The 72,089-nt window shown below is 36.0% G+C and overlaps 4 protein-coding genes across 4 annotated transcripts; 2 read left to right on the top strand and 2 right to left on the bottom strand.

The window, feature by feature from the left end:
- Window positions 1-7,072: 7,072 nt before the first annotated feature.
- Window positions 7,073-7,990, bottom strand: LOC124960032 (olfactory receptor 4A47-like). The gene has a single exon (XM_047518554.1). It carries the CDS (start codon window positions 7,988-7,990, stop codon window positions 7,073-7,075), a length of 918 nt encoding a protein of 305 aa, XP_047374510.1.
- An 18,244-nt stretch (window positions 7,991-26,234) lies between these two features.
- LOC124959340 (olfactory receptor 4C12-like) lies at window positions 26,235-27,146 on the bottom strand. Its single transcript, XM_047517859.1, has one exon. It carries the CDS (start codon window positions 27,144-27,146, stop codon window positions 26,235-26,237), a length of 912 nt encoding a protein of 303 aa, XP_047373815.1.
- Window positions 27,147-48,909: 21,763 nt separating this feature from the next.
- Window positions 48,910-49,839, top strand: LOC124959759 (olfactory receptor 4C46-like). The gene has a single exon (XM_047518124.1). The coding sequence runs from the start codon at window positions 48,910-48,912 to the stop codon at window positions 49,837-49,839; it is 930 nt and encodes a 309-aa protein (XP_047374080.1).
- Window positions 49,840-64,877: 15,038 nt separating this feature from the next.
- On the top strand, window positions 64,878-65,806 carry LOC124958606 (olfactory receptor 4C46-like). Its single transcript, XM_047516839.1, is given in 2 exon segments — window positions 64,878-65,361; window positions 65,364-65,806. Coding segments are annotated over 2 exon segments (927 nt in total).
- The last annotated feature ends 6,283 nt before the right edge of the window (window positions 65,807-72,089 follow it).

Raw genomic sequence — 72,089 nt, 5'->3', positions numbered from 1 at the left:
AAGAGATCATTTCAATAAAGAGTTATAGATACTGAAAAAAAACCAAACTGAAATACTTGAAATGAAGGAAACAATAAACCAAGTTAAAAACTCCATAGAAAGCATAACCAATAGGATAGAACACCTGGAGGACAGAACCTCAGACATTGAAGACAAATTATTTAATCTTGAAAACAAAGTTGGCCAAACAGAGAAGATGGTAAGAAATCATGAACAGAATCTACAAGAATTATGGGATATCATGAAAAGGCCAAATTTAAGAATTATTGGGATTGAGGAAGGCTTAGAGAAACAAACCAAAGGAATGAACAATCTATTCAATGAAACAATACCAGAAAATTTCCCAAATCTGAAGAATGAAATGGAAAACCAAGAACAAGAGGCTTATAGGACTCCAAATATACAAAATTACAACAGACCCACACCAAGGCACATTATTATGAAAATACCTAACATCCAAAATAAAGACAGAATTTTAAAGGCCGTGAGAGAAAAGAATCAAATTACATTCAGAGGGAAACCAATAAGAATATCAGCAGATTTTTCAATCCAGACCCTAAAAGCTAGAAGGGCCTGGAACAACATTTACCAAGCCCTGAAAGAAAACGGATGCCAACCAAGAATCTTATAAGCAAAACTTACCTTCAAATTTGACGATGAAATAAGATCCTTCCATGATAAACAAAAGCTAAAGGAATTTACAAAAAAAAAGCCAGCATTAGAGAACATTCTCAGCAAAATATTCCATTCCATGAGGAAGAGATGAAAAACAACGATGCAAATCAGCAACAGGAGGCGCTAGCCTAAAGGAATAGCCAAATAAAGGAGAAACCAAATCATGTCAAAAAACAAATATGAGTCAAATGACTGGGAACACAAATCATATCACAATAATAACCCTGAATGTTAATGGCCTGAACTCATCAATCAAAAGACATAAACTGGCAGATTGGATTTAAAAAAAATCCAACAATATGCTGCCTGCAAGAGACTCATCTCATAGAAAGAGATACCCATAGACTAAAGGTGAAAGGATGGGGAAAAACATACCATGCACACAGACACAGCAAAAAAGTTGGAGTATCCATCCTCATTTCAGATAATGTGGACTTCAAGCCAAAACTAGTCAGAAGGGATAAAGAAGGACATTACATGCTGCTTAAGGGAAGCATAAATCAATAAGACATAACAATCATAAATATCTATGCCCTGAACATTGGCTCATCCACGTACGTCAAACAAATCCTTCTCAATTCCAGAAATCAAATAGACCACAACACCATAATACTAGGTGATTTTAACACACCTCTCTCACCTCTGGATAGATCGTCTGAACAAAAATTGAATAAAGAAACCATAGATCTCAATAACACAGTCAACAAATTAGACTTAACTGACATATATAGGATATACCATCCAACAAAGAACGAATACACTTTCTTCTCACCAGCAAATGGATCCTTCTCTAAAATAGACCATATTTTATGCCACAAAGCTACGGTTAGCAAATACAAGAAGATAGAGATACTACCTCGTACTCTAGCAGATCATAATGGATTGAAATATGAAATAAATGAAAGAATAAAAAACAGAAACTTCTCCAATACCTGGAGATTAACAAATACACTATTATATGATGAATGGATAACAGAAGACATCAGGAGGGAAATAAAAAAATTCTTAGAAGTAAACGAGAACAAAGACACATCATATCAAAATATCTGGGACACTATGAAAGCAGTACTTAGAGGAAGATTTATTTCATGAGGCGCATTCAAAAAAAGAAGTAGAAATCAACAAATAAACGACTTAACACTACAGCTCAAAGTCCTAGAAAAAGAAGAGCAGACCAATACCAAAAGTAGTAGAAGACAGCCGAAATAAAAAAAATTGAAACAAAAGAAACAATTGGAAAAATTAACAAAATAAATAGTTGGTTCTTTGAAAACATAAACAAAATTGATAAACCCTTAGCCACACTAACAAAGAGGAAGAGGGAGAAAACTCAAATTACTAAAATTCGGAATGAACAAGGAAACATCACAACAGACACGAGTGAAATACAAAACATAATTAGAAGCTATTTTGAAAATCTATACTCTAACAAAACAGAAAACCTCGAAGACATCAACAGATTTCTAGAGACATGTAAATTACCTAATCTGAACGAGGAGGACATACACAACTTAAATAAACCAATTTCAAGCAATGAAATAGAAGAGGTCATCAAAAGCCTACCAACAAAGAAAACTCCAGGACCAGATGGGTTCTCAGCCAAGTTCTACAAAACCTTTAAAGAAGAGCTCATTCCAATACTCCTCAAAGTATTGCATGAAATAGAAGAGGAGGGAACCCTCCCAAACTCGTTCTATGAAGCCAATATCACCCTGATACCTAAACCAGACAGAGACACATCGAGGAAAGAAAATTTCAGACCAATATCCTTAATGAACATCGACGCAAAAATTCTCAACAAAATTTTAGCAAATTGCATACAAATATATATTAAAAAGATAGTGCACCACGATCACGTGGGTTGTATTCCAGGAATGCAAGGTTGGTTCAACATTCGGAAATCAATAAATGTCATTCACCATATCAACAGACTTAAAGTTAAGAATCACATGATTATTTCAATAGATGCAGAAAAAGCATTCAATAAAATACAGCATCCCTTCATGCTCAAAACACTAGAAAAAATTGGGGTAGTGGGAACATTCCTTAACATTATAAAGGCCATCTACGCTAAGCCCATGGCTAATATCATTCTAAATGGTGAAAAACTGAAAGTGTTCCCCCTAAAAACTGGAACAAGGCAGGGATGCCCTCTTTCACCACTTCTATTCAACATCGTCCTTGAGACTCTAGCCAGAGCAATTAGATGAACCAAAGAGATTAAAGGGATACGAATTGGAAAAGAAGAACTCAAACTATCCCTGTTCACTGATGACATGATTATATATTTAGAGGAACCTGGAAATTCCACCAGAAAACTTTTAGAACTCATAAGTGAATTCAGTAAAGTAGCAGGTTACAAGATCAATGCTCATAAATCCAATGCATTTTTATACATAAGTGATGAATCTACAGAAAGAGAAATTATGAAACTACCCCATTCACAATAGCATTGAAAAAAATAAAATACTCGGGAATCAATCTCACAAAAGAGGTGAAAGACCTCTACGATGAGAACTACAGAACACTAAAAAAAGAAATTAAAGAAAACCTTAGAAGATGGAAAGATCTCCCATGTTCTTGGATAGGAAGAATTAATATTGTCAAAATGGCCATACTACCTAAAGTGCTATACAGATTCAATGCAATTCCAATTAAAATCCCAATGATGTACCTTGCAGAAATAGAGCAAGAAATTTTGAAATTCATCTGGAAGAATAAAAAACCTAGAATAGCTAAAGCAATCCTCATTAGCAAGAGCGAAGCAGCTGGTATCGCAATACCAGATCTTCAACTCTACTACAAAGCAATAGTAACAAAAACGGCATGGTATTAGTACCAAAATAGATAGGTAGATCAATGGTACAGAATAGAGGACACGGACACAAACCCAAAAAATACAATTTTCTCATACTAGACAAAGGGGCCAAAAATATGCAATGGAGAAAAGATAGCCTCTTCAACAAATGGTGCTGGGAAAACTGGAAAACCATATGCAACAGAATGAAATTAAACCCCTATCTCTCACCCTACACAAAACTCAACTCAAAATGGATCAAGGACCTCAGAATCAGACCAGAGACCCTGCATCTTATAGAAGAAAAAGTAGGTCCAAATCTTCAACTTGTTGGCTTAGGATCAGACTTCCTTAACAGGACTCCCATAGCACAAGAAATAAAAGCAAGACTCAAAACTGGGATAGATTCAAACTAAAAAGCTTTCTCTCAGCAAAGGAAACTATCAGCAATGTGAAGAGAGAGCCTACAGAGTGGGAGAAAATCTTTGCCAACCACACTTCAGATAGAGCGCTAATTTCCAGAATCTATAAAGAACTCAAAAAACTCTACACCAAGAATACAAATAATCCAATCAACAAAGGGGCTAAGGAAATGAACAGACACTTCACAGAAGAAGATGTACAAGCAATCAACAGATATATGAAAAAATGTTCAACATCCCTAGTAATAAGGGAAATGCAAATCAAAACTACCCTAAGATTTCATCTCACCCCAACTAGAATGGCGATTATCAAGAATACAAGCAACAATAGGTGTTGGCGAGGATGTGGTGAAAAAGGAACACTCATACATTGCTGGTGGGATTGCAAATTAGTGCAGCCACTCTGTAAAGAAGTGTGGAGATTCCTCAGAAAGCTTGGAATGGAAACACCATTTGACCCAGCTATCCCACTCCTTGGCCTATACCCAAAGGACTTAAAATCAGCATACTACAGAGATACAGCCACATCAATGTTCATTGCTGCTCAATTCACCATAGCCAGATTGTGGAACCAACCTAGATGCCCTTCAGTTGATGAATGGATAAAGAAACTGTGGCATATATATACAATGGAATATTACTCCGCAATGAAGAATGATAAAATTATGGCATTTGCAGGCAAATGGATGAAATTGGAGAATATCATGCTAAGTGAGATAAGCCAATCTCAAAAACTAAAGGACGAATGATCTCGCTGATAAGCGGATGAGGACATATAATGGGAGGTGGGAGGGGTTAGCATTAGGTTTAGGGTTAGGTTTAGGGTTAGGGATAAGGAGTGTGGTAAGAATGAAGGAAAGAAGGACTGTATAAAGGGAAGAGAGGGTGGGAGGGGTGGGGGAAGGGAAAAAAATAATGAATCAAACATCATTGCCCTATGTAAATGCATGATTACACAAATGGTATACCTTGACTCCATGTACAAACAGAGAAACAACATGTATCCCATTTGTATACAATAACAATAAAAAAAAGTTGAGCAGAAACCATATTTTAGTAAGTTGCATTAGAGTTGTGTGTTTTTAAAAAACTTTTTCAATTCTATAGATTTTTTTAAAAATATTTTAATCTTTTATTGGTTCTTTTCATTTATGTGTGACAGCAGATTCCATTTTGACACAATTATAAAAGCATAGAATATACCTTGTCCTAATTCAGTCCCCCAAAATTGATAAATAGGCATCGTACATGTTTTGGGTGTATAACATGATGTTTTATATATATATATATATATATATATATATATACACACACACACATTATGAAATGAACTGTACGATTACCTCACCTCATCATCTCACACAGTTAAGCTTCAATTTTTTTTGTGGTGAGAATACTATTCTCTTAAATCTCAATTGTACAATGCAGTATTGTTAACTACAGCTAGCATGCTGTACATCAGATATCAGAAATCACTTATCTTTTTATACTTGCTCTTTTTAGATATACATGACAGTAGAGTGTATTTCAACATATTGTACATACCTGGAGTATAACTTATCCTATTTTTGTGGTTGTACATGATGTGGAGTCACCATGGCTATATATTCAAATACAAGGATTGGAAAGTTATATCTGATTAATTCTACTGTCCTTCCTATTCCCCTCACCCTCCCTTCTCTTCATTCCCTTTTATCTAACACAATGAACTTCAATTCATCCCCTCCCTACCCTCCCTTGTTGTGAGTTAGTATCCACATATCAGAGAGAACATTTGGTCTTTGTTTTTGGAACTAGCTCATTTCATTCAGCACAATATTCTTCAGATCCATCCATTTACTGGTAAATGCCATCATTTCATTCTTTGTGACTGAGTAATATTCCAGTGTGTGTGTGTGTGTGTGTGTGTGTGTGTGTGTGTGAAGAGAGAGAGAGAGAGAGAGAGAGAGAGAGATTTTGTGTGTGTGTGCATTTCACATTTGCTTTATTCTTTCATATGTTGAAGGGCACCTAGGTTGGTTCCATAGCTTGGCTACTGTGAACTGAGCTGGGGTTGACTTTTGCAGGACCTTCAAGGAAGAGAACAGGTGACTAAAATTTACACAGGGTAATATTTTAGGGTGCTTAAACACTAGGCCTACTGACTGTGGTTTATACAGCTGATGCACTTGTCAAAAGATACAGAACTATAGTCTAAATAGGGTGAACTAACTATGCACTGTGAGTACTATTCTTACTTCCAAATGAACAAAACAAAACAAAATGTAATTGTCTTATATTCCAACCATCAATACTTGGAAAATATAATAGAAGACAAGGTCTCATTTACAGAACTAACATAAAAGACAGACTCCAAAGGACTAAACGTTAAAGAATCATATTAGATATCTGTGAAAGAAATATAGAGCACTATTGGCCATAAAGAACCCAAACTTAGACATAAAAATTATTTTATTGCAGAATTATTTGGTGTTGAAAAAGGTTGGGAGCAACTTGAAGAGGACTGGACACTAATTTTATGACATTTTTATAAGGAGTTATTATACATAAAAAGGAAAACTGAAATGAGGTAGATCTATGGGGACTATATTGGAAGATGGTCAAGAGGCTGAGGGGGATGCAAACTTTCATGCGTTGAAATGAAACCACTTGTGCTTATATGTCAACACATCTGTGTGAGCTAAGAGTCTCATCTAAAGAATCTCAGAAGAACATTTCAGTGGCTGCAGCTCAGAGTTGCACTGGGACACCTCTTGAGAGATGTGAAGATGATTTATTCCACCATTGTATCATTTGCACGGGAACTGTTTTTGGTTTGTTTTTGTGTTGCTGGGGATGGAACCTGGGGCCCCATGAATGCTGGGCAAGCATTCTACCACTGAACTACCTCCCTGGCCCCTGGGTTCCATTTTTAACATTTATAAGTATCTATTACACTTATCCTTTTATATTTTAAAAATTGAAACTTGTACAAAGAAAATCCTACGTGTAATGCAACTTAAATTAAAATAATATAGCATTAAATAGTAAAATAAAAAGAATCTCTTTGAGAGAATCTAAAAATAGGAGGATTACAAAATAAGAAATAAAATAAGTGTAGAAGGTGAGGAAAAATCAGTGCAATGCTATATAAATACTCCCTGTTCTATGTGCATTAGGCTTTCCAGGTGCAACTCACTTATTTGACTTTTCCTCCCCAGAGTTTCTTCATGGCATTTGTCATCTCTGAGTTTCTCAGAGTGTAGATGATGGGGTTCAGCATGGGGGTTATGACTGTGACAAACACACTCAAAGGTTTATCAATGGGGAAAGTCTTAGCTGGTCTTACATACATGAAAATACAGGGAACAAAGAAGAAGACAACCACAGTGATGTGGGAGCCACAGGTGGAGAGAGCTTTCCGCCTCCCTTCCTGACTCAGGTTCTTCAGCGAGTACAAGATGACCACATAAGACACGAGTAAGAGCAGAAACACAGTTGTGCAGATGAGTCCCCCATTGGCCATCACCAAGAGGCCAATGGCATAGGTGTCAATACAGACGAGTTGCAATAAGGGGTACATGTCACATAGGAAATGATTAAAGACATTGGGGCCACAGAATGGGAGCCCGTAAATGGTGCTTAGTTGAATTACAGAGTGCAGAAAGCCTCCAACCCAGGACACTACCAGCAGCACAACACACACCGATGGCCTCATAATAATTAAATAATGCAAAGGCTTACAGATGGCCACATAGCGGTCATAAGCCATTGCCAACAGAAGAAAGGCCTCTGATCCACCAAAAAAGTGTTCTGTAAAGAGCTGAGTCATGCAAAGCTTGAAGGATATGGTATTTTCCCCAAGGAACAAATCAGAAATCAACTTGGGAGAGAAAACTGATGAATAAATGGCATCCATAAATGATAAGCTAGCAAGAAAGAAGTACATTGGTGAGCCCAGGGTCTTACTGAAGGTTATGGTCATAACAATGAGCAGATTTCCCACCATGGTTAGGATGTAGATGAGCAAGAACATAACAAAAAGTACTTTCTGCAACTTTTGATTCCGTGTGAGGCCCAAAAGGACAAAGTAAGTTACATTATTCCTCTGTTCCATGTATTATTTTATTGGTGATGACTTTGGATATTAAAAACAGTTTACCTACAAAACAATGAAAAAGTAGAACTATCTCAATCTTGATCTTTATTCATTCACTCACTTACTGTGTGTGTGTGCAAAATAAGACATAAATGTTTCATGTGACACACTGTGTGACCTCTACTCTCATAGTCTCAGATATCCTGCCAAGTCATTTAACCCTCCTGTGAGTGTCTTTATTTGGATTACCCTTCTTCTCTTAACCTAGAAATGAATAATTGTTGAAATTGTCTATTTTCAACATGATCTGTCTCATAATTTTCCAAATAGTATCTGAGACTAATGAGTGAATATCTTCAATTAGATACCCCTTTAGTGTGTACAAGTAATTTTTAATTTTTTTTATGATAAATCTATTCCTTCTTAGTTTTTCTCTAGTGAAATGGTACTTTCTTCCCTGTTCTTTCTCAGATCAAGTTCTCATAGTTTTCTTCTCTCTTTTAGTCCTTTCATGTCACTTAATTATATATTTAATAAGTTCTCTTGAAGCTTTATTAATATTTTAAAAATCTGGTCATTGTCATTTTATCCACTGTCTACTGCAGTAGACCCCTGTGAGGTCTATCTAGTTTCATTTTAGCCTTCAACAAATTACTTTCCTGAGGTATCCCAAATTATCTGTTTAAATATTATTAAGATCATATCACTCCTTTGCTCAAAACCCCTACTGGAGATTCCTTCCACATGCTCAACAAAGTCTATTCTCCCTACCTCGACTTACAAACCACAGATGACTGTAATCCAGGTCACTGCCCGAATTCATCTCTTGCAAGTCTCCATGGTTATCTGCTCAAGTCTTTTTCTTCTCTTCAAATATCCAAAAGGATTTTCCATCTCCTTAGTTCCATTGATTCTTTGGTAGATGCTAACTTCAGAGAGCAGAGGCAGATATCACGATCTCTAAAATAATGTTAAATATTGTGCAAATTTTGTAGTATGTTCAATGTTTTATGTACTCATTCAAACAACAAGCATTTTAGGGGCACTCACCTGTGTCATGCAGATCGAATGAGGGTGACTTCAGGCCATCAGAGAGTGTCCACTAGCTCATCGAGGCTCAGGGTCTACTCCAGGGGTCATGTCATCAGAGGATAGAAATCTTGGTGCTGACTGAGAAATCAGCTTCTCACCATGAGTCTTCTACTTTTCCAGATGGAAACATAACTATTGAGGTTCTAACATGGTCACTGACTTAAGTTTTCAATTTTTAAAATATATTCATGACAACTCTCATGTACAACTTGACAAGCCACTTTCTTCCTACAGATTTTTTAACATTTAATTCTTACAAACACAAGTAAAAAAATCTCATAATCGCAAAGTCTGTTTTCTGCTACCAATTGTAAAGTCTTATCTTTGAAAGATTATTTACAGTTTGAAGAACTTTCTTGCCTTACTCATAAATAGAGGGAAATCCCCATCCCATCTAGAAAAAAAAATCCTGCATATTCCTTGAGAATATATTTGAAGTCATACAGCTATGTCTGTTCATTTTCTCCAGATTTATACATATTGCAGAAACCATTACTTACATTGTAAACCTATTTCAAAAGAATTCCATGGTGCAATCAAAAATTAAAACTTTCCTTATTAGAATAATTTATCAAAAATGCAAACAAATTTTATGTAGCCCTAAGAAGACAACAACTAGTCTTTTTTAACATGGAAAGTTTTCTAAGTTCTAGTAACTTTTACAGGATTGCTAGAAATAACTACCATTTAGCCATTTATCCCATCTTCTCTTTTGTGTTGGTATGACCAGATACTTATTTGAGAATTGAAGAGGACATTCTTGTGCCATTTTCAGATCATGCTTTAAGCATAATGAAAACATCTTCTGAAATAATTGTATCAGCTACTGAGAGGACAGCATCTTCAACTTAACAGGGGCAAAGGTTACTGAAAATTTTATACCATGAAAGCACATTAATCATGGATTAATGCAACTGGAGTGTGTCTAAGACTGGTTTGTACTTAATTGCTTTCACTGGGATTTTCCACAAATTTTCAAAAGAACACCTATATATAAAGATATCATTAGATTGATCACATAACTAAGGTCGAGGTGATTCATCCAGGAAAATTATTTTCAGAAACATTATGGGACAATTGGCAGTCAAGTTTAAAATATCAACCCTGTTAATTTGTTCCACTGAGGATGGATTTATCAATTATTTCCTGCTTTTCCAGGGAAAAATTATTTTTCATCTCACTCAATTTTTGGCTACCTGTTAGTGTCAGATTAGATACATTTAAAAAAATTTTTAGTTTTATCAATTACTTAAGTATCTGTTTTTTTCACTATTTTAAAAATATTTAATATCTAATAAATATTTTAAAAATATTTAATATCTAATATCTAATTAGATTAATAAAATCTAATTTGCTAAAAGCTCTGTGCTATTAAGTGGAGACACAATAGTTAATAAAACAGAAAACATTGGAACATAGTCTTATCTGCATTGGCGTTATATCTTGTAATTAAGTCACAAAATAAAATGGGAATATCTATAAAAGTAATTGTAATCTGTGATCACTATTAATAAGAAAGCCAACAGGTTATTGTGAGGAAAAATAGAAGTGAGATACTCTGTGAACCATGTAAAATTATAAAAGGCCCCATTTAAAGGTGATATTTAAACTGAAATTCAAAGGATGAGACATTAGTAGCTTCTATGGGAAGTACTTTTACATGTGGGAAGGTCCAACATTGTAAAGGGCTAGGCAAGTTCAAAACGCTGAAAGGTCACTACCTGAAAGGGAGTAAGGTAGGAAAAAGACAGAACAAAGTGAAGTTGAAGACACAGACAAGAACCAAAATAAAGGCATTATTTATCTTATTAAAGAATTTACATTTCTGAGATTAAGGACTTTCAGTTGCTGGAGTTATAAAAATTCTCAAAAATTATTAGCAAGTCAAATAAAAGTGTATAAAAAGAGTAACACACCATGACCAATTGAAATTCATCCCAGGTATGCAAGGCTGGTACAATATCCAGCTGCCAATTAATGTAATTCATCAGTCTGAAGGATACATAAGATAAAATACATACTTATATCTACGGATATAGAAAAAATCATTTAAGGGGAGATCCAAGATGGCATTCATTGTCTTTCCATGACTTGGGATTCAACCAAAGAAAATACTGTTTCTCTGTGAGGCAGCACTGCCCTCCAACTCCAGCTGTTTACCCCCCATTTGCCTGCCGCAATCACCTGCTGTCTGCCAGCATATCACTAAACTTTTGAGCCCATATCACAAGCTGACTGCTGTCTATCATCCGCTCTTTCCTCCTTAGTCTGTCCCCTGCCTGCCCATTACCTGCCTTTCACCTAACCATTGTCTTCCACCAGATGTCCACCAGGAATATAAATCATATCTCAATAATAACCCTGAATGTCAATGGCCTAAATTCAATAGTCAAAAGACATAGACTGGCAGATTGGATTAAAAAGAAAGACCCAACAATATGCTGCCTTCAAGAGACTCATCTCATAGAAAAAGACATCCACAGACTAAAGGTGAAAGGATGGGGAAAAACATACCATGAATATGGACCCAGTAAAAATGTAGGAGTCTCCATCCTCATATCAGATAAAGTGGACTTCAAATCTAATTTAGTCAGAAGGGATAAAGAAGGACATTTCATACTGCTTAAGGGAAGCATAAAACAGCAAGATATAACAATTTTAAATATTTATGCCCCAAACAATCGAGCATCTATGTATATCAAACAAACCCTTCTCAATTTTAAGAATCAAATAGACCAAAACACATTAAAAGTGGGGGATTTTAACACACAACTCTCACCACTGGATAGATCCTCCATACAAGAACTGAACAAAGAAACTACAGAACTAAATAATACAACCAATGATACATACTTAATGGACATTTACAGAGTATTTCATCCATCATTGAGCGAATATACTTTCTTCTCAGCAGCTCATGGATCCTTCTCCAAAATAGACCATATGCTATGCCACAAAAAAGCCATTAGTAAATACAAAAAATAGAGATCCTAACCTGTATCCTATCAGACCATAATGGAATGCAATTAGAAATGAACAATAAAATAACAAACAAAAACTACTCTTATACCTGGAGACTAAATAATATACTATTCAATGATGCAATGATAACAGAAGACATCAGGGAAGAAATAAAAAAAATTCTTAGAGGTAAATGAGAACAATGACACAACATATCAAAATCTCTGGGACACTCTGAATGCAGTACTAAGAGGAAAGTCCATTGCATTGAGCTCATACGTTAAAAAAATAAAAAGTCAACAACTAAATGACCTAACATTACATCCCAAAACCCTAGAAAAAGAAGACCAGATCAACACCAGAAATAGTAGAAGACAGGAAATAATGAAAATCAGAGCTGAAATCAATGAAATTGAAACAAGACAAACAATTCAAGAAATTGACAAAACAAAAAGTTGGTTCTTGGGTTGGGGATATAGCTCAGTTGGTAGAGTGCTTGCCTTGCATGCACAAGACCCTGGGTTCAAATCCCCAGCACCACAAAAAAAAAGTTGGTTCTTTGATAAACTAAACAAAATTGATAAACCCCTAGCCACACTAACAAAGAGGAGAGAGAAAACTCAAAGTACTAGAATTTGTGATGAAAAAGGAAAGATCACGATAGATACCAATGAAATACATAACATAATTAGAAGCTACTTTGAAAATCTATACTCCAACAAAATAGAAAATATCAAAGACATCCACCAAAATAGACAGATAGACCAATGGTGCAGAATAGAAGACACAGAGAAAAAAAATCACATAAATATAGTCACCTCATACTAGACAAAGGAGCTAAAAACATACAATGGAGAAAAGATAGCCTGTTCAACAAATGGTGCTGGCAAAACTGGAAATCCATATGCAGTAAAATGAAGTTAAACCTCTATCTCTCACCCTGCACAAAACTCAACTCAAAATGGATCAAAACATAGGAATTAGACCAGTGACCCTGCACCCAAAAGAAGACAAATTAGGCCCAAATTTTTATCATGTTGGCTTAGGACCAGACTTCCTCAACAAGACTCCCAAAGCACAAGAAATCAAAGCAAGAATCAACAAATGGGATGAACTCAAACTAAAAAGCTTTTTCTCAGCAAAGGATACAGTCAACATCGTGAAGAGAGAGAGTACAGAGTGGGAGAAAATCTTTTGCACATGCACTTAAGATACAGCACTTATCTCCAAAATTTATAAAGAACTTACAAAACTTTGTACCAAAAATACAAAGAACCCAATCAATAAATGGACCAAGGAACTGGACAGACACTTTACAGAATAAGACACACAGGCAATTAAAAAATATATGAAAAAGTGTTCAATATCTCTAGTAATTAGAAAAATGCAAATTAAAACAACTCTAAGATTTCATCTTACTCCAATTAGAATGGTTATTATCAAGAACACAAACAATAAGAGATGTTGACATGGGTGTGGGGAAAAAGGCACACTTTTACATTGCTGGTGGAGTTGCAAATTGGTGCAGCCACTCTGGAAAGCAGTATGGAGAATCCTCAGAAAACTTGGAATGGACCCACCTTTTGACCAAGTTATCCCACTCCTCGGTTTATACCCAAAGGACCGAAAATCAGCAAACTACAGTAACACAGCCACATCAATGTTTATAGCAGCTCAGTTCACAATAACTAGATTGTGGAAGCAACCTAGATGCCCTTCAACAGGTGAATGGATAAAGAAACTCTGGTATATATACACAATGGAATATTATTCAGCCATAAAGAAGAATAATATTATGGCATTTGCAAATAAATGGAAGGAATTGGAGAATATCATGTTAAGTGAAATAAGCCAAGCCAACAAAACCAAAGGCTGAATGTTTTCCCTGATAAGTGGAGAATGATATGTAATGGGGGCGGGGAGGTGGGGAGTGAGAGAAGAATGAGGGAACTTTATATTACGTAGAAGGAAATGAGAGGGAGGGGCATATGGAAAAGTGTGGAATGAGACAGACACCATTACCCTATGTACATGTATGATTACACAAATGGTATGAATCTACATTGTGTACAATCATAGAAACGAAATGATGTACCCCATTTGTGTACAATGAATCATAATACAGTCTGTAAAAAATTAAAAGCTATATAAAAAAATAAAAATATATATATACTCCTGAAAAAAAAGTCAATACCACAGGGAAGATGGTAAGAAACCATGAACAGAACTTCTGAGAAATATGGGATAACATGGAAAGAGCAAATTTAAGATTTATTGAAATAGATGAAGGCATGGAGATACAAACCAAAGGAATGCACAATCTTTTCAAAGTCATAATGTCAGAAAATTTCCCAAATGTAAAGAATGAAATGGAAAATCAACTACAAGAGGCTTACAGGACTCCAAATGTACACAATTAGAGCAGACACACACCAAGGCACATTATAATGAGAATGACTAACATACAGAATATGGATAGAATTGTAAAGATTGTGAGAGAAAAAAATCAAATTACATACAGTGGAAAACCAATTTGAATTTCTGCTGATTTCTCAGTCCAGACCCTCCAGGCCAGGTGGTCCTGGAATAACATAGATCAAGCACTGAAAGAAAATGGATGCCAACTGAGAATTTTATATCCAGCAATATTAAGCTTCAACTTTGAAGATGAAATAAAAACCTTCCATGATAAATAAAACTTAAAAGAATTCACAACTAGAAAGCCTGCACTTAAGAAAAGCTGAGCAAAATATTCCATGAGGAGGAAATGAAAAAAAAAAACAAAACAAAACAATGAAAACCAGCAAAGGGAAGGACTACACTAAAGGAAAAATCAATCAAAGGAGAAACTAAGTCAAGTTAAAAACCAAAAATAAACCAAAAGGACCAGGAATAAAAACCATATCTTAATAATAGCATTGAATGTAAATGGCCTAAACTTGTCAATCAATAGACATAGACTGGCAGATTAAATTAAAAGAAAAGACCCAACAATATGCTGTCTTTAACAGACTCACCTCCTAGGAAAAGACATCCACAGACTAAAAGTTTGGGAAATAACACATCACTCACATGGACTGTGTAAACAAGCAGGGGTTTCCATCCTCACATCACACAAGGTGGACTTCCAACCAAAGTTAGAAGAGATAAGAAAGGGCATTCCATACTACTTGAGGGAATTATACATCAACAAGACATAACATTGGGACATCTAGGAACACCAAAGAAACTCTTGTGGATTTCAAAAATCAGATAGACTACAAAACAATAATACTGGTTGACTTTAACATATCCCTCTCACCACTGGATAGATCTTCCAAAAAAAACTAAACAAAGAAACTATAGAACTAAATAACACAATCAATGATTTCAACTTAACAGACATGTATAGAATATTTCATCTTTCATTGAGTGAATACACTTTCTTCTCAGCAGTACATGGATCTTTCTCTAAAATAGACCACATGTTATGCCACAAAGCAACTCTTAGCAAATACAAAAAATAGAAGTACTACCCTGCATTCTATCAGATCATAATGGAATGAAACTAGAAATCAAAGATAAAATAAAACATAGAATCTACTCCAACACCTGGAGACTAAATAGCATGCTACTGAATGACAAGTGAATAACAGAAAAAATCAGGGAGAAAATTTAAAAATACTTAGAGGTAAATGAGAACACTGATACAACATATCAAATCTCTGGGACACAATGAAGGCAGTGCTAACTGGGAAGTTCATTGCATTGAACTCATACATTAAAAGGATAAAAAGTCAACCAATAAATGACCTAACATTACATCTCAAAGCCCTAAAAAAAAGAAGAACAAAACAATACCAAAAGCAGTGGAAGACAGGAAACAATTAAAAATAAGAGCTGAAATCAGTGAAATTGAAACAAAAGAAACAATTCAAAAAATTGACAAGATGAAAAGCTGGTTCTTTGCAAAAATTAATAAAATTGACAAACCCTTAGCTACACTAACAAAAAGAAAGAGAGAGAAAACCCAAATTACTAAACTTCATTTTGAAAAAGGAGATATCACCATGGACACTACTGAAATACAGAAGATGATTAGAAATGTTTTTGAAAATTTATATTCAAATAAAATAGAAAATCTCAAAAACATTGACAAATATCTAGAGACATATGATCTACCCAAACTGGATCATGAGGACACACACAATTTCAACAGATCAATTTAAAGCAATCAACCAATAAAAGCCTAAAGCCTACCAACCAAGAAAAGTACAGGACAGATAGATTCTCACTGAGTCCTACAAGACCTTAAAAGAAGAATTAACACCCGTACTCCTGAAATCATTCCATGAATTAGAAAAGAAGGGAACCCTTCTAAACTCATTCTATGAGGTTAGTATCACCCTGATACAAAAACCAGATGAAGATATATCAAGGAAAGAAATCTTCAGGCCAATATTCCTTATGAACATAAATATAAAGATTCTCAATAAACTTCTGGCAAACTGCATACAAAAACATATTAAAAATTAGTGCACCACAATCAAGTGGGTTTCATCCCTGGAATGCAAGGTTGGTTCAACACATGGAAATCAAAAAACGTAATGCATCACATCAGTAGACTTAAAGACAAGAATCATATGATTATCTCAATAGAGGCAGAAAAAGCATTTTTACACAATGCAACACCCCTTCATGCTCAAAACACTAGATAAAATAGGGATAGTAGAAATATACCTCAACATCATAAAGGCTATCTATGCTAAGCCCAAGGCCAACATCATTCTAAATGGATAAAATTGAAAGTTTTCCCTTTAAAACTGGAACAAGACAGGGATGCCTTCTTCCACCATTTCTATTCAACATAGTCCTTGAAACTCTAGCCAGAGCAATTAGACAAACCAAAGAAATTAAAGGGATATAAATAGGAAAAGAAAAACTATCACTATTTGTTAATGACACAATTCTATATTTAGAAGATCTTGAAAATTTCAGCAGAAAAATTCTAGAATTAATAAACAAATTCAGCAAGTAGCAGGATATAAAATCAATACCCATAAATCAAATACTTTTCTATACATAAGTGATAAATCCACTGCAAGAGAAATGAGGAAAACTACCCCATTTACAATAGCCTAAAAAAAAATACTTGGGGAATCAATCTAATGAAAGAGGTGAAAGACCTCTACAATGAAAACTATAGAACACTAAAGAAAAAAATTGAACAAGATCTTAGAAGATGAAAAGATCGCCCATGCTCTTGGATAGGCAGAATTAACATTGTCAAAATGGTCATACTACCAAAAGAACTGTACAGATTTAATGCAATTCTTATTAAAATCCCAATGACATTCTTCATAGAAATTGTAAAAGCAACCATGAAATTTATTTGGAAAAATAAGAGACCAAGAGTAGCCAAAGCAATCCGTTGCCAGAAGAGTGAAGCAGGAGGCATCATAATACAAAAACTTAAACTATACTACAGAGCAATAGTAACAAAAATGGTATGATATCGGCACCAAAATAGACATGTAGACTAATGGGTACAGAATAAAATTCACAGAGACAAACTCACATAAATATGGTTATCTCATACTAGACAAAAGCACCAAAAACATGCATGGGAGAAAAGTTAGCCCATTCAACAAATGGTGCTGTAAAAACTGGAAATCCATTTGTAACAAAATGAAATTAAACCTCTAACTCTTACCTTGCACAAAAATTAATTCAAAGTGTCATCAAACACTTAGACACTAGAACACTTTTTGGTTTATACCCAAAGGACTTAAATCAGCATACTATAGTGACACAGCCACGTCAATGTTTATAGGAGCTCAATGCACAATAGCTAAACTATGGAACCAGTGTAGATACCCTTCACCAAATGAATGTACAAAGAAAATGTGCTACATATACACAATGGAATATTACTCAGCCTTAAAGAAGAAAGAAACTATGGCATTTGCAGGTAAATGGATGGAACTAGAGAACATCATGCAAAGTGAAATAAGCTAATCCCCCCAAACCAAAGGCCGGATGTTTTCTCTGATAAGCAGATGCTGATCCATGGGGGGTGGAGGTAAGAAAAAATGAAGATATGTTGATAGGAAGAAATAAAACTGTCTTTGCTGATGATATGGCTATGCAGAAAACCTAAGAAAAATCTACGAAAATCTGGAGCTAAAAAATGATTACAACAAAGCTGCAGGATGCATATTTAATGTCCAAAGTCACTCACTTTTTATGTATACCAAAAATGAACAAATGGAATTCGAAGTTAAAAACAATATTGTTTACTTTAGCCCTGCAGAATAATATGTTTACGTGTACACAGAACAAATAGCTACAAGATTTAGACAAGAAAAACTACAAAGTGCTGATGAATAAATCAAAGAACTACATTCATGAAGATAAGTTTCACGTTCAAGGACAGAAACACTCAACAATGTCCAGTCTTCACAGTTCGATCTTTTTATCCAATGCAACTGTAATCAAACTCTTGTAAAGTGATTTCAGGATACTGACAAACTGTAAAGTTTACATGGCAAGGCAAAGACTGAATACGTAACAATAGATCTTAAAAATTTCACCGAAAAATTCTAGAATTAATAAACAAATTTAGATCACTAGCACTACCTAACTTCAAGACTATAATAAAAAGTTATATAATGAAGATAGTTGAAATATAAAAGAATAGAGAGTAGACCACAGAATAGATAAATATGTCTGTGAGTTTGGGAGACAGTTTGTTTCTTATAAAGCTAAACATATGTCTATCATAAAATCAAACAACTGGGCTCCACGGTGATTACCCAAATGAGCCGAAAAATTATGCCCACATATGTACAGAAGTGTTTATAACAGCTCATTCGTGATTGCTAAAACTTACAAGAAACTAGGATTCCTTTCAGTAGGTGAATGAGTAAATAAAATGGTACATTCAGAACAATGAATTTTTTTCATTACCAAAAATAAATTGAGCTATTGAATCATGAAAAGAAATAAATGAAAGTTAAAAACATACATTACCAAGTGAGAGTGCCAGTCTGAAAAGCCTACATATTATGTTTCCAACTACTCGACAGTGTAGAAATGGAAAAACTGGAGAAAGTAAGAAGACCAGCAATTGTCACTGGTTGGAGGGAGAGATGAAGAGATGAGGCACAGAAGACTTTTAGTTCAGTGCAACTGTGCTACATGGTACTGTAAGAAGGGACTGTGCCATTACACATTTTTCCCAGTCCATGTAACACCAAGAGTAAACCCTAATGGGAACTACAAACTTCCAGAGGTATTGACATTTCATTGCAAAAATTGTAAAAAAAGCTTATGCTGTCATTTGAATGTGTCCTCAAACTTTCAAGTGTTAAAAATAAAGAGTTGAGAAACGAGAACTTTAGGAGGGTTAATATAGGTTATAGGTCATACAGAGGGTTAATATAATGCTGCAGTAGTGGAAGTGGGTTATCAGGGGATGGGACTGTAGCTCAGTGGTAGAGCACTTGCCTGGCATGTACAAGGCTCTGCATTCAATCCCCACAAACTACACACACACACACGTGCGCGCACACACACACACACACACACACAAATGCTTACTTGTAGTCTCTTCACCATGTATATTAAAATATTATAGTTACATCTTAATAAACTAAAAAACAGTGTTATAAATGATGAGCATCAATGATGAATGTAAGGGAAGCATTTTTTTAAATGTAGGAAATCTTCCATTAGTAAAGATAAAATCAGAATCAAGTCAGACAAACTACTTTAGACTTGCAATCAAGTCACACGTTATACTATGTGGGTCCCTGTTTGATTCATTTGTGTTTCTATTTCAAAACTAACCACAATAAACCAGGATGGCAGGTACTTGGTAAAAGTCAAATATTTGAGTAACTCTCTCTGGTGTCATTAATGTCCCTACTCTCTATCTTCCTCACTGTCCTTTATTTATGATTTTCTTTCTATGTGAAGGTCATCCGCCTGGGTCCCCTCTACTGACAGTAGGAACAAACATCTGTTAGTGGGATAAATAACACCCTTCTATTAGATCCCATGCCCAGTGATAGTGACAGTCAGGAGCATTTGCATCGTGAACATATCATTAGTTTCCAAATCGTGGGTCTATAAAATCCCAAGAACTACCTTTCTCCATCCCCTACCCTTTGGGTACAGATATGTGACTTGGGTCCTGCCAACCAGGAGCACCTGTGAAGTGTGTGAGTTGGAAGCTGGTTGTCTGAGGCTGGGTTCTGCTCTGACAACAGTGTCTGAGTGGTCCTGAGGTCAGAGAAGAAGTAGCAGTTTTGAGTTTGCCAGTGGCCACAAGGTCCTGGTCTCAGTACCTCCTCTATCACGCCTATCCTAGCAGATGTGCTTCTGCAAATTATTCCTTTCTGTTCACCACTCTGTGACTCTCACCTTTCCAAAGATTCTTTAGACTTTCTAACTGCACATTATAAATCTCTTATACTTTAACTAGCTACCAATTATTCCATGTCATCAGTAAGAACCCTGGCTGATATAATATGCTGACCCGAGAGTCCTCATATCACTTTGTTACTAAGAATGGGAAGTCACCAATTTCAGAAGTGTTCTAGTTACCAACAATCCCTTATAATGTTTAGAGCAGCTCAATTCACAATAGCTAGATTGTGGAACCAACCTAGATGCCCTTCAATTGAAGAATGAATAAAGAAACTGTGGTATATATACACAATGGAATATTACTCAGTCATAAAGAAAAATAAAATTATGGCATTTGCAGGCAAATGGATGAAGTTGGAGAATATCATGCTAAGTGAAATAAGCCAATCACAAAAAACCAAAGGCCAAATGATCTCTCTGATAAGTGGATGATGATATATAATGGGGGTTGGAGGGAGGCAAGAATGGAGGAAGGATAGATTGTATAGAGGAAGGAGGTGTGGGCGGGGTGGGGGAAGGAAAAATAACAGATTGAGACAAACATAATTTCCCTATGTACATGTATGATTACACAAATGGTATGACTCTACTTCATGTACCACCAGAGAAATAAGTTTTACTCCATTTGTGTATAATCAAGCAAAACAAATAAATTATTTGAAAAAAGTATTTACTCTTAAAAGAGTTACAGGATGATCATTACAGGAAGATCATTAATTCAGTGAATATTTATTCGGCATTTACTCTGTACCTTGTTTATTCTAGGTGCTGGAAATTTGGGAGTGAACCAAACAGTCGATGCCTCCCCTTGGACAGACCTTACATGGTAGATGGGACAAAGGGACAAAAAGCAAGTCAGGCTGTGAAAATGTGGTTGAGAAAATGTTAGAGTGATGGGATAGGAGGTAACTCAGACAGAGATCGGCTCTCCCTGGGCGGGTGGAGGCCCCTCACCTACAGACTGAACCAGAGCCCAGATCTGGCCAGCTACAGGTCTAGAATAGGAGCCTCCGGGGAATCAGGAAGAGCTGGTCTAAAGGGCTAAGGTCAAGCCTGAGGTCACTGCAGCAAGAGCACAGTGACCCAAGGAGGGAGCAATACTTGAGAGCTGACTACAATTGCTCCACATCTGATAGAACATGAACACATTAATTACAATTTCGTATAAATCTGGTTAAACAGATAGTTCCCCTTCCTCTTCTTAAATACTTTTCATTTATTTATTTTCATGCGGTGCTGAGGATCAAACCAGTGCCTCCAGGTGCTAGGCAAGCACTCTACCACTGAGCTACAACCCCAGCCCCTAATCTTCCTTATTCTGATCAGTGTTGTTTCTAAGGCAATGTTTTCATAGGAGAAAAATATAAATTAAAATAAAAGAAGCTCATGTAGAAGGAACGTAGAGATCAGCTGGGCATGGTGGTGCACGCCTGTAATCCCAGCAGCTTAGGAGGCTGAGGCAGGAGGATCCTGAGTTCAAAGCCAGCCTCAGCAACTTAGTGAGGCCCTAAGCAACTTAGCAAGACCCTATCTCTATATAAAATATAAAAAAAGTACTGAAGATGTGACTCAGTGGCTAAGTGTCCCTAAGTTCAACTCCTGGTACCAAAAAATAAAAAAAAATAAAAAATAAAATAAGAATAAAAAATAAAAAGGACAAAAGTAGAAATCAATGTTGACAACACCAGAATTCACCAAAAAGAGCAATTGCTCTTTGGATGCCAGGAAGTACACCCAAAGTCTCCAGGTGCAGGGAGCAGGATGGTTGCCTGAATACATGTTTTATCCTGATTTTAACTGGAACTGAACCAACTATAGTAAGGTTAAGGTTAGTTGGGGATTTCAGGAAGAGAGTAATGACATTCATCCAGGTTGGATAAAACTCCCCTCCCACCTACAGAAATCCTTGCTAGTGGTTTTACTCAGGCCTTCGGCTCATTGATTCACATTCCTGACATGGTTTGATACACACTGTGAATTCTTGTTCTGGAATCTTCTTTCCACACCCAACATAAAGTGGCACTTCTGCCTTCTGAGTTGCTATCTTATCCCTGTGTCACTTTTAAAGGCTATTTCACTCTGGATTTATGCCTTTTGTGTGTGCTTACACCTGTATTGCCCATACCCCTCAGGTGGAAGTCTCCCTACTCAGTTAAGTGCCATCCTTACAGTATATACAGCAGGGTTTAAGAGTCAGGTCTTGAAACAAAGTTACATGGGCTCAAATCCCACCTCAGGTATTTGCTACATTTGTGACCTAGAGGAACTATTTTAATTTTCCAAGCTATGGTTAATTATTTTTAAAATCAGGAGAAAAAATTCTTATGTATTTCAGAAGGCTCTTGTGGGATTAAATAAGAGAATGACTTGTAACATGAGTCACACAGTAGTTAGTAACACTAGGTTTTACTATAATTTTTAGTTATGGGATACAGCTTCCTATTTTTCATTTTTAAGCCTATTTTCTTTTTAAATTCATTTTAATGGGTATATAAAAATTAAAATTATACATATTAATGTGATACCATATAATGTTTCAATGCAGGTATACATTGTACAATGTTTAAATTAGGATAAACATTTATATCTTCAAATATTTATCATTTTATGGTGAAAGCTTTCAAAAACCCTTTTTCTAGCTTTTAAAAATGTACATTACATTATTATGATATAGTTCCTTTACTGTATAATCACACACTAGAACTTCTTAAAACTTTCTACCCATCAATCAACCTTTCCCTAACTCACCTCCACAACTCTTGGCCTCTGGAAAACATCATTTTACTCAACTTCTGTGAGATTAAGTGCTAGCACTGGATGTGGAGCAAAGGGAACCATTGAATACCACTGGTAGGAATGTAAAGTAATAACAGCCACAGTGGAAATCAGCAGGTTCCTTGAAAATTCAAAAACAGAACTACTTTATGATCCAGCAATTCCACTACTGAGTATCTCTACAAGGAAATTAAATTAGTATGTTGAACAGCTATCTGCTCTGCCATGTTTACAGCAGCACTATGTAGAATAGCCAAGAAATGGCAGCATCTTAAGTGTCCATCAAGCTGTGAATGGTTAAAGAAAATGTGATACATATATACAGTGGAATATTATTCTGTAATAAAAAAAGATGAACTCTTGTCATTTATGACAAAATGAATGGAATCAGACATCATTATAATACATGAAATAGCCAGGAACAGAAAATCAACTACCACATGATCTCACTTATGTTTAGAGTCTCATAAATTTGATCTCCACTAAATTTTGAGGTCTTCCTTAATCTGATTTTAACTTTGTAGATATTCTGTTTTTTTAAGGTGAATTGTGCATAGTTCATCTTATACATCTTGCAGTAATTTGAGGATGGGCGAGTTAGTCTCATAAGGTTCTTCATGGTCTCCTAATATAGTATCTACATAGAATTAAAAATAAACAAATCATGAAGTTTTTTTTACAAAAGGCAGATGGAATTGAGACACTGATGAAGGAGAGAGGGAAACAATAAGATTATGATATTTACTCACTGAGTGACAAGTACTGTCCTTTATACTTTGTATGCAATGTCTCATCCAAGGACTAATTAAAATAACTCTATGGAATATGTACTAACTTTTAATTATACATAGAGTGAACTAAGATTAAAATAAATCTTGAGAGGTTATGATATACACAAAATGTTACATAAACTAGTGAAAGAGAACTCAATTCTAGTTCTATTGACCTCCTACCCCAAATACTTCCACATCATCCAAAACTCCAAAAGGACTTCCAGATACCTAATAATGGTGCTATGAGTCAATAAGGGGAAAGTCATGTAAGAAGAAAATTACATGATACAGTATTGGTCATAAAAGAAGATGTCAAAATGAATCCTATGGGTTGGGGATATAGCTCAGTTGGTAGAGTGCTTGCCTTGCAAGCATGAGGCCCTGGGGTCAATCCCCAGCACCACCAAAAAAAAAAAAAAAAAAAAAAAAAAAGAATCCTATTATTATATATAACTAAAAAGAATCAGTTTAAAAAAAAAAAAAAAAAAAAAAAACCAGCAACCTCAGGAGACAGGGACCAGGGCAAGATCCACAGAGGTTCTGATGTAGTAGACAAAATGAACATTCTGCTATTTCTAAAAAATATATAAGGCAAAATCTGCCCAACTGGACATTGGGTCAGCATCAGACAATACTTTTTTTTTTAACCTTAAAAACTGCTTCCACAGTATTTACTATGTGTCTGACTCTGATAATAAGCACTTAACAAATATTAACTCACCTAATTAACCCCACACATCTGTGAGAGAGTAACCCCACACATCTGTGAGAGAGGAACTCTCAGTCTCATTTCCACAGATGAAGAAAATGTGAGATAAATAGATTAAGCAGTTTGCCCAGGTCACATCTGAACTCAGGGAATCTGACTTGAGATGACTTGTCTCTGTGCCACATGACCTCCTCTGAACAAATGTCTCACTGAACATATTCTGGTTTCCCAATAATTGACCCAGATTCACAATAAAATCACTCCTTGATTCCTTCAAACCAGACCTGTCAGAGGAAAACCAAACCCATAAGTGGATCAGCCCCCAGGACAGAGGTATGGGACCAATGGAGGTCAGAAAACCCGGAGGGAGCAGAATGGTAATGGCGGGGCACACACAGACACAGCCAATCCCTGAAATGCAATACCAGTCAGCTCAAAGTATTATTCATCAGAGCAGGGGCAGAAATTTTGTATGGATCATGCCTTCTAAAGTTAAATAAAAGTAGATAAGTGAGGTTCTATTTTAGTTACAGAGACCCCACTAATAAAGAATACTCATAACAGCTGACAGCTCTTGAGCATTAGTGTTAAGAGCTTTATAAGGATTATGTATTCAATTCTGAAAATATCTCTATCATTCCTCTTTAACTTAAACTTATAGAAGTGTGATTCATCAAAATTCATACCATCTATTGCAAAACTAAGTTAGGATCTCTCTTGCTCTGAATCTCTGTTCTTAACCATGACAGAAGACTCTTATCCATTCCACAAAACTATGCTTTCAAAAATAATACATGAAATCATCTCCACAAAGCAAAATTCTGAAAACCAGGCTCCCAGCATGAAAGACCAACTAGGGTTATTATGTTTTAACCCAAATAATGTATCTTTAATACATGGTGAATTTTCCTTTTGAAGGAAAAGACAAAAAGAATCAGACCAGACATGACAAAAATTAGAAAGAATAGGAAAAGAAGATGAAGAATAAATATTCACAACCTTTCTGTGTTACCAGAACACTTCATTTTTCCTGTGAAATCACAAAAGCAATTAATATGCATTGCATGATTTATAAAGAATTGAGAGTTCATAATTCTCATAGTTTCTGCAATGCAAGATACTTTCAAGGAACTGTTGTAGTAAGGTGATTCATTGACAGGATAAGTTTGCAAGCATAACTTATACCAATATGGCTTGAGATATGCATATAGATCACTTGTTTAAAATCTTCTGGATAATTTATTTAAAATGCACATATGCCTGTTCTAGAGCTATATCCTGGAAATGTGCACTTCAACAAGAATTCTAACTAACTCTGACACAAAATTTTGATTACAGACAATAAATTAATCTGAATGGAATATTTTTATAATAAAAATAATATAGTACCTGAGCCTTAATTCAAAAGGTTTATATACCAACAATATCATCCTTTGATGTATTCATCGTATAGCTTACAATCTTAAATATTTTAGTCTTTTCTCTTAAGTAGTTGAAGAATAAAATAATTTTACATTTTGTGATTGTTTCTTCACTAAAATTAACTTTTGACCCAGAGTTTCTTCATAGCATTTTTCACCTCTGCATTCCTGAGAGTGTAGATTAAAGGATTTAACATAGGAGTTATCATGGTATAAAACACAGCCACAGCTTTATCAGTGGGGAAGATAGTCACTGGGCGCAGATACACAAATATGCAGGGCACGAAGAATAAGATAACTACAGTGATGTGAGAGACACAGGTGGAGAGGGCCTTACGCCTTCCCTCCAAGCTGTAAGACTTCAGAGTATATAGGATGACCGCATAAGAGACAATCAGGAGGAGAAAGTTTAACAGGCAGATGAACCCACTGTTGGCAGCGACAAAGAGCCCGAGGGTACTGGTGTCCATGCAGACAAATTTCAACAAAGGATTCAAGTCACACATAAAGTGGTCTATGACGTTGGGGCCGCAGAAAGGTAACCAGACCGTGAAGAGGATCTGAATGGTTGCATGGACAAAGCCTCCGGCCCAGGCCACCCCCACCAGAAGGTTGCACACCTGGTGGTTCATGATGATCCTGTAGTGCAGGGGTTTACAAAAGGCTACATAGCGGTCATAGGCCATCACTGTGAGAAGAATAATTTCAGCAGCCCCAAAGAGATGCTCAGCAAAGACTTGTGCCATGCATCCACAAAAAGAGATGGTTTTGTTCACAGAAAGAGAGTCAGCTAGCATTTTAGGAGTCATAGATGATGAACAGCAGCCATCTATCAAGGACAGGTAAGTCAGGAAGAAGTACATGGGAGTCCCGAGGGCCCTGCTGGTGCTGATGGTGACCATGATGAGCAGGTTTCCTGCCAAGGTGACCAAGTATACAGTTAAAAAGACAACAAATGAAAATTTCTGAAGCTTCATGTTTGGGGTCAAACCCAAAAGGATGAACTCCGTCACATTATTCATCCTCACCATGAATTCAGTTTATGTTGCAGGTGACCATCCTGAAAAATAGAAAACCAGACTCCTTCTCAATAAAAGGATTTTCACTTAGTGAATAAATAAGTCCACAGCTGGCTTATTGTTTTCTAGTCTATCATGTAGGAAGAACAAGCACCAAACCATGTTAACCATTTCTCCAAACGATAATGTAGGTGTATTTATTTTGTTCTTTATACTTTCCTGATGTCTTTGAATCTTCTATAGTAAAGACAATTGTGTAGTTTTTTTTATTTTTTTTTTTTTTATTTTTTTTTATTTATTTATTTATTTTTTTTTTACGTTTACATAGGGTAATGATGTTTATTATATTTTTCCCCTCCCCCCCACCCCTCCCACCCCTCCCACCCCTCCCACCCCTCTTTTCCCTCTACACAGTCCTTCTTTCCTTCATTCTTACTGCTCTCCTTAGCCTAACTCTAAACCTAACCCTAAACCTAATGCTAGCCCCTCCCACCCCCCATTATATGTCCTCATCCGCTTATCAGCGAGATCATTCGTCCTTTAGTTTTTTGAGATTGGCTTATCTCACTTAGCATGATATTCTCCAATTTCGACCATTTGCCTACAAATGCCATAATTTTATCATTCTTCATTGCGGAGTAATATTCCATTGTATAAATATGCCACAGTTTCTTTATCCATTCATCAACTGAAGGACATCTAGGTTGGTTCCACAATCTGGCTATGGTGAATTGAGCAGCAATGAACATTGATGTGGCTGTATCTCTGTAGTATGCTGATTTTAAGTCCTTTGGGTATAGGCCAAGGAGTGGGATAGCTGGGTCAAATGGTGTTTCCATTCCAAGCTTTCTGAGGAATCTCCACACTGCTTTCCAGAGTGGTTGCACTAATTTGCAACCCCACCAGCAATGTATGAGTGTTCCTTTTTCACCACATCCTCGCCAACACCTATTGTTGCTTGTATTCTTGATAATCGCCATTCTAATTGGGGTGAGATGAAATCTTAGGGTAGTTTTGATTTGCATTTCCCTTATTACTAGGGATGTTGAACATTTTTTCATATATCTGGTGATTACTTGTACATCTTCTTCTGTGAAGTGTCTGTTCATTTCCTTAGCCCATTTGTTGATTGGATTATTTGTATTCTTCGTGTAGAGTTTTTTGAGTTCTTTATAGATTCTGGAAATTAGCGCTCTATCTGAGGTATGGTTGGCAAAGATATTCTCCCACTCTGTAGGCTCTCTCTTCACATTTCTGATAGTTTCCTTTGCTGAGAGAAAGCTTTTTAGTTTGAATCTATCCCAGTTGTTTATTCTTGCTTTTATTTCTTGTGCTATGGGAGTCCTGTTAAGGAAATCTGATCCTGAGCCAACAAGTTGAAGATTTGTACCTACTTTTTCTTCTATAAGATGCAGGGTCTCTGGTCTGATTCCGAGGTCCTTGATCCATTTTGAGTTGAGTTTTGTGTAGGGTGAGAGATAGGGGTTTAGTTTCATTCTATTGCATATAGTTTTCCAGTTTTCCCAGCACCATTTGTTGAAGAGGCTATCTTTTCTCCATTGCATATTGTTGGAACCTTTGTCTAGTATGAGAAAATTGTATTTATTTGGGTTTGTGTCCATGTCCTCTATTCTGTACCATTGATCTACCTGTCTATTTTGGTACCAATACCATGCCGTTTTTGTTACTATTGCTTTGTAGTAGAGTTGAAGATCTGGTTTTGCAATACCCCCTGCTTCGCTCTTGCTACTGAGGATTGCTTTAGCTATTCTAGGTTTTTTATTCTTCCAGATGAATTTCATAATTGCTTGCTCTATTTCTGCGAGGTACATCATTGGGATTTTAATTGGAATTGCATTGAATCTGTATAGAACTTTAGGTAGTATAGCCATTTTGACGATATTAATTCTGCCTATCCAGGAACATGGGAGATCTTTCCATCTTCTAAGGTTTTCTTGAATTTCTTTCTTTAGTGTTCTGTAGTTCTCATTGTAGAGGTCTTTCACCTCTTTTGTGAGATTGATTCCCAAGTATTTTATTTTTTTCGATGCTATTGTGAATGGAGTAGTTTTCCTAATTTCTCTTTCTGAAGATTCATCACTTATGTATAAAAATGCATTGGATTTATGAGCATTGATCTTGTAACCTGCTACTTTACTGAATTCACTTATGAGTTCTAAAAGTTTTCTGGTGGAATTTCCAGGTTCCTCTAAATATATAATCATGTCATCAGCGAACAGGGATAGTTTGAGTTCTTCTTTTCCTATTCGTATCCCTTTAATTTCTTTGGTTTGTCTGATTGCTCTGGCTAGAGTCTCAAGGACGATGTTGAATAGAAGCGGTGAAAGAGGGCATCCCTGCCTTGTTCCAGTTTTTAGGGGGAATGCTTTCAGTTTTTCACCATTTAGAATGATATTAGCCATGGGCTTAGCGTAGATGGCCTTTATAATGTTTAGGAATGTTCCCACTACCCCAATTTTTTCTAGTGTTTTGAGCATGAAGGGATGCTGTATTTTATCAAATGCTTTTTCTGCATCTATTGAAATAATCATGTGATTCTTAGCTTTAAGTCTGTTGATATGGTGAATGACATTTATTGATTTCCGAATGTTGAACCAACCTTGCATCCCTGGGATAAAACCCACTTGATCGTGGTGCACTATCTTTTTAATATATATTTGTATGCGATTTGCTAAAATTTTGTTGAGAATTTTTGCATCGATGTTCATTAAGGATATTGGTCTGAAATTTTCTTTCCTTGATGTGTCTCTGTCTGGTTTAGGTATCAGGGTGATATTGGCTTCATAGAACGAGTTTGGTAGGGTTCCCTCCTCTTCTATTTCATGGAATAATTTGAGGAGTATTGGAATGAGCTCTTCTTTAAAGGTTTTATAGAACTCGGCTGAGAATCCATCTGGTCCTGGACTTTTCTTTGTTGGTAGGCTTTTGATGACCTCTTCTATTTCATTGCTTGAAATTGGTTTATTTAAGTTGTGTATGTCCTCCTCGTTCAGTTTAGGTAGTTCATATGTCTCTAGAAATTTGTTGATGTCTTCAAGGTTTTCTGTTTTGTTGGAGTATAGATTTTCGAAATAGCTTCTAATTATGTTTTGTATTTCACTCGTATCTGTTGTGATGTTTCCTTGTTCATTCCGAATTTTAGTAATTTGAGTTTTCTCCCTCTTTCTCTTTGTTAGTGTGGCTAAGGGTTTATCAATTTTATTTATTTTTTCAAAGAACCAACTATTTATTTTATTAATTTTTCCGATTGTTTCTTTTGTTTCGATTTCGTTGATTTCGGCTCTGATTTTAACTATTTCCTGTCTTCTACTACTTTTGGTATTGGTCTGCTCTTCTTTTTCTAGTGCTTTGAGCTGTAGTGTTAACTCGTTTATTTGTTGATTTCTACTTCTTTTTTTGAATGCACCCCATGAAATAAATCTTCCTCTAAGTACTGCTTTCATAGTGTCCCAGAGATTTTGATATGATGTGTCTTTGTTCTCGTTTACTTCTAAGAATTTTTTTATTTCCCTCCTGATGTCTTCTGTTATCCATTCATCATATAATAGTGTATTATTTAGTCTCCAGGTATTGGAGAAGTTTCTGTTTTTTATTCTGTCATTTATTTCTAATTTCAATCCATTATGATCTGATAGAGTGCAAGGTAGTATCTCTATCTTCTTGTATTTACTAACAGTAGCTTTGTGGCATAAAATATGGTCTATTTTAGAGAATGATCCATGTGCTGCTGAGAAGAAAGTGTATTCATTCTTTGTTGGATGGTATATTCTATATATGTCCGTTAAGTCTAAATTGCTGATTGTGTTGTTGAGATCTATAGTTTCTTTATTCAATTTTTGTTTGGACGATCTATCCAGTGGTGAGAGAGGTGTGTTAAAATCGCCTAGTATTATTGTGTTGTGGTCTATTTGATTTCTGGAATTGAGAAGGATTTGTTTGACGTACGTGGATGAGCCAATGTTCGGGGCATAGATATTTATGATTGTTATGTTTTGCTGATTTATGCTTCCCTTAAGCAGCATGTAGTGTCCTTCTTTATCCCTTCTGACTAGTTTTGGTTTGAAGTCCACATTATCTGAGATGAGGATGGATACTCCAGCTTTTTTGCTGTGTCCGTGTGCATGGTATGTTTTTCCCCATCCTTTCACCTTTAGTCTATGGGTGTCTCTTTCTATGAGATGTGTCTCTTGCAGGCAGCATATTGTTGGATTTTTCTTTTTAATCCAATCTGCCAGTCTGTGTCTTTTGATTGATGAATTCAGGCCATTAACATTCAGGGTTATTATTGTGATATGATTTGTATTCCCAGTCAATTGACTCATATTTGTTTTTGACATGATTCGGTTTCTCCTTTATTTGGCTATTCCTTTAGGCTAGCGCCTCCTGTTGCTGATTTGCATCGTTGTTTTTCATCTCTTCCTCATGGAATATTTTGCTGAGAATGTTCTGTAATGCTGGCTTTCTTTTTGTAAATTCCTTTAGCTTTTGTTTATCATGGAAGGATCTTATTTCATCGTCAAATTTGAAGGTAAGTTTTGCTGGGTATAAGATTCTTGGTTGGCATCCATTTTCTTTCAGGGCTTGGTATATGTTGTTCCAGGCCCTTCTAGCTTTTAGGGTCTGGATTGAAAAATCTGCTGATATTCTTATTGGTTTCCCTCTGAATGTAATTTGATTCTTTTCTCTCGCGGCCTTTAAAATTCTGTCTTTATTTTGTATGTTAGGTATTTTCATAATAATGTGCCTTGGTGTGGGTCTGTTATAATTTTGTATGTTTGGAGTTCTATAAGCCTCTTGTACTTGGTTTTCCATTTCGTTCTTCAGATTTGGGAAATTTTCTGTTATTATTTCATTGAATAGATTGTTCATTCCTTTGGTTTGTTTCTCTAAGCCTTCCTCAATCCCAATAATTCTCAAATTTGGCCTTTTCATGATATCCCATAGTTCTTGGAGATTCTGTTCATGATTTCTTACCATCTTCTCTGTTTGTTCCACTTTGTTTTCAAGGTTAAATATTTTGTCTTCAATGTCTGAGGTTCTGTCTTCCAGGTGTTCTATCCTATTGGTTATGCTTTCTATGGAGTTTTTAACTTGGTTTATTGTTTCCTTCATTTCAAGGATTTCAGTTTGTTTTTTTTTCAGTATCTCTAACTCTTTATTGAAATGATCTCTTGCTTCCCATATTTGGTCTTTTAACTGTTGATTGGTGCGATCATTTAATGCCTGCATTTGCTCTTTCATCTCCTCCTTCAATGCCTGCATTTGCTCTTTCATCTCCTCATTAGCTTCCCTGATCGTTTTAATTACGTACATTCTGAACTCCCTTTCTGACATTTCTTCTGCTCTGCTGTCATTGGGTTTTATTGATGTAGTATCTAGGTTTGTTTGGGACATTTTCTTCCCTTGTTTTCTCATAATGGTCAGTTGTCAGTGGGACCCTGAGATATTGCAGTTTTCCACTATTGGCTTATAGTGTCCCAGTAGATTTCCAGTGTATCACCTCCCAGCCTTCAGTAGCCTGATGTCTTGGAGGAATCTGATAAAGCAGCTCATTCGAAGAATACTGCCCCTAGCCCCCTACTGGTTCCACGTTTTGGAACTGGCTCTGTGCGGAAATGCTCTCACTGTGGGCCTGCACCGTGCAGCTGGCCGTGTGGAAAGAGCCCACTGCCGGAGTGTGGAAGACTACCTTGGGAAGACTCAAGCTGCCCTGCCCGGCTCTGCTAAGCCACCTCTATCTGGGCCTGCCACCCGGGCTGAGCTTTACCCAGTGGGCAGACTCACCCGTGGCTCCACTTCAGTCCGAGTCTCTCAATGCCTCCCCTTCTTAACTCCTGGGTTCTGGAGCGACCGGGGGTGCAGTCTCCCTCTAGGCCGCCATCTTGGATCGCCCCGTGAAGAGAGCCCGCAGCCGGAGTGGGCAGTGCCGCCTGAAGAGGTCTCTGGCTGCCCTGCCCTTATCCCTGAGGCTGACTGCAGATCGAGGCTCTCCGCTGGTTCTTTGCAGGAGTACACTGCACTGCAGGGGCTCCGGGACTCGGAGCGTGCTCTGTTCAGACAGGCTCTCACTAGCGGGCCAGTTCCATTCCGAGAACCTGGAGAAGCTGGCTGTGTGGGCGGGGCCCACCGCCGGAGTGCGCAGGACTGCCTGTGGATGACTCTAGCTGCCCTGCCCGGCTCCGATAAGCCACCTCTATCTGGGCCTGCCACCCGGGCCGAGCTTTACCCAGTGGGCAGACTCACCCGTGGCTCCACTTCAGTCCGAGTCTCTCAATGCCTCCCCTTCTTAACTCCTGGGTTGTGGAGCGACCGGAGGTGCAGTCTCCCTCTAGGCCGCCATCTTGGACCGCCCCGTGAAGAGAGCCCCGTGTAGTTTTTTTTAAAAAATAAGATAGAAAAAAAATACTATGCCTCATGTTTCAAGAGCCAGTCAGTGATGTGGCTTTAACAGAGTAGGCGGATATACTTACCAGAAAAAATTGTTGTACTAAATTTCAGTCCTACGAAAACAACTGAGGTACACACATAGATCCTTTATGAGTTATCCTTTTTCCTACTTCGCCACCAGCAGCTTCTCACCTTCTTCAGTACTTCAATGGTGCTACTGTGTTTGTCCAAGCCCAGGAATTGTACATGCTCCTCTGTCTGTGTTCAAACTTTGAGTCTTTGAAGGCGAAAGTCCTCTCTCACCACAATGAAACTCACTTTTTGGTATTCCTAGTGCTGGCCAAAATGTAAACATTCATAAAATATTTACTGAGAGAAGAAGAAAAGAGGCAAAGGGGAATTAAAATGGAATAGAGAAATCAAGAGGAAGAAAATAGTAATACATTAAAGTCAAAGAAAGAGAAATCAGTTTAAAATCCAGACATTTTGGAGTCCTGAATCTAACCATTGCTAACAACATAATATGTACTTTATAGCTCTGTGCTTCATGTTTTATCTATTAATCTAGAGGTAAATGTACCTTACCTATGTTTAGGACTGTTATAAAGATTAAAATCACTTTCAATGTAGTGCTATTGTTGTTGTATGAATTACTGTTCTCATGAAAGTATCCCTAAATAAAACTAAAAATTGTCACTGAACATTTTTGAAAGGCAAAGAATCTGAAAGTATAGCTGCCCAAGTGAAGGGAACAAGAGAGATAAGGACACATGTCAAAAATAAAGAATAAAACAAATAAAAAGAGAAAGAAGGAAAAGTATCCTTAGCATAGAAATTGAATTATTGTTCATTTTGTTTTCTCACTTTGTAGGAGTAGTTGCTCATTCATTTCATTAATTTATTTGCTAAAGCCATCTGCCAAAACATAGAAGATATAATCCTTCCAAGTTTGACTCTTTTATGACTGAGTATGGAGATTTCCAGAAAATATTAAACCTAGATCACTATTCAGATAAATGCTTAGTTGATTCATCTCTGTATCTATGGTGATGCCAATATTAGAAGTTACCAAACATTTAAAGAGAGTGCAAGAAAGGGTATGTATAAAGAAGGAGCATAAAAGAGGAAGGAGTGGAGAAAACAAAGGAAAGAAAATAAGAGAGGAAGGAGAAGAAGGAGAAAAGGTGGAGCAAAGTGAGGAGAAAAGAGAAAGAGGAATAAGAAGAGAAAGATGGACATAAAGTCGTGTAGGGAAGATGCATTTTTATGTAGATGTGTCACCAAATTTCAAAGAAGTGTTCATTTGAAATCCAAAATTTGGGGGCTGGAGCTGTGGCTCAGTGGTAGACTGTTTGCCTGGCATGTGCGAGGCACTGGGTTTGATCCTCACCACATAAAAATAAATAAATAAAATAAAGGGATTGTGTCCAAGTACAACTAAAAAAAAAAAAGTTAAATAAATCTAAAGATTTTATCAAATTTACTTGCTAACTGTGGCTTTCAGGATTAGTATCAGAAAGAAATTGCTGGTGTATAAATGTCATAGATTGTTCTGGTTTCATAGATGAAAACTACTAAAAGGGGCTCATTTTTTTGCACAACTTAATATTAAAATTATGAACTGCTAACTTTTCATCAGTGGGTTCTTTGCAGACCCAAAAATACTTAAAGTAGACTGTAATAGAATTTGCTTCATTAAGAAGTATGTGCAGAATAGTTGTCGTGTTAATTTATTGTAAAAAATAAAATCAGCATTTCCAGAAAAGAAAAGCCTGAAGGAAAATATAAAAGAAAAGTATTGTTCTCCTACTTACTGAGGATCACCCCAATCCTTTACCTCTGGAACTTCTCAATTTGGCCTCAACTTGTTCTGATAATAAATCATACACGTTGACTTCATGTTTAAATGGAATCTGGATTTTGAAGGGAGTGACTTGGTTTCACCAGGTGTGGTCCATTCCCGTTTCTATGGGACTCATAGAAATCTTAAGAGTTTTCATAATTTTTGTGTGGAACTTGAGCTCACAGCCTTGAGTTTTGCCCTAAGAACTAGGTGGTCATTGCCAAAGCTGGGAAAGCAAATCCAATTATCTAACACCAGTAACTAATAAAAAGTCCCTTGGATGAGAAATCTTCTGAAACTGGTTCTTACAAGTGTTTTTTCAGGCATCATGGCCTGGTGCAGAGCCACATATTTTAGCATTTGGGACTCAGGTTTCCTTCTCCCAACACTGTTCTCTCTGGACTGCCTGGTAGAGGCAGTACCTTTGAGATAAGTTCTGCCCAGAAATGCTCACTTCCTGGCCTGCTGAAGTCCTTAGATTCTCCCAGTTCAGGTACACGAATTTTATACAAGTGGGCAACTCCCCTGACACTATTTTCCCAAAGGAAAAGCAGTTTTTAAGAGCCTTTACCAAAAGGTGGATCACTCACCCATCCTTCTACTGTCTCTCTGCTAGTGAAAGACCTTTTGATAAAAGTTTGACTTCATCTGAGGGACTGGAATGATCCATCAGGCTGCAGTCAGAATCTGAGTGATTTATCTTTTTCTTTTTTAACAAATATTCTTTTACTATCTTTCCTATTTCACAGATGAGAAGACTGAGGCACTAAGAATTTAATTTGCCAAATATTAAAAGTGTGTAGGGGGCAGAACTAATATTTAAATTTAAAAAGTCTGCCATCAAAGCCCAAATAGTGACTCTGGACTCAGGATGCAATGCAATAATTCAACTATTAAAAAAAAAAAAAAAAAAAAAAAAGAGTAGTTGGACTGGAATGTTGCTTAGTGATAGAGTGCTTGCCTGATAAGCATGAGGTCCTGGGTTCAATCCCCAGCTCTGCAAAAAATAATAAATAAATAAAAATAAAAGAGTGATAAGCTCTATAACAACAGACATGGTGCTCTATGTCCATGCAGTGGGAAAAGGCCGAACTTGGGTAAAAGTGAGAGTCTTCAAGAAGATCTTCCTGAGAAGTGATAATCAAGTTAAAGCCTAAAGATCTCCTCCAAGGCCTGGGTGAGAAAAGTCAGGTGGTGCTGGGGAAGATAGACAAGTTTGATGAACAGCGCACAAGGTATCTGTGGGAGAGCTCCAGGTGCATTTGTAGTCTACTCTGTTTTAAACTCAAACCAATCAGCTGCCTTTTTCCAAAGGTATGTCCAACTGCACTATAGACTTTCGTCGTCACTCTCAATTAACAGAAATTACTCAAAGAAAAAAAGCTAAAATACTTCAGGCAATAGGAAACCCTAGTTGTATCAAATTCGCCAACACACAACCAAAGACTGCACAGTAGAAAGCACACAGACATTGAAACATGCAGAGCAGTTTCTCAGAGAAGCTCAGCCATAAAAATGGTGTTTTTAAACCAAGAAATAAGAAAACAAAGCTAGGCACAAAAGACAAACACTGTGTGGTTTCCCTTATCTGGGATACAGGAAAGTAGTACTAGGAGAGAGTTTATAGTAGTAAATATCTATACCAAGAAAAAAGAAATATCTCACGTAACCCAACTTCACTCCTCAAGGAACCAGGAGGATAGGAGAAATGCACTAAGCTTTAAGTCAGTAGCAGATAAGCAATAATAAAGATCAGAGCAGAAATAAATAAAATAGAGATGGGGAGAACAATAGCGTGAACAAAACGCTAAGCATTAGGTTTTTGCAAGGTAGTTAGCAAACCCTTAGATAGATCAGTGAAAAAAAAAAGAAGGAACACTCACATAAATAAAATGGGATATGAAAAATAAGGCATTATAATGAAGGCCTAAGAAATAAGGGCTCTAATAGATTACTATAAACAATAATACATTAATAAATTTGTTAAACTTGAATAAATAGATAAATTCCTAGAAATGAATAACCTGACAAAACTCAGTCAAGAAGAAAGAGAAATTTTGAATGGGTCAATAATGAATAAGGGGATTGACAAGTAATTGAAAATCTCCCCCCAAAAATATCCCAGGACTTTGTCTTCATGTGTTCTAACAAACATGTAGCAAGAACGAAAACCAATCTTTCTTAAATTCTTTAAATAAACAAGAACATTTCCAAATTCATTCTCTGAGTCCGGCATTACCTGATAACAAAACCAGATAATGACACCATGAGAAAATAAAACTACAGGCCGATATTCCTGATGAACACAATGTGAAATCCTCAAGAAATAATAGCAAATGAAATTAAACAGCCTGTTAGAAGGACTGAGCACCTTGATCAAATGGGATTTATCCCTGAGATGCAGGATAGATCAACATATGAATGTCAATCAATGTGATACACATTAAACAGAAAAAAATCATCTCAACAGACACAGGAAAAGCACCTGACAAAATGCTAATCATGAGGGGAAAGAACTCTCAACCAAAAATAGGAAGGAATCTGCCTCAAACAATAAAGGTTATACATGAAAAACCTAGAGCTAACGTTATAATCAACAAGGTCAAATTAACAGCTTTATGTCTAGAACTCCTGTAATTCAAAGATGGCCATTCTTGCTACTTCTGTTAAACATAGCACAGGAAGTCTTAGAAAAACTATACCAAAAAGAAAAAAAAATATTAAAGAAAGAACTAAAATCAACTCAGTTTGCAAAGGATATGACCATATACATTAAAACCCCTATGGATTCACCACCACCACCATCAAAACAAAAACTGTGCGAACTAAAACATCAATTCAGTAGAGTTGTAGGACACGAAGTAAAGAAACAAAAGTCACATTTTTATATACAAATAAGTAGTTTTATAAAGCAGTGAAAAAGTCTAGTTTTCTGTTGCTAAAAAGTCTACTTAGAAATAACTTAAAATATGAAAGATTTATATACTAATATTATAAAATATTGATAAAAAATAAAGGAGACAAAGATAAATACAAAAATGTTACATGTTCATAGATTACAAGAATTATACTGTTGAAATGTTTATAACACCCAATTGATCTACAAAGTCAAGGCAATGCCACTAGAAAGGCCAACAACATTCTTCATAGCAATATTTTTTTAAAAAAATCACTTGGAACCACAGAAAACTATGAATAACCAGGGAAATCTTCAGTATATATAGTCATATATCTCTAGGAATCTGTCCATATCTTTAAGATTTTCTAGTTTATTAGAGTATAAATTTTCAAAATAGTTTCTGATTATCCTCTGTGGTAATATTTCCTTTTTCATCTCTAATTTAGTTAATTTAAATGTTCTCTCTTTTTCTTTTTAGTTTGGCTAAGGTTTAATCAACCTTGTTTATCTTTTCTTGACTTTGGTTCTGATTTTAATTATTTCCTGTCTTCTACTGATTTGGGTTTTGGTTTGTTCTTCATTTTCCAGGGTCTTGGGATGTAATGTTAGATTATTTATTTGGTGTCTTTCTACTCTTTTGTTGCATAAACTGAATTCTATAAATTTTCCTCTTAGAACTGTCTTCATATGATCCCAGGAATCTTCAGTATATATAGTTATATCTTCAGTAAGAAGATATAGCCATCAGATATTATACATTCTTATTTCAGAATATATGACAAGGTTACAATAATCTAAACCGTGTAATATTGGTACATAAAGAAATATACAGATAATCGCTATATACAAAAATCAACTCAATGTGAGAATAGCCACCCCTGCTTGCTGACGAGTGCAATTTTTATGGTATGTCTTTTCCATCATTTCACCTTCTATCTGTGGATACTTCTGCCTGTGAAGTAACTCTTTTGTAGACAGCATATTGTTGGATAGTGTTCTTTAATCCAATATTCCAACTCATGTCTTTTGATGAAAGCATTTAAACAGTTTAGATTCAATGTTACTATAGACAGAAAGTGGATTTCAAGCCAAAATAAATCAAAAGAGACAAAGAAATTCACTTCATACTAAAGAGAATCATAAAACAACAAGATATAAGGATTGTAAATATTTATTCCCCAAACAATGGTGCATCTACATACATAAAACAAACCCTTCTAAACATTAAGAATCAAATAAATCACAATACAATAATAATGGGGGATGTTAACACTGGAGAAATCATCCAGAAATGAATAAAGATTCTACACAAAAAATACAATTACACTGGAGAAAAGATAGCCACTTCAACAAATGGTTCTGGGAAAACTGGAAATCTATATGTAATAGAATGAAAGTTATTTCTCACCCTGACAAAAATCAACTCTAAGTGAATCAAATAACCAGGAATTATACCAGAAAACCTGCACATACTAGAGGAAAATTTAGGCCCCACACTTCAACATATTGACTCAGGAACAAATTTTCTTAATAACACTACATTTTTCAACCCCAAAATTAATAAATAGAATGGCAACAAACTAAGAAGCTTCTTCATAGTAAAGGAAACAATCAAGAGCATGAAGAAAGAGCCTACAGAATGGGAAAAAAATCTTTACCACCTATACCTCAGATAGATAATATACAAAGAACTCAAAAAGCTTAACACCAAAAACAATAACCCAATCAACAAAGGGGCAATGAAACAGAACAAATTCTTCTCTAAAGAAGAAATATGAATGGCCAACAAATATATTTTTAAAAGTTGCACATCTCTAGCAATTAGACAAATGCAAATTTAAAACCACACTGAGATTTCATCTCAACCAGTCAGAATGGCAACTATAAAGAATACAGTAAAACAGATGTTGGCGAGGATGTGGGGAAAAGAAATGCTCACACGTTGTTGGTGAGACAGCAGATTGGTGTAACCCCTCTGGAAAGCAGTATGGAGATTCCTCAAAAAACAAGGAATGGAACCAACATTTGACCCAGACTCCTTGGGGATTTAAAATCAGCATACTACAGTGACACAGACACATCAATGTTTATAGCAGCTCAATTCACAATAGCTAAACTATGGAGCCAACTTAGTTGCCCATCAACAGATGAATGTATAAAGAAATTGTGGTGTATTTACACAATGTAATATTACTCAGCAATAAAGAAAAATTACTTTATGACATTTGCCACTAAATGGATGGATTTGGAGACTATCATGCTAAGTGAAATAAGTCAATCCCTCAAAACCAAAGGTCGAATGTGGAAGTTAAACCACATTCAAGGGGGAGGGGAAGAAGAGAAGGTCAGTCAAAGAGACAAAGGGGAATGAAGGGAAGGGAGGGAGATAGAAATAGGAAAGACATTAGAAAAAATCTAACATAATTTTCCTACATGAACATGAAAATACCTAAGTGATTCCCACCATTTTGTCCACCTACAAGAATGGAATCCTATTTAGAATAAGATATAGTCTATGATGGTATAACTTTTTTTCAAAGGAGATTCTACTGTCATGTATAACTAAGAAGGACCAATAAAAGTAAATAAGTAGAACAATTAATAATATGGACCAAACAGACATCATAGAATATTTCATCCATCAATGACTGAATTCACTTTTTCCCTAGCAGCACATGGAACATTTTATAAAATAGACCATATTTTAGGCCACAAAGCAAATCCTAGCAAATACAACATAATAGAGATAATATCTTTTGTTCTATCAGATAATAATGAAATGAAATCAGAAATCAACGACAAGATAAAAATAGAAACCACTTTTACATCTGGAGATTAAATAGCACACATTTATTATAAAAGGACAGCAGAATAAATTAGGGGAGGAATAGAAACAAATCTTAGAAGTAAATGAGAATAGTAATACAACATATCAAAATTTCTGGGATCATATGAAGACAGTTCTAAGAGGAAAATTTATAGAATTCAGTTTATGCAACAAAAGAGTAGAAAGACACCAAATAAATAATCTAACATTACATCCCAAGACCCTGGAAAATGAAGAACAAACCAAAACTCAAATCAGTAGAAGACAGGAAATAATTAAAATCAGAACCAAAGTCAAGAAAAGATAAACAAGGTTGATTAAACCTTAGCCAAACTAAAAAGAAAAAGAGAGAACATTTAAATTAACTAAATTAGAGATGAAAAAGGAAATATTACCACAGAGGATAATCAGAAACTATTTTGAAAATTTATACTCTAATAAACTAGAAAATCTTAAAGATATGGACAGATTCCTAGAGACATATGACCTACCTAAATTGAACAATGAAAATATAGAAAACTTAAACAGATAAATTTCGAGTAATGAAATTGAAGTTGTGCAAAGTCTTCCAACAAAGAATAGCCCAGGACCAGGCAGATTCTTAACCAAGTACCACAAGACATTTAAAGAAGAACTAATACCAAAATTACTCAAATTAGTCCATGATATAGAAAAGGAGGGAACACTGCCAAACTCATTCTCTGAAACTAGTATCACCTGATATTCAAACTAGACAAAGACATATCAAAGAAAGAAAACTTTAGACCAATATAATTAATGAAGACAGATGCAAAATGTTTAATGAAATATAGGTAAACCACATACAAACCACATAAAAAGATAGTGCACCATGACCCCTGGGTTTCATTGCAGGGAGGCAAGTTTGGTTCAACATACAAAATTCAAAAATGTAATTTGCTACATAAATAAGCCTAAGGTCAAGAATAGCATAATTATCTCAATGGATGCAGAAAAAGCATTTGACAAAGTACAGCACCCATTCATGTTTAAAACACTAGAAAAACTAGACATAAACTTATCTTAACATTATAAAACCTTGATATGACAAACCCAAGGCCAACATCATACTATATGTAGAAAAATTGAAAGTACTTCCTCTAAAAGCAGGAAGAAGTCAAGGATGTTGACTTTCACCACTACTATTCAACATAGTCCTTGAAATTCTAGCCAGGGCAATTAGGCAAGATTAGGAAATTAAAGGGATACAAACTGGAAAGGAAGAACTCAAAATTTCTGTTTGCTGATGACATGATTCTATATTTAGAACACTGCTGGGGTCCAGTCCTAGCAGCAGTTGGGGGTCCGGGTTGGATGGGAGGCATCGGTGCAGTGGAGAAACAGCAGACAGAGACACCAAGTGTTCTGAAACTGAGTCTGAATCTTTATTGTTCACAGAGTCTTTTTGTATGTTTTTTTCTTTGGTATTGATTACATCATTTCATGGTTAATACAAGGAAATGTTAAGTAAAAAATCTTCAGGAGTATAATTAATGATCTTATTCAAGAAACATGTTTACTATATGATAGCTTAAAAAGAAAAACAGTTCCCAGCAAGGTAGAGGGCACCATGCTCCGTTTAGTTTTAATTTCCCTGAAAGAATACGACATTAAGTTTCTATAGAAGTTACCCCTTTCAAGAATGCTAATGTTAGTTATTAACAGTGGAATGTTTTCATTCTTACTAACAGAGAATAGAGGAATCAGGTTATAGTTAATATTTATTCTATTTCATGTACTCAATGATGGACTAAAACTCTAACTAGACATAGGAAGAATACAAATTGTACCTATGATTAACCTATTTATTTATTAAGTGGGAAAAATATCCTTAAACTTAATCATAAACACTAAGACAGCAATGAAGACCAAACACCACATCAAAGCTCAGAGGAATACACTCTCATATATGACTTTTAGAGAATTTTGTGGACTAAAAGAAATCACAGGCTCCTTACAAATTTGAGCAAATCATAATTGCTTATTTATGATTTCATCTAAGTATTAATATTAAACTTTATTGTATGTTATTTTGTGTCCCAGTACCATGAAATCTCCCTAGTATTCTCTATAATCTGAATCTAAGGATATATTGATTATTAGTATTAAAAGCAACTGCACATGGAGACATGCCACGCCTATGGCCCCCAAGAGGGAGGATGATCTTTCAACAGAACCGTGTCAAGTATTGAATCCTCTACTTGAACAGAACCATGTCAAGTGTCAGAGTGGTAGGAAATAGATGTGGCAGAACACCCCCCCCCAAAAAAAAAAAAAAAAAAAAAACTACCAGAAGACATCTAGAGCTCACAAATAAATTTAGCAAAGTAACAAAATACAAGATCAACACTCATAAATCAATCATATTCCTATATTCCAACAATTAATCTGCTGAAAAAGAAATTAGGAAACTCTCCCACTCACAGTAATCATTAAAAATAAAAATACTTGGGAATCAATCAAAAAAAAAAAAAAAAGAGGTGAAGGACCTCTACAATGGAAACTATAGAACACTAAAGAAAGAAATTGATGAAGACCTTAGAAGATTGTCAGATCTCCCATGTTCTTGAATTGGCAGAATGAATATTGTCAAAATGGCTATACTACCAAAGTGCTTTACAGACTCAATGGAATCCCCATCAAAATACCAGTGACATTCTTCACAGAACTAGAAGAAGCAACCCAAATTCATTTGGAAAAATAAGAGACCCATAGTCAAATCAATCCTCAGCGAGAAGAGCAAAGCAGGAGGATCACAGTACTGAATCTCAACCTATCCTACAGAAGTATGGTAACAAAATCGGCATAGTACGAGCAACAAGACAGACATGAAGACCGATGGAATAGAATAGAAGTCACAAAGACAAACACATATAAGTACAATTATCTGATACTGGACAAAGTCGCCAACAACATTGTTGTAGAAAATAGCCTTTTATACAAATGGTGCTGGAAATTCATATGTAGAAGAATGAAATTTGACCCCTATTTCTCACACTGCACAAAGTTCAACTTGAAGTAGATCAAAGACCTAGGAACTCTGCAACTGCTAGAAGATAAAGTAGGTCCTAACACCCCAGGATGTTGGCCAAGGAACCGACTTCCTTAACAAGAGTCCTAAAGTACAAGAAATAAAACCAAAAATCAATGTGGTGGCTTCAAATGAAAATTCTTCACAGAAAAGAAACAATTAAGAAGAGAGAGCCTACAGAATGGGAGATGTTTGCTACCTGCTGCTTAGATAGGACATTAATATCCAGAATATACAGAGAACTCAAAAACCTTAACAATAACAAATAATAATAACCCAATCAACAAATGGGCCCAATAACTAAGCAGACACTTATCAAAGAAGAAATAAAAATGGTCAACAAATATATGTAAAAATGTTCAAGATCTCTACAAATCAGGGAAATGCAAATCAAAACCACATTGAAATTTCATCTCACTCCATTCAGATGGCAGTTATCAGGAATATAAATAATAATAAATGTTGGTGAGGATATGGGGAAAAGGTACATTTATACATTTATGGTGGGACTCTAAATTGGTATAACCACTCAGGCTAGCAGTATGGAGTTTCCTTAAAACACTAGGAGTGGAACCACCATTTGAACCAGCTATCCAACTCTGGTATATATCTAAAAGATTTAAAATCAGCATGCTACAGTTATACACTCACATCAATGTTTAGGGCAGCACAATTCACATTAGCTAAGCTATGAATCTAACTTAGGTGCCCTTCAACAGATGATTAGATAAAGAAATTGTGGTATACATACACAATGGAGTATTACTCAGCCATAAAGAAGAACAACTTTATGACATTTGCCTGTAAGTGGATGGATCTGGAGACTATCATGTTAAGTGAAATAAACTAGTCCCAAAAAGTCAAAGGTCAAATATTTTCTCTGATTTGGAGGCTGCTGCTCTTTTAACTGTATATGGTATCTTATCATTCAATGGCAGTTCATCCAATAGCCTCATTTGTAGAACCACTATGGAAAACACAATATGAAAATTACTCAAAAAGTATAGTTTATTTCTTTTTACTTCTTTGCACATAACTAATTTATGACCCAGTAATCAAACTTGGCTTATATAGGCAAAGGAAATAAAGTCATTATCTCAAAGAGATGCTTGGCTATGTTCATTACAACATTATCCACACAAAATCAGACTAATGGTCCATCAATGGAAAAAATGAATGAAGAACAGATGATGTGTGTGTGTGTGTGTGGAGGGGGGAGGAGAGAGAGAGAACCGATTATCATTCCATATTTAAAAAGAAGGAAATCTTTACATTTGAGACATGTATGGACCTGAAGGACATGCCAAGTGAAAGAAGTCAGCCAGAAAGGTAAATGGCTGTAAACTTTCACTGATATGTGGAATCTAAAAATGTCAAATGCAGAGAAGTAGAGTAGAATGTTGTTGCCAAGGGCTAGGGCGTGGAGGATATGAGGAGATGGTGGCTGCAAAATATGCAGTTTCACTCATGTAAGATGGATAAGTTCAACATATACTGAATCTATGAGGGTGAATCTGAAGTTCTCACTACCAAAAATAATAATAATAATAATAATAATTACAATGTAAACTATGTAAAGTGATAGTGAGCTTGCTTGTGGTAATTATTTTATGGTGCATATGTAAAAAGATCAGGTCATACCATGTATATATGCAAAGGTCTTATTGGTTACATCTAACTCAACAAATCAGGGATGGTGGGAAGAAAACAGCTTTTGGAGTAAAATACTCTAAAATAGATGGCATCACTTTTCTGCCTTCACTATTCTGACTTTCAAGCAATCAATGGCAGATTTCCGAAAAAACTAACTGAGAAGAAAACACTGAGAAGAAAACAGAAGCTCCTTCCGTGACATGGGTCAACAGGGAAATCAGAACTAAAGTTCTCAAGCTGGAATTATGCCACATGGCATTCAGGCATCTTAACAACCCAGCATCACTCAGAGGAAAGGAACTCACCTGTGTACATACCAAGGACAGGGAATACAATTCCCCATTCAAAAATGTCCCCCCACCCAACATGTCCATGTCTCTCCAGAATATACACTTCTAAGACAAAGCCTTTTCATCAAGACCTAATTAATTCCTGGGAGATAAAGTCATGCATACAAGACAAGGTCTCTGAATCTTTGTGGAAACCTTTATAAATGCAGTGCAAGGTGAAAAATAGATTTTGTTGTTAATATCTCCAGATCCTGATTAACCATGAGTGGAGTGACTCATCTAAGTTTATTTCCTCTACTCTTTATGCCTTTTGCTCTGTGGGACAGTTCTGCACAGAATACCAATTTTCCATAATATTTCAAGTAAATACATTAAAAATTCAAATGCCAGGTTTTCCATGAAAATGTTTTGACGCTTTAGACTAGAAGAAAGATTTAGATGGACAGCGATACTCTCTTAATAGCTGTTATATCAAATTATCTGAACAGTTTCTAAGTGTGACTTATCTTTCCAGTTGAAATTTATTCCAAGAGAAGGTTAGATTGTATCTGATCACTCCCAAACACCATTATAATCATTCAGAAGCCTAAGGTAATGTTTTCAGTGATACTGACCCTTATTCTTACTTTCCATACGTATTTTCTGCAATAATTTTCAAATATAGTAATAGGGTATTTTCTCTTCATCCTAATTCTATGAAATGTAATTGGTAATATCACTCACATGATTTAATGGTTAAAAAATTTGAACCTTATATAATTAAGCAATTTGTAGGATCCAGCTCTCTGAAACCAGGTATCATACATTTGCCTGAAGATATCTCCTTAATAATCCAGATGAATTATGAAAAAAATTTAATACATTTTATATATGTAAAACACTTAAATATGGATACTATATAGTATAAATTATTAGCTGTTTAGTCCAAGCATAAAAATAGGGAGTCCTTCCTGGGGTCAACTGCTCTGAATAATATTAGGCTCTGTGGCTTCTTCGAGAGAAATATTGGAGATGATTTCTTCTGAGTTCATTGGGTGGTTAAATATTCCTCTTTATTATTGTTCTACTGTCAATTCTGCCTGTACCTTAGGTATATGGATGCTCATAACAGTGAATTCAAGTCTTGTATGTGTCCACAGCACTGGAGTGGATGTTTGCCTGTGTTCCTGCTATCCATTCTCATGACAACCTGACAGGTGTACATCATTACTCTCAGTTTACAGTCTAGGAAATAAAAATGTAAGGTGCCAAGAAATGCAACTGGATAAAAATAAGTTACGTGTAGCAGATCCAGGTTTCTAACCTAGACTTTGGGTTCTAAAACCAATATATTTATGACGATTACACAGTCTTTTTAAATATTTTCAAGAAAAATATGAATTTGGGAATGGTATTACAGAAGGAATGAATAGAGCCACGAGAGAGGACAAGACAAAAGACTCTTTCCTGAATGAAGTGCTGCATTTTTTTAAAATATGTAAGAGTCCAAGATGTTATTGTGTGTAACAACATGTGTGTGTCTGCCAATGAAAATGTTCCATACAAATGTAATTAGGATTATTTTATTTTGCCTTCAGAATTACCTTATGAATAATAATAATTACATTGATCATATCAGAAGGAGATGACTAGCTCAACATTATTTATTATAATGTTATAAGGGATGAGTTAAGAATCTGAAAAAAATTAAATACATAAGAATAACCTCAGACCTAACCTTGGCTTTGCTCTTTATGAGCTGCTTGACTTTGGGCAGAATCTTTAACTTGTGTGTTTCTATTTTCTAACATGTGAAGTAAGTATAAAAGTGATTGTAGAGAGGATGGAACCAACAAATGACTACAAAAACAGAACACACCAAGTTTTCAGCAGGTTTACGTAATAAGATCATTGTTGTTATGTCCAATCATATTTAACATGTGAGATTATTGCCTCATTTGCAATAATCAAATAGAACAATACCAATATCATGGGGTGTCATAGTTATTGAATGGAATAATGTGTGAAGAAAACTTGATGCCACACCCTGCACATAGCAATCAATTTAAAAGGTTCTACTATTAGCTGTTATACAGTTGTTAGATTTTAACGACAAACATGAATTTGTCCACTCTAGCCCTTAAATACTTCATATCTCTGTCAACTTTTCCTGCATTACCTGCTCTAAATGGGGATATAGCTCAGTTGGTAGAGTGCCTGCCTCCCAAGCACAAGGCCCTGGGTTCAATCCTCAGCACCGCCAAAAAAAAAAAAAAAAAAAAGTCTGCTAATGGACCCTTGTCTCTGGCTTCTGCTCCCTTACTGAGCCTCAGACCACCTCACCCAAGGCACACAAACATCTTTACTAGGGTAATGTCCAAGATTTTCCTTTCTTTATATTCTTCTTTCCATTTGTAACATCAATTACTTTCGAGGTCCCCCATTTCATAAAGATACAGAGAAAATTCTTGAGGTTTCATTCACGAAGATCCATCATCTACTTTCCTTTTAAGGCTTAGCTGACACTAGTACATGATCTGCTAATTCAAGCTGGATTCTCAGTCATCTCAAATGATTAAGTGTACACAGACGTCTCAAACCCTGGTGTTCACAAAATTTCCTCAGATCTATGCTCTTCTTCACCCAGGAGAAAATTTTGGTAATCCTCAAGAATTCAGCATATATTTTTCTATATCAAATAAAAACTTCATAAGAGTTCACAGCTCTGCATAATTCAGACATTTATTATTTATTACAATGGAGAAATTTAATAAATGCATGGTCACATTAATAATTTTTTCAGGTAATTAGCCATCATATGAAAAAAATGGAGAAAAGGAACAACGTGACAGAGTTTGTTCTGCTGGGACTTACAGAGAATCCAAAGATGCAGAAAATTGTGTTTGCTGTGTTTTTGCTCATCTACGTCATCTCTGTGGTAGGAAATGTGCTCATTGTGATCACCATCGCTGCCAGTCCTTTGTTGGGGTCCCCCATGTACTTTTTCCTGGCCTACCTCTCCTTTATTGATGCCTGTTATTCCTCTGTCAGCACCCCTAAATTGATAGTAGATTCACTCCATGAAAAGAAGATCATTCTGTTCAATGGATGCATGACTCAAATCTTTGGGGAACATTTCTTTGGAGGTGCTGAGATAATTCTGCTTACAGTGATGGCCTATGACCGCTATGTGGCCATCTGCAAGCCCTTGCACTACACAACCATCATGAACCGGCGTGTGTGTGGCCGTCTAATGGGAGTGTCCTGGATGGGAGGCTTTCTCCATGCAACCATCCAGATCCTCTTCATCGTCCGACTACCCTTCTGTGGCCCTAATGTCGTTGATCACTTTATGTGTGATCTGAACCCTTTGCTCAATCTTGTCTGTACTGACACCCACACTCTGGGGCTCTTTGTTGCTGCCAACAGTGGGTTCATCTGCCTGTTAAACTTCCTCCTCCTGCTCGTATCCTATGTGGCTATCCTGCGCTCCCTGAAGACCTACAGCCTAGAGAGTAGGCGCAAAGCTCTGTCCACCTGTGTCTCCCACATTACAGTGGTTGTCCTCTTCTTTGTGCCCTGCATATTTGTGTACATGAGACCTGCAGCCATCTTAGCCATTGATAAAGCAGTTGCTGTATTCTACACCATGATAACTCCCATGTTAAATCCCTTAATCTACACCTTGAGAAATGCCCAGATGAAAAATGCCATTAGAAAACTGTGTATTAGGAAAGTTTTTTCAGCTGACAAATAAAATGCGTCTGGAACCCGACACTGATTCGACTGAGTGAAAAAATTAAAAGGAACTTTTATATAATTTCAAAGAAGCATACTCATTGGATAAAGAAAAAAAAATCCATGCAATTGATTTATAGATTCTTGAAGGGAGTAGAAATGGATGTAAGAAAAACAGGAAAACCTAACCTATAGCCATTCTTTTCATATTGGGGAAATTCTACAGTACGGGTACTTAGTTTTACTAACTTCACCCTTATATATGGGTTCATAAGTGATCACTCAATAAAAAGTATAAAAGAAATAATATATATTAGTGCAGAGCTGTCATCTCTACAATGATCTGAAACAATGGGTACCATATTCTTCTTATATTACTGGTGAGGAAACTGGCAGGAAGGGTAAGGTATTGAAATTCCCAATATTGTTATTAATATAGATATGATTGAGTCAGCAGCCAAACATCGGTGATTTCTTAGACCTTTTATTTTTTCCTATGCTCCCCACCAGGCAATGAACATAAAAAGATCAGAAAATTATTACAGCTGAAATTTATTGAACAATGAACTGTGCTGGACACCAACCACACATACACACACATATTAGGCAAGAAAAATTTAATATTTTTTATTAGTAACTGCTTGTATTTATATAGCCAAATTAATGGTTATTTGTTTCCTGAAACTATGGTATTTAACTGTATCACAGATATAAAAGCAATGGGCCATTCACCTGTGATGGGTAGTGAGGACGACTACAGCATGATTCCAAGCTTCCCTGGAGGTTTCAGATCCATGTTGTGTTGCTTCTGTCACCTGAAGTCTGCTGCTGACCCATCATAAAGATGATTGCTCAAATGAAAGAGCATCGGAGTGTCAGGAGTTTCTACTTGTGAAACATGCAATCATATTTCATGAACTACTACAGCAGTTTCCATGAGATAGAACAAGACCTGGTGTACAATAAATATTTCATAAATGGACAGAAGTATAAAGGCTGAAGAATAAATTAAATACGTGGAGAGCAGGAAAAAATAAGTAAAGAAGACGAAGGAATTCCTTCCTACCTTGACTGGATTTAGACTCTAATGAGAATTTTAATTATCCTTGTAGGGAAACCACATTTGTTTTCACTCTTGCTGAAACTGAGGAATGAGAAAGTTCTGGAAACAGATTTTCAGCATAAGAGCGAAGATTTTACCATGACATTTCTCTGCTCTCAAAAAGATTTCATTTTCTTATGAATATGAGCTGTCTATATTTTGTTGTCTAAACAGTTTAATTGGAGGCAACATTTCCTTACTAAAAGCTTTTAAAAATATTCTACCAGGGAAGGGTACAGTGGAGGGAGGGATTGTAGGAGGATGGTTGATGGGCACTGGTATGGAGTGTGATAAGAGGAATAACTACTACTGTCCCACAGCACAGTAGGATAACTACAGTTTACAACAACAAATTGAATATTTCAGAATAGGTAGTAGAGATTTTGGATGTTTCTAACACAAGGAACTGATATATGTCTGAGGTGGTAGACATATCAATTACCCTGATCTGATTATCACACTTTGGATGTATATATTGAAATGTCACACCACAACCCAGACACGTGTGCAATTGCTATGTGTCAATTAAAAATTTAAAAATATTCAGTTTTAAAGTGTTTTTGTAGTGCATTATAATTACACATAATATTGGGGATCATTTTGATATAATCATTCATGCATGGAATATAATTTACTCCACTTGAGTCCCTAGTACTTCCTCTTTCTTTTTCCTCCTGTTGCCCTTCCTCTACTCTCCTGGTCTTCCTTCTATTTATTAATGATTTTTTGATGCTTTATAGACATACATAAATGTAAAATTCACTGTGGTACATTCATATGTGTCATGGCTCTATCCACACTCAAAGCAATTTCAGATTAAATACATTCTATTCATTCCTTCTGTCATTCATTAATCAACAAATATTGGATCAGGCACATGGACATTTGACAGAGGTTTAATAATGAATAGAAAGAAACCCAGATCTTGCTTTCACAGAATGTTTTGCTAAAACATTTCCAGAATCAGACAGATATCACACCCCAGTGATATAAATGGCAAGATAGTGCAAAGCACATGGTGTCATGAAAGCATAGTGAAGGGACAAAAAACAATTCTTTCCAAAAGTCAGGAAAGGATTCCTAAATGAAAAAAACACCAACAAGGGGGCCCAAAGGATAAGAGTCGGGAGAGTGCACAGGCCTGAGGCTGAGGGGAGGGTATTCCTAGGAGAATACATATGACCAAGGCCAGGCAGTGCAGAGTGTGCAGGAGGCCAATCAGGTCCATATGACTGTGATATGAATGCATATATTCACTCAGCAACTATTTATTGATTACCCATTATGTAGCAGGCACTTTCCTTCATGCAGAGCTTGTCAAAGGTAAATAACAAACCAAGAAACTGGAGAGAGGAATGGGGAAAGTCCAGACTAAGGTTCTCTCAAGTGAGTTATGACTTAATGCTAATATCAGGACACATTGAAAGTAGTTTCAAGCTAAACACTCATACAGTTCCATTTTACTTTCAGAATGATAACTTCAGCTGCAGTATTGGAAATGGATTGAAGGGGACAAGACTAGAGGCAACAGAGCAGTTTGAAATTATCGTAAAGTTTTAGGTGTAAAAAATCAAAGTCTGGCGTTGCTCATGAGGACAAGACTGGTAGGTACTGTTTCATCCAGCTCCAATCGCCTCCCGCAGGCCAGTGCACCCAGGCGTCAGGAGTGACAACTGCTAACAGGTCATAGGCCCACCCTTCTTTGCACAAACTGCCCCAGAGGAAATGGGAGGATTATGCCCACTGCTTTCAGGGCCCACCCAGTGGCCACGGTGGGTTTAATAAAGGCAGGTTCCCTTATCTCCAGGTGGAGCCAGTTCTGCAGCAGAATGTATCCTCCAGAGCTCACAAGGCTCCAAACGGAAACCAGACTCCTGTGGAAACCACACCCTTTCTATCTTCTACCATAGTCCTTTCTACGCTGAAGTCATTTTCATGGATGTGCCCATCTCTAGCTCCACATCTATGCAACTCAGCCATCAGAATGAGAACTTAAGAACTATGAGCCATAAGCAAAAAATCTCCATGTGGATGATAAGCCATCATCTACATGCGTGAAACAAGTTTCTGGTTTATATCTCTGGATAAATGAAGACGGATCAGGGAGAAGATGAGTCTTCCTTTCCAGGGGAAGAGGCCTCATCCAATCAGTTGAAGGCCTGGATACAAGAAAAATACTGAATAAGAAGTTCTCCATCTGAGCGATCATCTTTGAGCTGCAGCATCAGTTTTTTTTTTCCTGCTTTGGGTTTGAACCGTAGCGTCATCTCTTCTTGCCAGCACTTGCACTGGAACTACACCGCTGCGTCTGTTTCAGGCCTTATTCTGGGGCTGGAAATCTACCACTAGCTCTCCTAGGTCTCCAGCCAATTGTGGGACTTGGAACTTGTCAACCTCCATAACCACATGAGCCAATTTCTTATAATAAACACGTAAGTGTGTGTGTATGTATTTATTACACATATAATATATACACAGAGCTATAATACTTTATAATAAATACTTTCCCTATATTTATTATAATAAATCATATTATGTTTTATTATAATAAATTAAAATAAATCATATTATGTTTTATTATAATAAATTAATGTTTATTTGAAGCCCTGTGTTTGTTAGTATAATGTATACAGCTGCTCCCCTGCCCATTCCGTTGTAGTCATTTTCCCTGCCTCTCAACCATTTGTCAATCTGTGAACATCCTAGCTAACTATTGGTTCATCAGTCAGCTTGCAAGTATCCTTCTCCGATATTGGTGCATTAACCCAGTGGAATTCAACCGCCATCTTTCCTTTCTTGCTTCTCTCTCCTACACACTTGCTTTTCCTCCTCCTGGCTTTCCACTCTCTAGCCCATGCCCTTTCTCTTTCCTTTCTCTTTTCCTCTCATTTTCTCTCTTACCCTGCAGGGAGACACTCTGTTTGCTTAATAAATTCCCTTAGGTGATTTCCCGTGTCCGTCGTGGTTTCCGTGGAATTCCTTACAGTTAGTGTCCTCTGGAAAAATGGAACCAACAGGAGATAGCTAGGTAAGTAGATAGATAGATAGATAGATAGATAGATAATCTTCTATTGATTCCTGAGCATCTCCTGTGAGTTCCATTTCTCTGGAAAATACTGAGTCCTAAGGATGTCACAGATATTTCTGTAGCCATTTTGAATGCTATAAAAGAAAGTCCAACCATCGAGACTTTAGCAGTTTATTTGAAGTTCCCTGGTGAGACGTCTCCTTAATCTAATTCCAGTAAGCCTTCTTTCAAAGTATCTGATCTCAATGCAGTCACGTATTCTGATCCCTGGAACTGAACCTTCCATCTCCCATCACCTCCCTAGAACCCCTTATCTAGAACCTGGGAGAGGCATTGCCTTTGTGGTTAGATCTGCCCAGATATCCTCACAATCTCTGTTTTTTCAACTCTTTTAAAACTTATGCTACAGAACTATGAGTCTTATTCAAGAGGGTGACTCAAGTTTGCAAACTTTCTTTAGGAAAGATTATTTCATTTTAGGAGCCTCTGCCAAAATATCCAAGTGCATAACCCTTTCTCCTACTGTCCCTTTGACCTGTGAATGATATTTTTGACAAGGCTTAGAATTCATCTATAGAAAAGGGATAATTATCAGGCTGCAGTTAGAACCTGGATTTTTTTCCCCCTTTTTTTCTTTTCAACAAATGTTCATTAACATCTAAAATATACCTGGTGTTATTAAAGAAGAAAAATGACAGAAACTTTTGAGTGCTATTACCAGGCCCTCCCTTAAACGTATCATGAGAGATAATTTTGTGAGAGGTACTGCTATTGATCTTATTTTGTAGCTGAAGAAATTGAAGCTCATTGAATTTAAGTAGCTTAATCAAGACCCAAAGTGAATAGGTTGGGCTGGGATTGTGGCTCAGTGGTAGAGCACTTGCTTAGCATGTGTGAGGCTCTGGATTCCATTCTCAGCTCTGCATATAAATAGATGAATAAAATAAAGGTTCATCAACAACTAAAAAAAAAAAAAATTAAAAAGTGGGTAGGTGACTGAACTAAGCTTTAAATCCAACAAATCTGCCTCCATTGTTCAGATGGTATCTCTAATTTCATTATGCAAGAAACCGATCATTAACAAATGACAAGTGATCACTATAAAAAGGACACAGTGTCACATGCCTGCATAAGGAAGGCATGATCTAAGCTGAGGTGGGATTTGGGTGGTCAGGAAAGATGTCTGGTCCACAGCCCGGTTATTTTTGTAGTGGGTACTGACCCAGGCCTGGATATAAAGTAAACTGAGGACACCAACGGCAGTAGGGGGGCGGGGCGAGAGTTCCCCTCCCCCTATTCCCTCCAGCGGGGCTTCAGGGAAACTATTAGCACCATTTACTCCATCCTTTTAGAATGTAAAGGACTTTCCCTGGGACCTAATCAGTCCCTTTGAAGTGTAAACGCTCCTCTGAAAGTTTAGGATTGAAGGCTAGAGATACAGAAGACCTTGTAAGCCGACTTCCTTTACCACAGTCTGCTCTGGTAAACAGTTCCCACTCTAAGACCTTTGTGCACCATCATGCGTTGTTTTTTGAAACCTCGTGTCCAATTATGTACTATTTTAGGCAAGAAAATTTATGACACTAGACAGCCTATAAAGGTTATGAAAAATTGGTCAGGGGTGTTCAGAATTTTGGTGTGCTAATCTCCTCTGGTAAAATAAAGTCTGGTTTCTCTTTCCCATAACAAAGTGAGTGATATTGAAGCTGAAACTAAAAGTTATCATTGAAACCCTATAGATAAATAATTGACTGCATAGCAGCTAATATGGTCACCCTTTTCCTGGAACTGCTTCCCCTACAGGTTTCAATGCTAACCTCTGAAGCTGCTGCATCCTGGGGTACATTCTCTCAGCTCCAGCAATGTTCCTAGTGTTACCAAAAACTCGGGCCTCATGCTGACGCCAATCCCATAATGAAGATCTGGTTTTGAGAAAAAGGAAAAAGATATTTTATTGCTTTGCTAAAGAAGGAGAAACATGGGGGACTCCTGTCCCAGAGTTCATGATTCTGCCAGGGAATCAGAGGAACAGGGTTTTTTTTTTTTAAGGAGTCCATTCAGAGGAATCCTATTTCCTGAGATTAGGGAGGAGAGATTAGGAAGGAGAGGATCAGGGAGGAGATAATCATAGAGGAGAGGATCAGGGAGGAGAAGATCAGAAAGGAGAGGATCAGAGTGAAGAAGTTCTGGGCAGAGAAGATTGGGAAGAAGAAAACAACATGTCAATTTTAGAGCAGCAAGTAATATTTTCAAAACATAATGTGAACCACTGTTAAACTAGTGATCCTTCGCTGTTGATGTTGGTTTATAGACTTCTGGGTAGTTTCCACTTCTCAGTATTACTGATAGTAGATGCTGTGTGTAGACTCTGTACACACCTCCAATCGGCACATGTGCATGTGCCAATTATTACTTGAGTGTGTATGTAGGCATTGAACTGCTCAGTCATAGTGTAAGGGGACAAATAGATGAGGATGGTGGGAACACAAGGTTAAGAGAGTAATTCCATAAAATGAGCCCAGAGTGCTGACTCCCCGCTATGCTTTCTTTGCCAAAAGCAATCTTCCTTGCAGCCCTGCCTGGCCCGAGGGGACAGGATATGTCACATTCCTCAACACACTGGGGTAGGGGGCCAAGGTCGGGCAGTCAGTGTGGATAATGAATGATGGGGGTTGAGAGAGGATGAAGACCAGTTATCACTGGTTATCACACTTCCCAGCTCAATGGGTTGCTAACAGCAAACCTCCAGATGCACTTCCTGGCACAAGGTGTTAGTTGCTAAAGATTATCCCCCATGTTCCAGCTCCTTCCTGCCCTTCAGCACATACACAGAGATTAAAGGGGGGCCTGGCGCTGAGGTCTGTAAAAGAGCAAGACACACCCGCTCCTGTGAACTATCAGCTCTGGGCCCCTTCTCTTTGGAGAAGTCTGTGATTGTCTCTTTTCTTAAATAAAACTTGCTTTCCATACTTGCCTCAGTGTTTCTTTGGTATTTAATCTTCAACACTGGGGAAACAAGGACCCTTTCCTGATCTCCAAGCCCAGTACCAACGGAACATCTATATGTTCAAGATTACTGAATAGTGCCAACTTATTTCTAAGGAACTTTTATCAATATACACTTGCAATTGCAATGTATAAGAGATCCCATTGGTTCATATCCTCTGTATTACAAGGACTTCTCAAACTTTTTAATTTTTACAAGGACTTCTCAAACTTTTTAATTTTCAAATGCTGTTGAGGATGTGGGGGGATAGGCCCACTCATATGTTGCTGGTGGGACTGCAAATTTGTACAACCACTTTGGAAAGCAACAGTATGGAAGTCCCCAAAAGACTAGTAGTAGAAGTTGGGTGGGATGGTGCACTCCTGTAATTCCAGTGATTTGGGAGGCTGAGGCAGGAGGATTACAAGTTCAAGGCCAACCGCAGCAAATTTAGTGAGGCCCTAAACAACTTATTGAGACTCTGTCTCTAAATAAAATATATAAAAGGAGTTGGGAATGTGGCTCAGTGGTCAAGTGCTCCTGAGTTCAATCCCTGATACCAAAATAAATAAATAACATAAATAAACAAATATAAAGGACTTGGGATGTGACTCAGTGGTTAAGCCCAAACAAGGTCCAGGTTGACCTCAGTAACTTAGAGAGAACCTGTTTCAAAATGATAATAATAATAATGAACAGATGAATGGACAAAGGAAATGTGGTACATATTCACAATGGTGTTTTACTCAGTCATAAAGAAGAATGAAATTATGGCATTTGCTGGTAAATGGACAGAACTGGAGAACATCATGCTAAGTGAAATTAAGCCTGAACCAGAAAGTCAAGAGTCAAATGTTTTCTCTCATATGTAGAAGCTAGAGCAAAATAGGGGGAAAGATGGGGGCAGTCCCATGAAATTGAAGGGAGTTCAGTGAAATAGAGGAAGGGGATGGAGGGGATGAGGGGAGGGATGGGCAAAGGGAGAAACGGTGAAATGAAAGCGACCAATTTTGCTATGTACACATTGTACATATATGAATATACAACAGTGAATGTCACCTTCACCTTTTGTATACCTATAAGGCACCAACATAAAAAAACTAAATAAATAGAAAGAAGACCAGTAGAGTAGAGGAAAGGGAATAGGGGAAGGCAGGAGGGGAGGGAAAAAGGAAATACTGGGAAATGAATCAGGGCAAATTATATTCCATGCATGTATGATTATATCAAAATGAACCCCAATAATATATATAACACAATGCAATATAAAAAAATTTTAAAAACAACCAAAAAAATAGAATCAATTGCAATTGAATTTACAACACATCACATCTAGATTTATAGCAAACTGTAAAAGCAATGGACAATATGGCATTCTAGCCACATGGAGTCAATATAGAACTAGAATTCCAACCAGAGAAATTAGGAAAGAGAAAGAAATAAAAGAAATCAAAAATCAAATCAGAAATCAAAATCACTCTGTTTGTTGAAAACATAAAACATAGAACTCCAAAACTCCACCAAAACAATCCTGTTAGAACTAATAAGCAAATTCAATAAAGTTGCATGATACAAAATCAGCATACCCCAAAATGTTTTACTTCTCTCTACTAACAATTACCATAACAGAACTTATGAAACCTATTCCAGTTACAAATGTATCAAAAAGAATAAAATATTTAAAAATAAATTTAACTAAGAAAGTAAAAAATGAGCACCATTATGGTTTGGATGTGAGATGTCCCCCAAAAGTTCGCATGTGAGACAATGCAAGAAGGTTCAGAGGAGAAATGATTGGTTTGTGAGACTCTTTCATTTTTTAATTTTTTTAAAGATTTTTTTTAAATTGTTGATGAACCTTTATTTTTATTTATTTATATGCAGTGCTGAGAATTGAACCCAGTGCCTCATACATGCTACTGAGCCACAACCCCAGCCAAGACTCTTAGCCCAATCAGTGAATTATTCCCTTGATAGGGGTTAAATGAGTGGCAGCAGAAGTAGTAGGGTGTGGCTGGAGGAGGTGGGAACTGGGGTCGTGTCTTTGGGGTATATAGTTTGTATCTGGCCAGTGGAGTCTCTCTCTCTGCTTTCTGATCATCATGTGAGCTGCTTCCCTCACTATGTTCTTCTGCCAGGATGGAGCTGACTATATATGGACTAAGACATCTGGAACTGTGAGCTCTCAAATAAACTCTTCCTTCTCTACACTTGTTCTGATGGGTCTTTAAGGCACAACAATGAAAAATCTGACTAAAACAAGCACCAAAATCTATAAATGATAAAAAGTATTAAAAAAGACAAAAATAAGTGTAAAATAGCACATGCTCATAGACTAGAAAAAATAATACTGTTAAAATGCTTATACTACCCAACATTATCCACAGATTCAATATAATTTCTATCAAATCCCAGTGGCGTTTTTCACATAAATGGAATAAACAATCCTAAAACTCTCTTGGAACTATGAAAGGCCAAGAATGGCCAAAGCAATCTTGAAAAAGAAAAAGCAGAAAACATAATACTAGCTGATTCTAAATTACTCTACAAAGCTGTAGTACTCAACATGCTACAGACGTAAAAACAGACCAACAAAGCAGTATAACAGAACAGGGAATACACATACAAGTCCGTGCATACATGGTCAACTAAACTTGGGCAAGTACACCAAGAGTAAAACATAGGGAAAGGAAATTCTTCAATAAGTGGTGTGGTAAAGACTGGATTAAGAAAAATGAAGAAAAATGAAACTGTATTCCCATTTTATACTATATATGAAAATAAGCTCAAAATGGCTTAAAGGATTTAAATGTGAACCTTGTAGAAGAATAAATATGAGAGAAGCTCTTTGACACTGTTTTTTTTTTTCAGATAAGACATGAAAAGCAGGCAACAAAAAACTAAAATAACCAAGTATGACTACATCAAAGTAAAAAGCTTCTATGCAGCAAAGGAAACAATCAACAAAATGAAAAGCCAGTCTAAAGAATGGGAGAAAGTGTTCACACACCATGTATCTGATAAGTTAATATCCAAAATATAGAAGGAACTCACACCTCTGCATAGCAAAAAACAAAACAAAACAAAACAAAAAAAACACACCAAATTCTTTGACTTAAAATGGGAGAAGACCCTGAGTAGACATTTCTCAAATGAAGTCATATGAATGACAATCAGAGGTATATAAGATGGTGCTGAACATCACTAATCATCACAGAAATTCAAATCAAAACCACATTGAGATATTACCCCATACATGTTAAATTAACCATCATCAAAATGTTTGGAGATAACAAGTCTTGGCAAGGGTATGGAAAAAGAGAGCTCCTGTACCCTTTTGGTGGTGATATAAATTGGAAAAATTGTGATGGGAAACACTGCTGTGGTTCCCCCAAAAATTAAGAAGAGAACTTGCATGAGACCCACAATCCAACTTCTAGATACATGAGAAGGAAATGAAATCAGAATCTCAAAGGGAGATGTCTGCACCCCCAGTTTCATTCACAATGGTCAAAATATGGAAACAGCCTGTTTCCTTTGATGGATGAGTGTACATAATTTCCCCATTTGTTACCCCATAGAAGAACCTGGAGGACATTGTGCTAAGTAATATATGCTAGAAAGAAACAGAAAAACAAATACTGTATCTCACTTATACAGGGAATTTTAAATAGTCAAACTCACAACAAGAGAGGAGAGAATCATGGTGGCCAAGGGATGGGGTAAAGGAACAGGAACAGGTTGATCCAAGAGTACAATCTCTCAAGAGTGTTAGAAGGAACTGCATGAGTCACTGGAGAGAAGGAGAATGTCACTTTGTATTTGTGATCATTATAAGAGGTGGGTATGCATCAGAACATGATTCTCTGGGAGTGATTAAAAATAAAAATATTTAATTTTTTTAAAAAGTACAATCTAAAAATATTTAAATTTTTAGAAAGTATAATCTTTCAGTTTTAAGATAAAAAATTTCTGGGGATGTAATGTACATCATCAGTGATAATATGTGTTGATTTGTAATCATTGTACAACCTGTCCATATATCAATCAAATCATCCCATTGTACACCTTGAATATATACGATCTGCCAATCAAATATTTTAAAATGATAAATGAATACAATGACTGCCATAAGTTATATGCCCTCACTTCTCTGGATCTCAAGCAAGCATTAGTGGGTTTTGAGAAAAGTCGTGATACTGATTTTAAAAACTAAACAGAGGCCCTTTCTGAATTGTGAGTCAACAGGGAAAGGAGAGCAAATGTCCACCCCTTCTATTTACATGGTCCCAGATTTCCTATCAATACAGGTTTAGTTAAAGAAAGGTTTAGGTTACAAGTGTAGGGAATATAATTCCCCATTCAAGACTAGGATTTTTTCCAAACATTTCTCTCCAGAATACCTACTTTGAAGAAAGTCTTATCATCAAAGGAGATAATTAATTCCTGTGAGAGAAGGCAGCAGAAACAGAACAAGCTCCCTCAACCTTTATGGAAACCTCTTTAAATAGCTATGCGGTGCAAGGTGAAAATGTTTTGTTATCATGCACATATTCACAGCAGGATTAATCCATAGCCAGATTAATCCACCTACATTTATTCCCTCCACATTTCTGCTTCTTGCCTGGCAGGACCAGAGCCATATATAGGAACCAATTCTTCATGTGTTTCAAGTAAGTCCATTCTAATTGAAATCCTGGGTTTTCTGTGAAGAAGTTTCTCAGTCCTAGATTAGATGGGAATACTTACTCATAAGAATGTTTTCATTTTTTCAGGCAATTTTATTTTGGTAATTGATATGCAAGAAAAGGAACATGTTTAATATATACAATTTCTTAATAGCTTTTGATTTGATATTGAAATTTATTGTTTTTTCTCTCTCTTGGTGTGTTGGAATTAAACCCTGGATCTTGTGCATGCTAGGTGAGCACCCTACCAATTGAACTACATCCCCAGACCTGATATTGAAGTTTCTGAACAAGCTCCTTCTAAAGAAACATAGCTTTAATATTGAAACTTTTATTTCCAAGAAGAGGTCAATTTGAGACTGGATTGTTTCTGAATGCCTCCAAACATCATTAGGATCATCTAAGATGACTAAGGTAAGGTTTTCAGTAGTGCTGATGCTTATTAACCAAGGTTACTTTCCACATACAGTAATAACTATAGTTTGACACTTCCAATATAATTATAGCATCTTTCATCCTCACCCCAATTCTTCAAATATAGTTGGTAAATATCATTAACCTAGTTTGCAGTTGAAACATTTGAGACTCATGGAGATTAAGCAATTTGTAGGACAAATTCTCTCTTGACACTAGACACCATGCTTTCTCTGAAACACCTCTAATAATCCAGACAAATCATAGGTGTGAACTTCTGTTTTTCTGATTTTTCTTGATGCATTACCATCATACATAATACATTATGTACATATATGGACATGCAAATAACATGATTTTATCAATTTCATTTCCTATTAACTCCCCTTTCCCTTTGCCGTCTCTCACCCCAACCTCCTTCCTCAACTCTGCTAGTCTCCCTTCTATTTTCATGAAGTCCCTTTTGTCATATTTTCTCTCTAGCTTCCATTTATGAGAGAGAACACAGGACTCTTGACTGAGTCTGGCTTATTTCATTCATCGTGATTTTCTCCATTCCATCCGTTTTCCTGTAAAATGATATAATTTCATTCTTCTTTAGACTGCATAAAACTCCACTGTGTATATTCACTTACTTTTCTTTATCCACTTGTCTGTTGATAGACACTTAGGTTGGTTCTATAACTTGGCCATTGCCAATTGCACTGCTATAAATGTTAATATCATTATTGCTATTAATTATGCAATACTTTATATTAATTATACTTTAATTATTTTGGGTAAGTACCAAGAAGTGGTATAGCTGGGTCATATAATGGCTCCATCCCTAGTCTTTTGAGGAACTCCATACTGTTTTCCATAAGTGGTTGTACAAATTTACAATCCTACCAACAGTGCATCAGTGTTTCTTTCCCCCACATCTTCACCATCATTGTTAGTCGTAGTCTTTACCATTGCCATTCTGACCAGAGTGAGATGAAATCTCAGTGTAACTTTGACTTCCATTTCCCTGATTGCTAAAGGTGTTGAACATTTTTTTTTTCAAATATTTGTTATCCACTTGCATTTCTTATTTGTTTATACAAATTTAAAGAAAACAATTCAAAGTTCACACTAATAGAATGCTTTCAATTTTAGGAAAACAAGCAAATTTAAAATGAATTAAAAATTTTAGCAATTATTTATGACAACAGAGAAATAGGTCTGGGCAAATATATGTTGAAATCACAATATAGCAGAGAGTTCTAGAATGAAAGACAAAAATAATATACTTAAACAAGTTTTGACTGTATAAGAGGTGCTAGCTAGGGAAAATTTTAAATTATAGTTAATAAGGTAGTGCATTTCTATGAAAAAATATGTATCAAAAATTATAGAGATAATACAATATTTGGTATCAACTCTTTAGGTGTAACTGCTTAGAAATTCACACTTTTTGAAATATAAGCTCTTTAGTAGTAAAAAATTTTTTTTTCCCAGTAGGACCTGGTACATGAAAGTTTCTCAATAAATATTTGTTGAATCAATATAAGTGGATCCTATTAAATTTGGTTATTAAGCAAAAAGAAGACTAATCATAAGGGTTTTAAAATTCAAATATACTTTTTACCCAGAAAAGTTATAAATGTGAATATTAAATGGCATGGAATAACTGTTCAGTCCAAATACAAACATGTAGAACCCTTCCTCCTGTGGATGACATTAGTCTCTGTGGCTTCTGTGAGAGCAATATTGGAAATGATTCTCCCTGAACTTATTCCATGGTTGAATATTTCTGTTTATTGCTGTACCATTGATTCTTCTTATCTCCTAGGTATAAACCTACTTATAAAAATAAAGTCCTATGTGTATCTGAAGCTCTGTGGTGAATGTTCACATGTATGTTCTTTTGATGGATTTTCAGAACAAACCATAATGTGATACTATTATTCTCACTTTATAAACGAGGAAACAAGGATGTGAGGTGCCAGGAAATGAACCACAGGTAAAAGAAGCAGAATGGAAAAGCACCACGATTCTAACCCAATATGCTTCTGATTCTAAATTTAATATACTCAACTACCATTGTTATTTTAAATATTTTGCTAAAGAGTCAGTGTCCCATGCTTTGGAGGGATTTGAAGAAGGAAGAGGTGGAACTGAGGGAGAGACCAAGATAAAGGAGACTTTAATGAACGTGAAACTACACTGTTCCTAATATCTGGGAGTTCAAAGATGTCATTACCTATGTATGTATCAGTGCAACTGTTAATGAAATTGCTCCATCAAAATATTCCACTGAGGTAGTGGTAAAGTAGTTATAATTATAATGATCATATCAAGTGGTGATTACTAATTCAAATTGTTTATTATAACACAACAGTATAGGATGTGGGTTCTGAATATGGGGGAAAAATTAAGAATTATCTGACCTAATCTCAGCTATGACTTTCATGAGCTGCTTGATCTTAGAAGTGTTACTTAACTTCTCTGTGCTTCTATTTTCTAATAGTGAAGTTAAGCATAACATGATAGTATAATTATTTGAATTTATAGTAAGCATTAAATCAGCAAATGTCTGAAAAAAAATTTAAAATACTCTGCCATTAAATGAATTTATTTTGTATTATCATTTTAACTATTAATGGTATGTGATTCATATGCTGTTATTATAACTATCATTGTGTTAATGCCATGATCAACATTCATTTCCATCTCAAGAAAACCTTTATAGGAATTCACAACTCAGTAGAACACAAGCATTTATTATTTATCAGAAGGATGAAGTGTAGTAAATTTAAGATTGCTTTAATGACTTTTTTTTCCCCCAGATAATGTAATTCATTTTCACATGAAGTAAATGGAGACTAGGAACAATGTGACAGAGTTTGTTCTATTGGGACTTACAGAGAACCCAAAGATGCAGAATGTCATATTTGCTGTGTTTTTGCTCATCTACATCATCTCTGTGGTAGGAAATGTGCTCATTGTGATCACCATAACTGCCAGCCCATTACTGGGGTCTCCTATGTACTTTTTCTTGGCCTATCTCTCCTTTATTGATGCCTGTTATTCTTCTGTCAATACCCCTAAACTGGCCATAGATTCACTCCATGAAAAGAAGACCATCCTATTCAATGAATGTATGACTCAAATCTTTGGGGAACATTTCTTTGGAGGTGCAGAGGGCATCCTGCTTACAGTGATGGCTTATGACCGCTACGTGGCCATCTGCAAGCCCTTGCACTATACAACCATCATGAACCGAAGGGTATGTGGCCTCTTAGTAGGAATAGTGTGGATGGGAGGCTTTCTCCATGCAACCATCCAGATCCTCTTCATCTTCGACTACCCTTCTGTGGCCCTAATGTCATAGATCACTTTATGTGTGATCTGAACCCTTTGCTCAATCTGGCCTGCACTGACACTCACACTCTTGGGCTCTTTGTTGCTGCCAACAGTGGGTTCATCTGCCTGTTAAACTTCCTCCTCCTGTTGGTCTCCTATGTGGTCATCCTGCGCTCCCTGAGGACCCACAGCCTAGAGGGCAGGCGCAAAGCCCTGTCCACCTGTGTCTCCCACATTACAGTGGTTGTCCTCTTCTTTGTGCCCTGCATATTTGTGTACATGAGACCTGCATCTACTTTACCCATTGATAAAGCAGTTGCTGTATTCTACACTATCATAACTCCCTTGTTAAATCCTTTAATCTATACCTTGAGAAATGCTCAGATGAAAAATGCCATTATAAAATTATGTGGGTGGAAAAATATTTCAGGTGAGAAATAGATGTTCCAGTGCTCAACATTGATTCAGCTGAGGCAAGTGTCCAAAGGACATCACAGATTTAAAAAATATTTACAGGATAAAGCAAAACATTACCCACTTTAATTCACAGATTACGTGTTGTGGGGAGCAAAAGTGACTCCAAGAAAAGAAGAATGTCTAAATTAGGACTATTCTGCATATGTGGAAAATTTTACCAAACTGGAACTTAGTTTTACTAGTCATTCAGTGTATGGATTCATAGACTTTTCTCCTCATAGAAAATGAAATGACAAAATATATTGGTATTAAGCAGTAATATACAATACTCCAAGGAGGTGAGCCCTGAGATTATTCCCATTTATAGGTAAGGAGTCTGAAAGTAGAAGGAGGTTAATAAAAGAGACATATTAATAAACTAGCAATCAAAATATGACCGACTTTCCAGACCATACTCTGAACTCTGATATGACAGATCTGATGATTCAAAGGTCCGATAATTCAAAGATTTACCATTGGAAAGCAGAGAGTGTGCTGACACATAGCATATATTAACTCATTTTGTATTCCTAAAGGTCTTATAATTTTTCATTGTATACCCTTTAATATATTAAAATGGATGACCATCTGTTACCTGAAGCATTCTGATATCTACTATAAGGCTCTGATAGTAATGGGCCTGCCTTTGAATCACTGATGAGTAGGTAATTTAATTTGCATCGTTTTCCTAAATGTCCTTGTAAACTTCAGGATGATTCTGTGTTACCAATATCACCTATGCTGTGCTAACAACCCATCAGAAAGAACAATCACTCAAATAAAAGAACATTTGATTGTCAGGCAGAAAAGTCTGTTTATTAATTATAAAATTATTCTCCAAAAAGGACTTGCCTGCTAGAGCAATAGTTGTCACAGGTAGTACAATGTCTGGTGCAAGATAAATACTGAGACTAAATGAATAAAAATGTTAAAGAAGATCAGTGAAAGTTTAGAGCGAAAAACATATATATATATATATATATATATATATATATATATATAGTATTGGAGACTGGGAAATCTTTCCTGCTCTTATCTGATTTGAACTCCAAGGAGAATTCTAGCTAGACCCCTTGGGGGAACCATGATTTGTTTTTATTCTTCCTTAAATTGAAGAATTGAAAGAAATTCTCAGCATACGAACAAATAGTTTGCCTTGAAATATTCTCTGCTCTCAACAAGATGGCATTATCCTGATTGTGAGCTCCTTTTTTTTTTTTTTTGCTGTATTTTTTGGTTTACTCTGGGTAATATTTCAATATTAAAAGTTATTTGTAAAAATATGTGGCTTCATCTGTACACAAAGCTCTTTCAGAATAAATGCATTCCTTATTTCTCCTATCCCTCTTTCATTGATCAACAAATATCTTGAGTTCAAAGAATGTTTAGGCACACTGACATTTGCAAGATTTTTTTTGTTGAAAAATATTCATTGGTAGCCTCACAAAGGTCACACTGCATGTGCCAAGTTGCTTATCATTTATAGGTTTCAATATTTTGTGTTTGTCCTTAACTTTTGACAATTTTATTATAAAGTGTCTTACTATAGGATTTATTCTATTAAGTGCCTGTTGAATTTCCTGAATCTATATTTCTATTTCCTCCCCATGAGTTGGGAGGTCTAGAAGGAACGGACCGCAACACAATAAAGGTGATATATGGCAACCCCATAGCTAACACCAAACAAAACCCTGGAAAGTAGAAAGTTTTTCCTTTAAAATCAGAAACAAGACAAGTTTGCTCACTCTTGCCTCTTTTATTCAACATATTAATGGAAATTGTAGCTATAGAAATTAGACAGGAGAAAGAAATAAAAGGTATTTGAATGTCATAGAAAGAAATGAAATTGTCTCTGTTGATGAAGTGATTTATAAAGAGAAACCTAATGATTCCACTGAAAAGCTGTTACAACTGAAAAATTTGGTAAAGTTTCAGGTTTCAGTACAAATTCAGTAAACTTGCAGTATAAAATCGAAATGCAAAAGTCAGTAACATTTCTGCACATTAAGAACAAATTATTCAAAAATAAAATTAAGAAAATGATCCCATTTATAATAACACAAACTATTTAGAAGTAAATTTACTCAAGAAAGCAAAAGAAAGAAATACATGAACCCACCTTTTGACCCAGTTATCCCACTCCTCGGTTTATACCCAAAGGACTTAAAGTCAGCATACTACAATAACACAGCCACATCCATGTTTACAGCAGCTCAATTCACAATAGCTAGATTGTGGAACCAACCTAGATGACCTTCAGTACATGAATGGATAAAGAAACTGTGATATATACACACAATGTAATATTATTCAGCTATAAAGAAGAATAATATTATGGCATTTACATTAAATGGATGGAATTGGAGAATATCATGCTAAGTGAAATAAGCCAATCCCCCAAAACCAAAGCCTAATGTTTTCCCTGATAAGTGGATGATGATACATAATGGGGTTGGGGGTTGTGGTTGAGAGAAGAATGGAGGAACTTTAGATTACGAGGAGGGAAATGAGAGGAGGGGTATGAAAAATGGTGGAATGAGACAAACATCATTACCCTATATACATGCATGATTACATGAATGGTGTGAATCTACATTGTGCACAACCATAGAAATGAAACGGTGTACCCCATTTGTGTGCAATAAATCAAAATGCAGTCTGTAAAAAATTAAAAAAATGAAAAAAAGAAATATATGTATATTGAAAACTACAAAACATTGATAGAAAAATTCAAAAAGATACAAATAAATGGAATGATGTTCCATGTTCATGGCTTGGAAGAATTAATATTGTCGTAATGTCTTCACTAGGCAAAATAAATACATATACAATCTACAGATTCAACACAGTTCCTATAAAAATTCCAATATCGTTTTTCACATAATTAGAAAAACAGTCCTATAATTTGTATGGAAGCATGAAAGACTGCAAATAGCCAAAGTAATCTTGAGGGAAAAGAACAAAGTTAGAGGCATCATATTCTCTAATTTCAAGATACATTGTGAAGTTATAGTAATCAAAACAGCATAAGAACTGGCATTAAAACAGACATGGAACAATGAAACAGGATTCAAAGCCCAAATGTAGACCAAAGAATACATGGTCAATTGATTTTTGACAAAGATGCCAAGAACCCAATGGGAAAAGGACAGTCTCCTCAACAAATACTCCTGGTAAAACTGGACATCCACAGGCAGAAGAATTGGATTTTCATTTCATACCATATACAAAAATCAACTCAAAATAGATAAAAGCTTTAATTTTAAGATCTGACAATATAAATCTACTAGAAAACATAGAGGAAAAGCTCCTTGACATTGGTCTGGACAGTAACTTCTTAGAAAGGTCTCCAAAAGCACTGGCAACAAAAACAACAACAACAACAACAAAAACAAAAACAAAAAAACCCAAAAAACTAGACAAATGGCATTGCATCAAACTACAAAGCTTATGCACAGGAAAGGAAATAATCAACCAAAGGAAGAGACTACCAATGGAATGGGGGAAAATGTTTGCCAATACATTTGGATACATGTAATATCCAAAACATGTAAGAAACTCAAACAGCTCAATAGCAAAAAAAAATCCCAATTTTAAAATGGACACAAGACCTGAATAAACATTTCTCAATATAAAACATACAAGTAGTCAATGGGTATATGAAAAAATGCTCAAAATCACTAATTATTAGTGAAATGCAAATTATAGCCACAATGACATATTGGTTACACCTGTTAGAACTACTATTATCTAAAAGACCAAGTATCTGACAGCAAGGAAATACCTGAATGCTGGGTGAATATGCAAATTAGCACAGTCATAATGGAAAACAGTGGGGAACTTCTTCAAAAAATTAAAAATAGAAGCACCATCTGTTCCAGCAATCCCACTCCAAAGGATATGAAAGCAGTATTTAAATGTGATATCTGTTCCATGCTGTTGTTTTTTTTTTTTTTTTTTTTTTTTGCAACACTATTCACAATAGCCAAGATGTGGAATCAACCGCATTGTCCACTGATGGATGAATGAATAAAGAAGATGTGATACAGAGAGAGAGAGAGAAAAATTATTCATTCTTTATAAAAGAAGGAAACTCTGCCATTTGCAACAGAATACATAGACCTGGAGGGCATTATATTAAGGAAGTAAGTCAGGAACTTTAAAACATACTGCAGGCTCTTACTTATCTACAGGGGCTAAAAAAGTCAAACCCACAAGGCAAAATAGTCATTGCCAGGGGTTGGGAGATGAAGGTAACAGGAAAATGTTCATCCAAAGGTACAAAGTTTCAGTTAGACAAGATGAATAAGTTCTGGGGATCCACTGTACAGCATGTTAATTCATATTAACTCTAGTTAATATGAATGCAATGTGCTTGAGTTATGCTAGGAGAATGGATCCTCAATCTTCTTGCCAAGGATGGTAATCATGAGAGTTGACTTGGTAGTCATTTCACAATGTTTATGGGTATCAAAGAATAATGTTATATACCTTAAATGCATAATTTTTAATTTGTCACTCTTACCTCAATAAAATGAAAAGCAGCAAGACAATTTGCATGATGTAATTGTTTTATAAGATGTACTTTTTATTATAAAGTCACCACTTTTGTGACTAATATCTTCATAAATCCAAAATATCTGTCAAAAGCATTCATTGAACATAGTTTGGCTTATCTATGACAGTTCATGGCAATGACCGAAACTAAGTTAAAGTACATCAACTTGCTGGAATAAACTAGAGATGGGAACGTGGTGATTTGAGAAGCATGGATACAGGACTGCAAGGGGGGTATGGACAGTGAAATATCCCTGATTACATGACATTCTTTTTTCATGAGAATTAAAGTTGTCCTGTAATATTAAATGGAAAAAGATTTAAAAACATAAACAATAAAGTGCAATATGCATGTGGATCATCATTTACTAATGCTGTTGACCTAGTGAAAATATCTGGGACTATTTGGATATACTCTACAAAGAACTCATGTGAAAAGTTTTGACAGACTTTATGACAAGGTTCATTCACCTCCTTTCAGTCCAAACTGTTTGGGTATCTGTGTTGTTTCCTCACAATTCTGTAATGACTTGGAGGATACTGTATAGCTTGTACTGCAACAACTACTCCAGGTTCCATTCTCTACCCATTCTTCTTAATTTCTTGGTTATGTTGGTGTTGGATATCTTTCTTGTTGACTTACCTATGATTTTTACCTTTCTGTCAGTTTGAAGTTTCATTCGCCTTTGGATATTAATTCTAGTTTTGTCTTGGTTGCTACTTCATATTTTTTCATAGCTCTCTGCCTTCTTGGTACATTCCTGTCCCTATTCTAGTGCCAAAGTCTAACTCTTAGAGTCTTGCCAACGTTTTTTTATAAAGGAGCAGAGACTAGATCATTCATACTTGGAAGAGAACTATACTTAATGAACCTGAAATTCAGTTGAAGGTTTAAATAATAGTAATATTTCAATCTGTTCTACAAAACCACCTCCACATAATTGTTCATCTTCTTCCTATATATCTTCAATAGAAGGATTATTAATAAAGTAACAGTGTACACCTAATAACAAAATTAGATGAAATTACCACAAATTAGGTTATACAGAATCTTTCAATGAATTAGGTTACTTTCATTCATTTTTAGGCTTTACAATAAAAAAGACTATCGCTACCTATTCCCAAGTAAGAAATTTAATTTTTACTTAGACTTATACATAATGAGTAGAATGTATGCAAGATAAAAATCTGTATCTCAGTTTATATATAAATTCTACCACTAACATGAGATATGGTCAAATCTTGCCATGTTGAACTTTAATATCTTAAAAAACAGGTAAGAATTAAGGACAAATTTATTGCCTCTCAGCTCCAAATATATCCTTCATTGCTTGCTGCATATTAATATAAAATGGTCCTGCATGCATTTTTATGCTGCACCTGTTCTGTTGTGATCTTAATATTTCTAAGTGTAGTGCCATAAAATAGGTGTCCCTTCCTAATTTAAATATGTTTCTGTTTTCATTTTATACTATGAGATCTCCAACAGTGTCCATATTTGGGTGTCAGGGGAGATATCCAATGGCTCTCATTTTCACTGGGTTTCCCTGACATCTTCATGGACAATTTCCCATTGTGTCTTAGTGGCATCTCTGCAGGCAGATTCATTGAATCTCATGGGCACTCATCAATCACTTTCTCAACTCTGCTTATGCTCACTGTAGTGGGATGTCTTCTGCCAGGTTTGGTCCAGCTGCACTCAAACTGCTTG

Source organism: Sciurus carolinensis, chromosome 11 (genome assembly GCF_902686445.1).
Source record: "Sciurus carolinensis chromosome 11, mSciCar1.2, whole genome shotgun sequence".
In the NCBI taxonomy this organism is placed as follows: Eukaryota; Metazoa; Chordata; class Mammalia; order Rodentia; family Sciuridae; genus Sciurus; species Sciurus carolinensis.
Note: the sequence above shows the minus strand (reverse complement) of the source record. Positions and strands in the feature narration are given on the sequence as shown.

Coding starts and splice junctions, on each gene's coding strand:
- LOC124959759 (XM_047518124.1), top strand. CDS start 48,910: ATGGAGAAAAGGAACAACGTGACAGAGTTTGTTCTGCTGGGACTTACA.
- LOC124960032 (XM_047518554.1), bottom strand. CDS start 7,990: ATGGAACAGAGGAATAATGTAACTTACTTTGTCCTTTTGGGCCTCACA.
- LOC124959340 (XM_047517859.1), bottom strand. CDS start 27,146: ATGGTGAGGATGAATAATGTGACGGAGTTCATCCTTTTGGGTTTGACC.